General features: G+C 38.5%; 2 protein-coding genes across 2 annotated transcripts; both read left to right on the top strand.

The window, feature by feature from the left end:
* Positions 1-40,488: 40,488 nt before the first annotated feature.
* On the top strand, positions 40,489-42,104 carry LOC310879636 (uncharacterized protein; the record flags this gene model as incomplete). Its single annotated transcript, XM_083794406.1, has 6 exons — positions 40,489-40,578; positions 40,678-40,801; positions 40,970-41,038; positions 41,138-41,524; positions 41,641-41,742; positions 41,860-42,104. 6 exons carry the CDS (start codon positions 40,489-40,491, stop codon positions 42,102-42,104), a joined length of 1,017 nt encoding a protein of 338 aa, XP_083650532.1.
* Positions 42,105-42,688: 584 nt separating this feature from the next.
* On the top strand, positions 42,689-46,615 carry LOC310879635 (uncharacterized protein; the record flags this gene model as incomplete). Its single annotated transcript, XM_083794405.1, has 9 exons — positions 42,689-42,800; positions 42,963-43,120; positions 43,279-43,396; positions 43,488-43,579; positions 43,669-43,786; positions 44,123-44,227; positions 45,220-45,405; positions 45,706-45,885; positions 46,358-46,615. The coding sequence occupies 9 exons, from the start codon at positions 42,689-42,691 to the stop codon at positions 46,573-46,575; spliced, it is 1,287 nt and encodes a 428-aa protein (XP_083650531.1). The 3' UTR covers positions 46,576-46,615.
* Between the last annotated feature and the right edge of the window lie 25,474 nt (positions 46,616-72,089).

Here is a 72,089-nt window from a genome sequence, read left to right as displayed (position 1 = left end):
GAGTGCAGTTTGAATGCATTGTCTATAGTGAATGAAGCATCAGCCATCATCATTTAGCCCGTTTACATTTAACCTGTGGGAAGAATGTGAGTTTTGTTCATTATTTAGCATTTGAATAAACATTGAATAAAAGTGCAGTCATCAAAACCCTGTTGAAACTAATTCAGTGCGCCCCTCATTCCCTCAAACAATGAAGGCTTGTGTACTATTCATGAAGACTGTTTGCAATACTATAGGGGGTGGGTGGCAGTTTGTGTTTTGAAAACAATAGTTTTGGAAAACAGTATTTCTTACTGAAATAATGTAAAGAAATCATCTTAATGGCTCTGCTGCAGTAACACTTCATTAATATCCACTTATTCAATATTTTATATTAAATATGAAGCTTACAAATTAATCTGACAGTTAACAGTATATTTCTAGAATGTTGCATAGAGCATGACCTGGGGGAGGAGTCAGAGAGGGGTGGAGGACATGCAGCCTTTTGTTAGGTTGTGATTGGTGGCTGATGATACTATTGTTCCACTCATTGGCCAATCATCACCAAGCAGTTAGTGGTTCCACCTCAGACTCTCTAGTATAAGAAGAGTTTGTAGTTGTCAGTTCTCCACAACTCCTCCAAGATATCAATCATTTCGGATCAGATCTGACTGTGGACTCCAGACTTCAGCTGAAGATGAACTCTACCATGAACAGTTCTGCTCAACAGGGAGGACCCAATGATCACCAAGACCTCTGTAAGTTACTTACTGTGTTTATATGGATATACAGCATGCCATAAGGATGTATTATTATCTAGTCATTTGTCGTTTGTTTTGATTTATTTTAGCATGTATTTTCTAAAATATAAAACTGTTTAATCAAATTATAAATGGATGCTAAAACTAAACAACATTTCCTTTGTTTCCAATTCAGTGTTGCATCATCAGTCTGGTTTCCATGTTCTACCAGAGGTGAATGAACAAAGAAGCTTGGCTAAGCAAAAATGCCACTGCTGTGATCAGTGTGGTAAACGCTTCCCTACAATGTCTAGACTTAAAAGACACCAGAGAATTCACACTGGAGAGAAACCCTATGGATGTGATCAGTGTGGACAACACTTCTCTACAATGGGAAATCTTAAACTACACCAGAGAATTCACACAGGAGAGAAACCCTATGGATGTGATCAGTGTGGGAAACACTTCTCTCAATTGGTAAGCCTTAAAACACACCAGAGAATTCACACTGGAGAGAAACCCTATGGATGTGATCAGTGTGGACAACACTTCTCTACAATGGGACACCTTAAAATACACCAGAGAATTCACACTGGAGAGAAACCCTATGGATGTGATCAGTGTGGACAACACTTATCTACAATTGGAACTCGTATAACACACCAGAGAATTCACACTGGAGAGAAACCCTATGGATGTGATGATTGTGGACAACACTTCTCTCAAATGGCACACCTTAAAAGACACCAGAGAATTCACACTGGAGAGAAACCATATGGATGTGATCAGTGTGGACAACACTTCTCTCAGTTGGCCGACCTTAAAAAACACCAGAGAATTCACACTGGAGAGAAACCACATGGATGTGATCAATGTGGACAACACTTCTCTCAGTTGTCAAGCCTTAAAACCCACCATAGAATTCACACCGGAGAGAAACCATATGGATGTGATCAATGTGGACAACACTTCTCTCAAATATCAAGCCTTAAAACACACCAGAGAATTCACACTGGAGAGAAACCCTATGGATGTGATCAGTGTGGACAACACTTCTCTGACAAGTCCACCCTGAAAAAACACCAAAGAATTCACACTGGAGAGAAACCCTATGGATGTGATCAGTGTGGACAACACTTCTCTACAATGGGAAATCTTAAAACACACCAGAGAATTCACACTGGAGAGAAACCCTATGGATGTGATCAATGTGGACAACACTTCTCTCAAATGGGAAATCTTAAAACACACCAGATAATGCACACTGTAGAGAAACCCTATGGATGTGATCAGTGTGGACAACACTTCTCTACAATAGGAAATCTTAAAACACACCAGATAATTCACACTGGTGAGAAACCCTATGGATGTGATCAGTGTGGAAAACACTTCTCTCAAATGTCAAACCTTAAAACACACCAGAAAATTCATACTGTAGAGAAACCCAAATAATTGTGATATGTGAGGAAAAGCTTTTAGTAATTACACAGGGTTCACACCTGAGTGCGTATAATTCAGTGCTCCTCATTCCCTCAGAGCAACACAACCTGAACAATGACTTAAAGATGTCCAGGTTTACACAAATACAGTTGTTGCTGTTATTGTGTCCCTGTTGTTAATAACAATGTAACCATGCATGACTTATCCTGAGAATGAATTAATAATAAACGTTTCTGCATACAGGTGTCGTATATTTCATACTATACAGGAGAGAAATGTGAACGGCAAACAGACGAGATGTTGTTCCAAGATGTTGTTTATTCAGAGTCCACAGCGCAGCAGCATAGCATAGCATTAAGCTCACACAGGAGCCAGAGCCAGCTGGCCACAAGTCGTGACCACTGACCAGCCTCGACTGACTCACCCCCTTTACACTCAGAGTACAGGTATTAAGTACAGATTCTCAAACTAAGGTGAGAATGTAGGCGTGTTCACTGTTCCTCTGAAGACCCATTGATCAACCATGTGCCCACACCAATTCTATTGTTACACAAATTGCAGCAGGAACATAGAGTAAACCGTAAACAAACCATCTCGACACCCTTCTTTTGAGCTGTCACCTAGCTGTCATCTGACAACTGACTTTTTCTAGACTCCATCTAAGTGCGCCGAGGAATAGTGGTTATCTATTGTTTCCATGTTGATGTATTGATGTTTGATTTTCATGTACTGTATGTTTCTTCATTCATTTATTCTTGAGATTGAGATTGCAATAGTACAGTCTGATTGACAAATATTGTTTTAGCTCTTGGTTTGTGTTGCTTTCCAGATCATTGGGTCAGATGATGGTTTCTGCAGGGCTATTCATCTGTCCATTATTCTGTGAAAGTCACTCACAAACTAAGGGGGGGAGAGGGGGATATTTATAAGGGATATTATTCTTATCAAGTCGATATTGGAATCCACTTTCACACAAGTATTAATGTCCATACAGGTACAGGGATCAGCCTCTCTTCTCTCCTTTGCACAGCTGGCAGGGGGGGGGGGGGGGGAGGGGGGTCAGAGGTGCAAGGGGTGTTATGTGTCTGTGAGTGTATTTAAGTCCTGGCCAGGCCTGTCTGTGAGAGAAAGAATGTTGGGGAACATTTATATATTTGAATTCATTTTTAATCAGTCTGTTTAATTCTATTTACAGTTTTCTTTTAATGTTTTAAGTTTTATTAGGGTCATTATCTAGCAGATGTCAAATAACATAGCTTTTGATTTTGTTCATTTTTGTTTCAAGTTTTGTGTCAACCTGACTGTGTTTTACATTCTCAGTGCCCAGGGGGGAGGAGGGTACTTATCTTACAAAGGGATTCGGTTTCAGGTTTAATTGAGACATTTTTGGGAATTTGAACATTTGGGGATTGTGGGGAGGAAAACATGTTGAGCCAAATTATGATTCATATTTTAGACTAATAGCCTTGAGGACTATTAGTAGGGGGGGTGTGTCGTGTAATTTGAATCATATACACAAACTTGGTTAGTTATAGTGCAAGCCTTTCTCCCTTCATCCCATTACAGTGCCTTAACTATTTGCATATCAATTGTCCTACAGGCAGGAAGCCTTGTGGGCCTTCTTGGGAGTGATCTTTTGATCTTTAGGCCTTCCTGTTTGTTTGATAAGGACAGGAGGCTACAGTTTGTCTAGGGACTGTCACAGTTGGGGGTCTTTGAGTAGCTGTTTACACACACTCTCACACATACACACACACACACACACACACACACACACACACACACACACACACACACACACACACACACACAGGGACAACAGGTTACAACCCACTGCATGAGAGAGATGTACGGTATAAAGGTGGGAGTTGGAGAGAGGTGGGGGGCTTGGGAGTTGGAAAAACGGAGGAGGCGAGGCAGGACAGGGCTTGACCTGGCCTGGAGGGATACCATGAGAGGATGACTTGAATGCTTGTAACTTGATGTAACTATGGGACATGCCTTGATTGAATAAAAGAAGGACTTTGCCTGGGAAAACGGAGCTCATTTCTCGTTCTTGATAGAGTGGGGAAATAAGGTTATAATCTACAAACTCCTGGAAGAATATATACCACACAGGCCTACACATTACAAAATTAGAACAATGGAACACAATGAGACTTTGACAATATAGTAAGAAGATAATTACTACTGGGGAGAAACCATATGGACTTGTACTTTTGTTGAAATGTAGGCTACCCATTCTACAAACTGTGAATACAAATGTCAATCAATCAGAGTTAGTCTGTGCGTCATACCACAATATAGAAAACAAACAACAAAACAAAAAACCTAGCCTATATATTACCTCTCTACATTGTTTATATGTTAGCTTTCTTGCATAATTAATTAGTGCATAATTAATGCACTAATGTGTTTTGTAAACACAGTATAACCAGTAACTAAAGCATGCTGCTTTGTCGTTGGTAAGTTCTTTAAACCCCCAAACACAACACAACAACGATGGCTGTTGTGTTTGACTCTGAACTCGTTCTGAGACCCGGGTAAAAGCGGTCGTTCAGACATGTTTCCTTTGAAACACACACACACCCACACACACACACACTTCCATCACAAGGCAATGCCATAATCACTAAACACGGTGTTACAATGCCACCACCTAGTGGTGAACTATCATCATCACCACTAAAATAAAGACACGCTCTTTTTGTCTGTTTGTAAATAAATGTGAAGACTTTTCAGTGGAGGCAAAACTTTCACTGAAGTTTAGCAACGCTGCCTTGAAATCACCATATAGACATATCTATGGCTACCACTATCCGTTTAGTTAGTGTTTCACTCTCTGCCACAAACACAACACACCGAGGGACGAACACACACCTGGCTGACACAATCAATCAGTTTGTGACTAAACTTTACACACACAACAGATAAAACTCAACTGAACCTCACCTGGTTTGAAGAGCAGCTCCAATGCGTTGGTTCCATTAGTTGTACCGGATGTAGTGGACGGGCTCTAGACCGGATCTGACTGGTTTTAAATACTTAAAGTTGTCCAGGCATTTAGCAGACGCTCTTAATCCAGAGCGATTTACATTAAGCAATTTACATTAAGATATTTCACTGCAAATGCAGTTAAGAAACAAAATGAAACCAATTGTGACCAGATGTGACTGAGAGCCTGCCATCGTGCAACCTCCAGCTTTTCACCAGGAGGAGAAAAACTGAATTAATACATTTACTGAATTTATCCAAAATGAGTTAATAGCACAGGCATGTAAATATGAAATAAATGCTTAAGCATATAGATAGGTGTAATGCTATAGAGACCACAGAACCTTTCAAGCCTGTTTTCTCAACTCTCTGTTTTCTGCAAGACATTATAAGCCAAAACTGGTGGTTCAAACGGAACAACCAATATCTCTATTAAAAAGCAGTCCCTCAGTCAAATGTTGTCACAATAGAGCACAATAGGAGACTTTGAGGATTCTACAATATATGTATTTGTTCTTAGGCCTTGACCAGTCCTGTACAGAAACTGTCTTCTATACTAAAGTGTTCTTAGGCCTTGACCAGTCCTGTACAGAAACTGTCTTCTATACTAAAGTGGAAACAAATTGAACTTACATTACAACTTAACACATACAATAATAAAAGTACAGGGGCTGTATATACTTGTAAAAGACAAGATGTGAAGGCTTGTGTACTATGTATAAAGACTGTGCAATCATGGGGGTGGGTGGCAGTTTGAGTGCAGTTTGAATGCATTGTCTATAGTGAATGAAGCATCAGCCATCATCATTTAGCCCGTTTACATTTAACCTGTGGGAAGAATGTGAGTTTTGTTCATTATTTAGCATTTGAATAAACATTGAATAAAAGTGCAGTCATCAAAACCCTGTTGAAACTAATTCAGTGCGCCCCTCATTCCCTCAAACAATGAAGGCTTGTGTACTATTCATGAAGACTGTTTGCAATACTATAGGGGGTGGGTGGCAGTTTGTGTTTTGAAAACAATAGTTTTGGAAAACAGTATTTCTTACTGAAATAATGTAAAGAAATCATCTTAATGGCTCTGCTGCAGTAACACTTCATTAATATCCACTTATTCAATATTTTATATTAAATATGAAGCTTACAAATTAATCTGACAGTTAACAGTATATTTCTAGAATGTTGCATAGAGCATGACCTGGGGGAGGAGTCAGAGAGGGGTGGAGGACATGCAGCCTTTTGTTAGGTTGTGATTGGTGGCTGATGATACTATTGTTCCACTCATTGGCCAATCATCACCAAGCAGTTAGTGGTTCCACCTCAGACTCTCTAGTATAAGAAGAGTTTGTAGTTGTCAGTTCTCCACAACTCCTCCAAGATATCAATCATTTCGGATCAGATCTGACTGTGGACTCCAGACTTCAGCTGAAGATGAACTCTACCATGAACAGTTCTGCTCAACAGGGAGGACCCAATGATCACCAAGACCTCTGTAAGTTACTTACTGTGTTTATATGGATATACAGCATGCCATAAGGATGTATTATTATCTAGTCATTTGTCGTTTGTTTTGATTTATTTTAGCATGTATTTTCTAAAATATAAAACTGTTTAATCAAATTATAAATGGATGCTAAAACTAAACAACATTTCCTTTGTTTCCAATTCAGTGTTGCATCATCAGTCTGGTTTCCATGTTCTACCAGAGGTGAATGAACAAAGAAGCTTGGCTAAGCAAAAATGCCACTGCTGTGATCAGTGTGGTAAACGCTTCCCTACAATGTCTAGACTTAAAAGACACCAGAGAATTCACACTGGAGAGAAACCCTATGGATGTGATCAGTGTGGACAACACTTCTCTACAATGGGAAATCTTAAACTACACCAGAGAATTCACACAGGAGAGAAACCCTATGGATGTGATCAGTGTGGGAAACACTTCTCTCAATTGGTAAGCCTTAAAACACACCAGAGAATTCACACTGGAGAGAAACCCTATGGATGTGATCAGTGTGGACAACACTTCTCTACAATGGGACACCTTAAAATACACCAGAGAATTCACACTGGAGAGAAACCCTATGGATGTGATCAGTGTGGACAACACTTATCTACAATTGGAACTCGTATAACACACCAGAGAATTCACACTGGAGAGAAACCCTATGGATGTGATGATTGTGGACAACACTTCTCTCAAATGGCACACCTTAAAAGACACCAGAGAATTCACACTGGAGAGAAACCATATGGATGTGATCAGTGTGGACAACACTTCTCTCAGTTGGCCGACCTTAAAAAACACCAGAGAATTCACACTGGAGAGAAACCACATGGATGTGATCAATGTGGACAACACTTCTCTCAGTTGTCAAGCCTTAAAACCCACCATAGAATTCACACCGGAGAGAAACCATATGGATGTGATCAATGTGGACAACACTTCTCTCAAATATCAAGCCTTAAAACACACCAGAGAATTCACACTGGAGAGAAACCCTATGGATGTGATCAGTGTGGACAACACTTCTCTGACAAGTCCACCCTGAAAAAACACCAAAGAATTCACACTGGAGAGAAACCCTATGGATGTGATCAGTGTGGACAACACTTCTCTACAATGGGAAATCTTAAAACACACCAGAGAATTCACACTGGAGAGAAACCCTATGGATGTGATCAATGTGGACAACACTTCTCTCAAATGGGAAATCTTAAAACACACCAGATAATGCACACTGTAGAGAAACCCTATGGATGTGATCAGTGTGGACAACACTTCTCTACAATAGGAAATCTTAAAACACACCAGATAATTCACACTGGTGAGAAACCCTATGGATGTGATCAGTGTGGAAAACACTTCTCTCAAATGTCAAACCTTAAAACACACCAGAAAATTCATACTGTAGAGAAACCCAAATAATTGTGATATGTGAGGAAAAGCTTTTAGTAATTACACAGGGTTCACTGTGTTGTACACACTGAATTTAAACTGTTCCCTTGTGGTCAATGTAGGAATATTTTTACTAATTCAAGCCACCGAAAACGTCATGAACTTATGAACGAGCATGATGATCAAGAATGATATGGCAATGAAACTAATTTGTTGATTAATTCTATATTAGACATTGTGGCACAAGTGAATATTGTGATGTATGATTAGTGACACAGAAATACAGTAGTGTTCAAATAACATGTAGGCATATTCTCGCTTTCATGTAGAATAGATCATGTTTCAAATGGCCAGTTCTCTGGTTACCATTTCAGATATCTTTTGTGACCATACATCTGTATGTATAGATCGATTTTGTTTAACTTGTTAATGAATTTTCTTATTGGACATTGTTCAAGACGTTTTAAATTAGACACATTGTCTGTGACAGGGAAGAAATTAGCCCACAATCACATTTTGTACATGCATGTGTTGTAAGTAAGGATGAAATAAAATGTGTTACAAAATACATATTGTGTACGTTCTTATATATTATGGCTACAGCCATTGATCAAATATATGAAAGGGGTATTTCACAGTTTGGGGCCATTTTAACAGAAGTCCATATACAAGCTTCCCATATTATTTTCAAACACCATTTTAACCATGTTAGATTAATTGAACCTATCCTGACGAAGCGTTGTATCCTCTTCTCCATGAAATAAAATGTGGAGCTCAAGGCCGGTGTGCGAACTACATCTCCTTTCAGATTCAGTGAAAACACCTGTATTCTGGTGACTGATTGTCATAATGTGTGAGGGTGAGTGATCTTTATTACTTTTATTTTTTTGATTTTTCTACTTTCTCCTTTTTTATTCTTTTTTATTTTATATTGACATTGTACTTTGACCTCACAAGATCTATTCTCTCTCTTTCCTACTCAGATCATTGATTGATTTGTTTTGATTGAAATATGTATTAACAGTTTGCAGAATTACAGTACATTTCAAGCACAAACTCAATACAAAGACTGTTAACTGTGAGTGGACGACCCAATTAAGCATTACACTTTTTACAAGAAGGTCCACCTTGTTCAATTCATCAAAACATTTAGAGACGTACAAATAGACACTTCTATATAGTCAAAGAACAGAACAGGAATTAATCATAAGGGAGGTAAAGGGGAAAATAAACAGTGAGGGGAAAAAGGCATCTCAAATGGCCAATTATCTGGTTACCATTTCAGATTGGTCTCCATTCCCACTGAGAGAGAAATTAGCACACGTTTTTGTATATAGTATTTTATAGTGATATATGTGGTAAGCACATTTTTAAACCTGAACGAAATATTGTGTCATAAGTTCTTAAATTGTAGAGCCCATGGGCCTTCTTCTCTTCATATTACTGGTCAATTTTATTAACACATTTCACATTATGAAAGAGTAATAATTATGTTGGTGAAATTCACACTGGAGAGAAACCCTATGGATGTGATCAGTGTGGACAACACTTCTCTACAATGGGAAATCTTAAACTACACCAGAGAATTCACACAGGAGAGAAACCCTATGGATGTGATCAGTGTGGGAAACACTTCTCTCAATTGGTAAGCCTTAAAACACACCAGAGAATTCACACTGGAGAGAAACCCTATGGATGTGATCAGTGTGGACAACACTTCTCTACAATGGGACACCTTAAAATACACCAGAGAATTCACACTGGAGAGAAACCCTATGGATGTGATCAGTGTGGACAACACTTATCTACAATTGGAACTCGTATAACACACCAGAGAATTCACACTGGAGAGAAACCCTATGGATGTGATGATTGTGGACAACACTTCTCTCAAATGGCACACCTTAAAAGACACCAGAGAATTCACACTGGAGAGAAACCATATGGATGTGATCAGTGTGGACAACACTTCTCTCAGTTGGCCGACCTTAAAAAACACCAGAGAATTCACACTGGAGAGAAACCACATGGATGTGATCAATGTGGACAACACTTCTCTCAGTTGTCAAGCCTTAAAACCCACCATAGAATTCACACCGGAGAGAAACCATATGGATGTGATCAATGTGGACAACACTTCTCTCAAATATCAAGCCTTAAAACACACCAGAGAATTCACACTGGAGAGAAACCCTATGGATGTGATCAGTGTGGACAACACTTCTCTGACAAGTCCACCCTGAAAAAACACCAAAGAATTCACACTGGAGAGAAACCCTATGGATGTGATCAGTGTGGACAACACTTCTCTACAATGGGAAATCTTAAAACACACCAGAGAATTCACACTGGAGAGAAACCCTATGGATGTGATCAATGTGGACAACACTTCTCTCAAATGGGAAATCTTAAAACACACCAGATAATGCACACTGTAGAGAAACCCTATGGATGTGATCAGTGTGGACAACACTTCTCTACAATAGGAAATCTTAAAACACACCAGATAATTCACACTGGTGAGAAACCCTATGGATGTGATCAGTGTGGAAAACACTTCTCTCAAATGTCAAACCTTAAAACACACCAGAAAATTCATACTGTAGAGAAACCCAAATAATTGTGATATGTGAGGAAAAGCTTTTAGTAATTACACAGGGTTCACTGTGTTGTACACACTGAATTTAAACTGTTCCCTTGTGGTCAATGTAGGAATATTTTTACTAATTCAAGCCACCGAAAACGTCATGAACTTATGAACGAGCATGATGATCAAGAATGATATGGCAATGAAACTAATTTGTTGATTAATTCTATATTAGACATTGTGGCACAAGTGAATATTGTGATGTATGATTAGTGACACAGAAATACAGTAGTGTTCAAATAACATGTAGGCATATTCTCGCTTTCATGTAGAATAGATCATGTTTCAAATGGCCAGTTCTCTGGTTACCATTTCAGATATCTTTTGTGACCATACATCTGTATGTATAGATCGATTTTGTTTAACTTGTTAATGAATTTTCTTATTGGACATTGTTCAAGACGTTTTAAATTAGACACATTGTCTGTGACAGGGAAGAAATTAGCCCACAATCACATTTTGTACATGCATGTGTTGTAAGTAAGGATGAAATAAAATGTGTTACAAAATACATATTGTGTACGTTCTTATATATTATGGCTACAGCCATTGATCAAATATATGAAAGGGGTATTTCACAGTTTGGGGCCATTTTAACAGAAGTCCATATACAAGCTTCCCATATTATTTTCAAACACCATTTTAACCATGTTAGATTAATTGAACCTATCCTGACGAAGCGTTGTATCCTCTTCTCCATGAAATAAAATGTGGAGCTCAAGGCCGGTGTGCGAACTACATCTCCTTTCAGATTCAGTGAAAACACCTGTATTCTGGTGACTGATTGTCATAATGTGTGAGGGTGAGTGATCTTTATTACTTTTATTTTTTTGATTTTTCTACTTTCTCCTTTTTTATTCTTTTTTATTTTATATTGACATTGTACTTTGACCTCACAAGATCTATTCTCTCTCTTTCCTACTCAGATCATTGATTGATTTGTTTTGATTGAAATATGTATTAACAGTTTGCAGAATTACAGTACATTTCAAGCACAAACTCAATACAAAGACTGTTAACTGTGAGTGGACGACCCAATTAAGCATTACACTTTTTACAAGAAGGTCCACCTTGTTCAATTCATCAAAACATTTAGAGACGTACAAATAGACACTTCTATATAGTCAAAGAACAGAACAGGAATTAATCATAAGGGAGGTAAAGGGGAAAATAAACAGTGAGGGGAAAAAGGCATCTCAAATGGCCAATTATCTGGTTACCATTTCAGATTGGTCTCCATTCCCACTGAGAGAGAAATTAGCACACGTTTTTGTATATAGTATTTTATAGTGATATAGACATATCTATGGCTACCACTATCCGTTTAGTTAGTGTTTCACTCTCTGCCACAAACACAACACACCGAGGGACGAACACACACCTGGCTGACACAATCAATCAGTTTGTGACTAAACTTTACACACACAACAGATAAAACTCAACTGAACCTCACCTGGTTTGAAGAGCAGCTCCAATGCGTTGGTTCCATTAGTTGTACCGGATGTAGTGGACGGGCTCTAGACCGGATCTGACTGGTTTTAAATACTTAAAGTTGTCCAGGCATTTAGCAGACGCTCTTAATCCAGAGCGATTTACATTAAGCAATTTACATTAAGATATTTCACTGCAAATGCAGTTAAGAAACAAAATGAAACCAATTGTGACCAGATGTGACTGAGAGCCTGCCATCGTGCAACCTCCAGCTTTTCACCAGGAGGAGAAAAACTGAATTAATACATTTACTGAATTTATCCAAAATGAGTTAATAGCACAGGCATGTAAATATGAAATAAATGCTTAAGCATATAGATAGGTGTAATGCTATAGAGACCACAGAACCTTTCAAGCCTGTTTTCTCAACTCTCTGTTTTCTGCAAGACATTATAAGCCAAAACTGGTGGTTCAAACGGAACAACCAATATCTCTATTAAAAAGCAGTCCCTCAGTCAAATGTTGTCACAATAGAGCACAATAGGAGACTTTGAGGATTCTACAATATATGTATTTGTTCTTAGGCCTTGACCAGTCCTGTACAGAAACTGTCTTCTATACTAAAGTGTTCTTAGGCCTTGACCAGTCCTGTACAGAAACTGTCTTCTATACTAAAGTGGAAACAAATTGAACTTACATTACAACTTAACACATACAATAATAAAAGTACAGGGGCTGTATATACTTGTAAAAGACAAGATGTGAAGGCTTGTGTACTATGTATAAAGACTGTGCAATCATGGGGGTGGGTGGCAGTTTGAGTGCAGTTTGAATGCATTGTCTATAGTGAATGAAGCATCAGCCATCATCATTTAGCCCGTTTACATTTAACCTGTGGGAAGAATGTGAGTTTTGTTCATTATTTAGCATTTGAATAAACATTGAATAAAAGTGCAGTCATCAAAACCCTGTTGAAACTAATTCAGTGCGCCCCTCATTCCCTCAAACAATGAAGGCTTGTGTACTATTCATGAAGACTGTTTGCAATACTATAGGGGGTGGGTGGCAGTTTGTGTTTTGAAAACAATAGTTTTGGAAAACAGTATTTCTTACTGAAATAATGTAAAGAAATCATCTTAATGGCTCTGCTGCAGTAACACTTCATTAATATCCACTTATTCAATATTTTATATTAAATATGAAGCTTACAAATTAATCTGACAGTTAACAGTATATTTCTAGAATGTTGCATAGAGCATGACCTGGGGGAGGAGTCAGAGAGGGGTGGAGGACATGCAGCCTTTTGTTAGGTTGTGATTGGTGGCTGATGATACTATTGTTCCACTCATTGGCCAATCATCACCAAGCAGTTAGTGGTTCCACCTCAGACTCTCTAGTATAAGAAGAGTTTGTAGTTGTCAGTTCTCCACAACTCCTCCAAGATATCAATCATTTCGGATCAGATCTGACTGTGGACTCCAGACTTCAGCTGAAGATGAACTCTACCATGAACAGTTCTGCTCAACAGGGAGGACCCAATGATCACCAAGACCTCTGTAAGTTACTTACTGTGTTTATATGGATATACAGCATGCCATAAGGATGTATTATTATCTAGTCATTTGTCGTTTGTTTTGATTTATTTTAGCATGTATTTTCTAAAATATAAAACTGTTTAATCAAATTATAAATGGATGCTAAAACTAAACAACATTTCCTTTGTTTCCAATTCAGTGTTGCATCATCAGTCTGGTTTCCATGTTCTACCAGAGGTGAATGAACAAAGAAGCTTGGCTAAGCAAAAATGCCACTGCTGTGATCAGTGTGGTAAACGCTTCCCTACAATGTCTAGACTTAAAAGACACCAGAGAATTCACACTGGAGAGAAACCCTATGGATGTGATCAGTGTGGACAACACTTCTCTACAATGGGAAATCTTAAACTACACCAGAGAATTCACACAGGAGAGAAACCCTATGGATGTGATCAGTGTGGGAAACACTTCTCTCAATTGGTAAGCCTTAAAACACACCAGAGAATTCACACTGGAGAGAAACCCTATGGATGTGATCAGTGTGGACAACACTTCTCTACAATGGGACACCTTAAAATACACCAGAGAATTCACACTGGAGAGAAACCCTATGGATGTGATCAGTGTGGACAACACTTATCTACAATTGGAACTCGTATAACACACCAGAGAATTCACACTGGAGAGAAACCCTATGGATGTGATGATTGTGGACAACACTTCTCTCAAATGGCACACCTTAAAAGACACCAGAGAATTCACACTGGAGAGAAACCATATGGATGTGATCAGTGTGGACAACACTTCTCTCAGTTGGCCGACCTTAAAAAACACCAGAGAATTCACACTGGAGAGAAACCACATGGATGTGATCAATGTGGACAACACTTCTCTCAGTTGTCAAGCCTTAAAACCCACCATAGAATTCACACCGGAGAGAAACCATATGGATGTGATCAATGTGGACAACACTTCTCTCAAATATCAAGCCTTAAAACACACCAGAGAATTCACACTGGAGAGAAACCCTATGGATGTGATCAGTGTGGACAACACTTCTCTGACAAGTCCACCCTGAAAAAACACCAAAGAATTCACACTGGAGAGAAACCCTATGGATGTGATCAGTGTGGACAACACTTCTCTACAATGGGAAATCTTAAAACACACCAGAGAATTCACACTGGAGAGAAACCCTATGGATGTGATCAATGTGGACAACACTTCTCTCAAATGGGAAATCTTAAAACACACCAGATAATGCACACTGTAGAGAAACCCTATGGATGTGATCAGTGTGGACAACACTTCTCTACAATAGGAAATCTTAAAACACACCAGATAATTCACACTGGTGAGAAACCCTATGGATGTGATCAGTGTGGAAAACACTTCTCTCAAATGTCAAACCTTAAAACACACCAGAAAATTCATACTGTAGAGAAACCCAAATAATTGTGATATGTGAGGAAAAGCTTTTAGTAATTACACAGGGTTCACTGTGTTGTACACACTGAATTTAAACTGTTCCCTTGTGGTCAATGTAGGAATATTTTTACTAATTCAAGCCACCGAAAACGTCATGAACTTATGAACGAGCATGATGATCAAGAATGATATGGCAATGAAACTAATTTGTTGATTAATTCTATATTAGACATTGTGGCACAAGTGAATATTGTGATGTATGATTAGTGACACAGAAATACAGTAGTGTTCAAATAACATGTAGGCATATTCTCGCTTTCATGTAGAATAGATCATGTTTCAAATGGCCAGTTCTCTGGTTACCATTTCAGATATCTTTTGTGACCATACATCTGTATGTATAGATCGATTTTGTTTAACTTGTTAATGAATTTTCTTATTGGACATTGTTCAAGACGTTTTAAATTAGACACATTGTCTGTGACAGGGAAGAAATTAGCCCACAATCACATTTTGTACATGCATGTGTTGTAAGTAAGGATGAAATAAAATGTGTTACAAAATACATATTGTGTACGTTCTTATATATTATGGCTACAGCCATTGATCAAATATATGAAAGGGGTATTTCACAGTTTGGGGCCATTTTAACAGAAGTCCATATACAAGCTTCCCATATTATTTTCAAACACCATTTTAACCATGTTAGATTAATTGAACCTATCCTGACGAAGCGTTGTATCCTCTTCTCCATGAAATAAAATGTGGAGCTCAAGGCCGGTGTGCGAACTACATCTCCTTTCAGATTCAGTGAAAACACCTGTATTCTGGTGACTGATTGTCATAATGTGTGAGGGTGAGTGATCTTTATTACTTTTATTTTTTTGATTTTTCTACTTTCTCCTTTTTTATTCTTTTTTATTTTATATTGACATTGTACTTTGACCTCACAAGATCTATTCTCTCTCTTTCCTACTCAGATCATTGATTGATTTGTTTTGATTGAAATATGTATTAACAGTTTGCAGAATTACAGTACATTTCAAGCACAAACTCAATACAAAGACTGTTAACTGTGAGTGGACGACCCAATTAAGCATTACACTTTTTACAAGAAGGTCCACCTTGTTCAATTCATCAAAACATTTAGAGACGTACAAATAGACACTTCTATATAGTCAAAGAACAGAACAGGAATTAATCATAAGGGAGGTAAAGGGGAAAATAAACAGTGAGGGGAAAAAGGCATCTCAAATGGCCAATTATCTGGTTACCATTTCAGATTGGTCTCCATTCCCACTGAGAGAGAAATTAGCACACGTTTTTGTATATAGTATTTTATAGTGATATATGTGGTAAGCACATTTTTAAACCTGAACGAAATATTGTGTCATAAGTTCTTAAATTGTAGAGCCCATGGGCCTTCTTCTCTTCATATTACTGGTCAATTTTATTAACACATTTCACATTATGAAAGAGTAATAATTATGTTGGTGAAATTCACACTGGAGAGAAACCCTATGGATGTGATCAGTGTGGACAACACTTCTCTACAATGGGAAATCTTAAACTACACCAGAGAATTCACACAGGAGAGAAACCCTATGGATGTGATCAGTGTGGGAAACACTTCTCTCAATTGGTAAGCCTTAAAACACACCAGAGAATTCACACTGGAGAGAAACCCTATGGATGTGATCAGTGTGGACAACACTTCTCTACAATGGGACACCTTAAAATACACCAGAGAATTCACACTGGAGAGAAACCCTATGGATGTGATCAGTGTGGACAACACTTATCTACAATTGGAACTCGTATAACACACCAGAGAATTCACACTGGAGAGAAACCCTATGGATGTGATGATTGTGGACAACACTTCTCTCAAATGGCACACCTTAAAAGACACCAGAGAATTCACACTGGAGAGAAACCATATGGATGTGATCAGTGTGGACAACACTTCTCTCAGTTGGCCGACCTTAAAAAACACCAGAGAATTCACACTGGAGAGAAACCACATGGATGTGATCAATGTGGACAACACTTCTCTCAGTTGTCAAGCCTTAAAACCCACCATAGAATTCACACCGGAGAGAAACCATATGGATGTGATCAATGTGGACAACACTTCTCTCAAATATCAAGCCTTAAAACACACCAGAGAATTCACACTGGAGAGAAACCCTATGGATGTGATCAGTGTGGACAACACTTCTCTGACAAGTCCACCCTGAAAAAACACCAAAGAATTCACACTGGAGAGAAACCCTATGGATGTGATCAGTGTGGACAACACTTCTCTACAATGGGAAATCTTAAAACACACCAGAGAATTCACACTGGAGAGAAACCCTATGGATGTGATCAATGTGGACAACACTTCTCTCAAATGGGAAATCTTAAAACACACCAGATAATGCACACTGTAGAGAAACCCTATGGATGTGATCAGTGTGGACAACACTTCTCTACAATAGGAAATCTTAAAACACACCAGATAATTCACACTGGTGAGAAACCCTATGGATGTGATCAGTGTGGAAAACACTTCTCTCAAATGTCAAACCTTAAAACACACCAGAAAATTCATACTGTAGAGAAACCCAAATAATTGTGATATGTGAGGAAAAGCTTTTAGTAATTACACAGGGTTCACTGTGTTGTACACACTGAATTTAAACTGTTCCCTTGTGGTCAATGTAGGAATATTTTTACTAATTCAAGCCACCGAAAACGTCATGAACTTATGAACGAGCATGATGATCAAGAATGATATGGCAATGAAACTAATTTGTTGATTAATTCTATATTAGACATTGTGGCACAAGTGAATATTGTGATGTATGATTAGTGACACAGAAATACAGTAGTGTTCAAATAACATGTAGGCATATTCTCGCTTTCATGTAGAATAGATCATGTTTCAAATGGCCAGTTCTCTGGTTACCATTTCAGATATCTTTTGTGACCATACATCTGTATGTATAGATCGATTTTGTTTAACTTGTTAATGAATTTTCTTATTGGACATTGTTCAAGACGTTTTAAATTAGACACATTGTCTGTGACAGGGAAGAAATTAGCCCACAATCACATTTTGTACATGCATGTGTTGTAAGTAAGGATGAAATAAAATGTGTTACAAAATACATATTGTGTACGTTCTTATATATTATGGCTACAGCCATTGATCAAATATATGAAAGGGGTATTTCACAGTTTGGGGCCATTTTAACAGAAGTCCATATACAAGCTTCCCATATTATTTTCAAACACCATTTTAACCATGTTAGATTAATTGAACCTATCCTGACGAAGCGTTGTATCCTCTTCTCCATGAAATAAAATGTGGAGCTCAAGGCCGGTGTGCGAACTACATCTCCTTTCAGATTCAGTGAAAACACCTGTATTCTGGTGACTGATTGTCATAATGTGTGAGGGTGAGTGATCTTTATTACTTTTATTTTTTTGATTTTTCTACTTTCTCCTTTTTTATTCTTTTTTATTTTATATTGACATTGTACTTTGACCTCACAAGATCTATTCTCTCTCTTTCCTACTCAGATCATTGATTGATTTGTTTTGATTGAAATATGTATTAACAGTTTGCAGAATTACAGTACATTTCAAGCACAAACTCAATACAAAGACTGTTAACTGTGAGTGGACGACCCAATTAAGCATTACACTTTTTACAAGAAGGTCCACCTTGTTCAATTCATCAAAACATTTAGAGACGTACAAATAGACACTTCTATATAGTCAAAGAACAGAACAGGAATTAATCATAAGGGAGGTAAAGGGGAAAATAAACAGTGAGGGGAAAAAGGCATCTCAAATGGCCAATTATCTGGTTACCATTTCAGATTGGTCTCCATTCCCACTGAGAGAGAAATTAGCACACGTTTTTGTATATAGTATTTTATAGTGATATATGTGGTAAGCACATTTTTAAACCTGAACGAAATATTGTGTCATAAGTTCTTAAATTGTAGAGCCCATGGGCCTTCTTCTCTTCATATTACTGGTCAATTTTATTAACACATTTCACATTATGAAAGAGTAATAATTATGTTGGTGAAATTCACACTGGAGAGAAACCCTATGGATGTGATCAGTGTGGACAACACTTCTCTACAATGGGAAATCTTAAAACACACCAGAGAATTCACACTGGAGAGAAACCCTATGGATGTGATCAATGTGGACAACACTTCTCTCAAATGGGAAATCTTAAAACACACCAGATAATGCACACTGTAGAGAAACCCTATGGATGTGATCAGTGTGGACAACACTTCTCTACAATAGGAAATCTTAAAACACACCAGATAATTCACACTGGTGAGAAACCCTATGGATGTGATCAGTGTGGAAAACACTTCTCTCAAATGTCAAACCTTAAAACACACCAGAAAATTCATACTGTAGAGAAACCCAAATAATTGTGATATGTGAGGAAAAGCTTTTAGTAATTACACAGGGTTCACTGTGTTGTACACACTGAATTTAAACTGTTCCCTTGTGGTCAATGTAGGAATATTTTTACTAATTCAAGCCACCGAAAACGTCATGAACTTATGAACGAGCATGATGATCAAGAATGATATGGCAATGAAACTAATTTGTTGATTAATTCTATATTAGACATTGTGGCACAAGTGAATATTGTGATGTATGATTAGTGACACAGAAATACAGTAGTGTTCAAATAACATGTAGGCATATTCTCGCTTTCATGTAGAATAGATCATGTTTCAAATGGCCAGTTCTCTGGTTACCATTTCAGATATCTTTTGTGACCATACATCTGTATGTATAGATCGATTTTGTTTAACTTGTTAATGAATTTTCTTATTGGACATTGTTCAAGACGTTTTAAATTAGACACATTGTCTGTGACAGGGAAGAAATTAGCCCACAATCACATTTTGTACATGCATGTGTTGTAAGTAAGGATGAAATAAAATGTGTTACAAAATACATATTGTGTACGTTCTTATATATTATGGCTACAGCCATTGATCAAATATATGAAAGGGGTATTTCACAGTTTGGGGCCATTTTAACAGAAGTCCATATACAAGCTTCCCATATTATTTTCAAACACCATTTTAACCATGTTAGATTAATTGAACCTATCCTGACGAAGCGTTGTATCCTCTTCTCCATGAAATAAAATGTGGAGCTCAAGGCCGGTGTGCGAACTACATCTCCTTTCAGATTCAGTGAAAACACCTGTATTCTGGTGACTGATTGTCATAATGTGTGAGGGTGAGTGATCTTTATTACTTTTATTTTTTTGATTTTTCTACTTTCTCCTTTTTTATTCTTTTTTATTTTATATTGACATTGTACTTTGACCTCACAAGATCTATTCTCTCTCTTTCCTACTCAGATCATTGATTGATTTGTTTTGATTGAAATATGTATTAACAGTTTGCAGAATTACAGTACATTTCAAGCACAAACTCAATACAAAGACTGTTAACTGTGAGTGGACGACCCAATTAAGCATTACACTTTTTACAAGAAGGTCCACCTTGTTCAATTCATCAAAACATTTAGAGACGTACAAATAGACACTTCTATATAGTCAAAGAACAGAACAGGAATTAATCATAAGGGAGGTAAAGGGGAAAATAAACAGTGAGGGGAAAAAGGCATCTCAAATGGCCAATTATCTGGTTACCATTTCAGATTGGTCTCCATTCCCACTGAGAGAGAAATTAGCACACGTTTTTGTATATAGTATTTTATAGTGATATATGTGGTAAGCACATTTTTAAACCTGAACGAAATATTGTGTCATAAGTTCTTAAATTGTAGAGCCCATGGGCCTTCTTCTCTTCATATTACTGGTCAATTTTATTAACACATTTCACATTATGAAAGAGTAATAATTATGTTGGTGAAATTCACACTGGAGAGAAACCCTATGGATGTGATCAGTGTGGACAACACTTCTCTACAATGGGAAATCTTAAAACACACCAGAGAATTCACACTGGAGAGAAACCCTATGGATGTGATCAATGTGGACAACACTTCTCTCAAATGGGAAATCTTAAAACACACCAGATAATGCACACTGTAGAGAAACCCTATGGATGTGATCAGTGTGGACAACACTTCTCTACAATAGGAAATCTTAAAACACACCAGATAATTCACACTGGTGAGAAACCCTATGGATGTGATCAGTGTGGAAAACACTTCTCTCAAATGTCAAACCTTAAAACACACCAGAAAATTCATACTGTAGAGAAACCCAAATAATTGTGATATGTGAGGAAAAGCTTTTAGTAATTACACAGGGTTCACTGTGTTGTACACACTGAATTTAAACTGTTCCCTTGTGGTCAATGTAGGAATATTTTTACTAATTCAAGCCACCGAAAACGTCATGAACTTATGAACGAGCATGATGATCAAGAATGATGTGGCAATGAAACTAATTTGTTGATTAATTCTATATTAGACATTGTGGCACAAGTGAATATTGTGATGTATGATTAGTGACACAGAAATACAGTAGTGTTCAAATAACATGTAGGCATATTCTCGCTTTCATGTAGAATAGATCATGTTTCAAATGGCCAGTTCTCTGGTTACCATTTCAGATATCTTTTGTGACCATACATCTGTATGTATAGATCGATTTTGTTTAACTTGTTAATGAATTTTCTTATTGGACATTGTTCAAGACGTTTTAAATTAGACACATTGTCTGTGACAGGGAAGAAATTAGCCCACAATCACATTTTGTACATGCATGTGTTGTAAGTAAGGATGAAATAAAATGTGTTACAAAATACATATTGTGTACGTTCTTATATATTATGGCTACAGCCATTGATCAAATATATGAAAGGGGTATTTCACAGTTTGGGGCCATTTTAACAGAAGTCCATATACAAGCTTCCCATATTATTTTCAAACACCATTTTAACCATGTTAGATTAATTGAACCTATCCTGACGAAGCGTTGTATCCTCTTCTCCATGAAATAAAATGTGGAGCTCAAGGCCGGTGTGCGAACTACATCTCCTTTCAGATTCAGTGAAAACACCTGTATTCTGGTGACTGATTGTCATAATGTGTGAGGGTGAGTGATCTTTATTACTTTTATTTTTTTGATTTTTCTACTTTCTCCTTTTTTATTCTTTTTTATTTTATATTGACATTGTACTTTGACCTCACAAGATCTATTCTCTCTCTTTCCTACTCAGATCATTGATTGATTTGTTTTGATTGAAATATGTATTAACAGTTTGCAGAATTACAGTACATTTCAAGCACAAACTCAATACAAAGACTGTTAACTGTGAGTGGACGACCCAATTAAGCATTACACTTTTTTACAAGAAGGTCCACCTTGTTCAATTCATCAAAACATTTAGAGACGTACAAATAGACACTTCTATATAGTCAAAGAACAGAACAGGAATTAATCATAAGGGAGGTAAAGGGGAAAATAAACAGTGAGGGGAAAAAGGCATCTCAAATGGCCAATTATCTGGTTACCATTTCAGATTGGTCTCCATTCCCACTGAGAGAGAAATTAGCACACGTTTTTGTATATAGTATTTTATAGTGATATATGTGGTAAGCACATTTTTAAACCTGAACGAAATATTGTGTCATAAGTTCTTAAATTGTAGAGCCCATGGGCCTTCTTCTCTTCATATTACTGGTCAATTTTATTAACACATTTCACATTATGAAAGAGTAATAATTATGTTGGTGAAATGGGTATGGAGACGTGGGAAGATGTCTGTTACTGAACAAACAATCTAACAATGATTACTAGAGCTAAACATATCCCTTACAAGTTACAGCACCTTTAACATTTCACAAAGGATAATGATAATAGGTTCTGTGATGGACCTATTTCTGTAGTTCTGTTGAAACTCAGAGTCAAAGAGGTGTAAAATGGTCTCAGTTCATGCATAATGTGATCATTAACAGGTGATCTGTCCAATGCCATACTTCATTTGAATGCTTGTCTATAGTGAACGAAGCATCAGCCATCATCATTTAGCCTGTTTAATGTGGGGTTTGTTCATTATTTATCTTATCATTTTACCTATTGAGAGAGAACCCTGCAAAGATGTTTCAGCTTATGTTTTAGTTCAATGTATTTTCATTCAATCCCTTCCAGTTTCACTATGATTTATATGACTGGATATGGAGACAGTAACCTCTGTTACTGAACAAACAAATCATGAATATAGGATATAATTGTATAAGGATTATGACTTATCCTGATTTATCTTGACTTATCCTGATCATTTATTAATAATACCTTACACTATGGACACATGTTTCTGCACACAGGCCTACACATTACACAATGGAATTTCACTGTAAATAATATAGATTAGAAATACAATGAAACCAATAGAGCACAATAGGATATGAGACTTTGATTTGACAATATACTTATTTGCTGTTAGGCCTTGACCAGTCCTGTACAGAAACCAGACCACTGTCTTCTATACTAAAGTGGAAACAAATTGAACCTAACACATAAAATAATAAAATTACAGGGGGCGCGATATATACTTGTAAAAGACAAGATGTGAAGGCTTGTCTACAATGCATAAAGACTGTGAAATCATTTTAGGGGGTGGGTGGCAGTTTGAGTCTTGTTAACTGTTTTTAGTTCTGTTTTCTTGTTTTTAATACATGTTTAAAGTCAAGATTTGTTTTTTATCAGAGCGGTGTTGATACTGGAAGGTCGCCAGTTCAAATCCCCGGACCGGCACGTTAAAATTACCATGGCTGAAGTGCCCTTGAGCAAGGCATTGAACCCCTACCATGAAATGTTCTATGAGCAGGGTGTGGCTGTAAACAAGTTACTGAGCTTAGTCCACTTCCCTGGGAAAACAAATAACTTTGCTTATACTTGGTTCTGATGTTACTGAAATAACGTGGAGAAATCCTCAAGATGAATGGCTCTGCTGCAGTAACAATTCATTCATATCCACATATTCAGTTAGATTGTACATATTTATCCAGATACTCAGTGCATGTACATAATATCCATACCGTATAGTTTGATAACATCAGTCTCCAGTAGGAGACCATTATGGTGAATCACATATTGATGATGTCATCAAGCTTTATTTGAAATCCAGCTTTTAGCAGTGCTTCAGTTGTGCCAGTTTGTAACAAAAAATATTAATAATACACAAAACTAATAGAACATCAACAACAACAACAACAACAGGGGACAATTGGCTCTTTCTAGGCTAATGGGGGCCCAATGGTGAAATGGGTATGGAGAAGTGGGAAGATCCCATGTGTTACAAGTTACTGAATCTTTAACATTTCACAAAGGATAATAATAATATGTTCTGTGTGATAGACCTATTTCTGTAGTTCTGTTGAAACTCAGAGTCAAAGAGGTGTAAAATGGTCTCAGTTCATCCATGTTGTGATCATTAACAGGTGATCTGTCCAATGACAGACAACCAGTGACCATTAACACGTTTAATCTCTGCATTTGAATGCATTGTCTATAGTGAATGAAGCATCAGCCATCATCATTTAGCCTGTTTACATTTTAACCGGTGGGAAGAAATGTGGGTTTGTTAATTATTTAGCATTTGAAAAAACATTGAATAAAAGTCATCACAACCCTATTGAAACTAATTCAGTGCCCCTCATTCCCTCAGAGCAACACAACCTGAACAATGACTTAAAGACTTAAAGTTGTCCAGGTTTACACAAATACAGTTGTTGCTGTTATTGTGTCTCTGTTGTTAAAAACAATGTAATGATGGATATAGGATATAATTATTATACGGACGATGACTTATCCTGATCATGAATTAACAAAGCCTTACACTATGGACACATGGCCTACACATTACATAATGGGATGTGCAGTAGTATACTTGTAAAATACAAGATGTGAAGGCTTGTGTACTATTTATGAAGACTGTTTGCAATACTATAGGGGGTGGGTGGCAGTTTGTGTTTTGAAAACAATAGTTTTGGAAAACTGTTTTTCTTGTTGTTTCTTCACCAGAGCTGGTTCTATGTTACTGAAATAATGTAAAGAAATCCTCTTAATGGCTCTGCTGCAGTAACACTCCATTAATATCCACTTATTCAATATTTTAGACTGTGCATATATTATCCAGATACTCTATATGGATATAGATAGATTAATATATTAAATATGAAGCTTACAAAGTAATCTCACAGTTAGCAGTTTATTTCTAGAATGTTGCATAGAGCAATACCTGGGGGAGGAGTCAGAGAGGGGTGGATCACATGCAGCAGTTTCTTAGGTTGTGATTGGTTGCTGATGATTCAATTGTTCTCTTTGGCCAATCAACACCAAGCAGTTAGTGGTTCCACCTCAGACTCTCTAGTATAAGAAGAGTTTGTAGTTGTCAGTTCTCCACAACTCCTCCAGGATATCAATACTTTCTGATCTCATCTGACTGTGGACTTGAAGCGAAGATGGACTCTCTCAATGCCACCTCAAACGATTCTGCTCAACAGGGAGGACCCAATGATCATCAAGACCTATGTAAGTTACTTACTGTGTCTATGGATATACAGCATGCAATGCATTTTATTTATCTAGTCATGTTTGTTTTCTATTTAATATTAGCATTGACTACCTGTTTTTGTGTCTTTTCTAAAATATAAAACAATTGTAGAATCGAATTATAAATGGATGCTAAATTGATAATTAACTTCACACTAGTTTGTGCTATTTTTAAGGAATGCCTCTAAACAACATTTCCTTTGTCTTTGTTTACAAATTCAGTGTTGCATCATCAGTCTGGCTTCCCTGTTCTACCAGAGGTGAATGAACAAAGAAGCTTGGCTAAGCAAAAATGCCACTGCTGTGATCAGTGTGGTAAACGCTTCCCTACAATGTCCAGCCTTAAAAGCCACCAGAGAATTCACACAGGAGAGAAACCCTATGGATGTGATCAGTGTGGACAACACTTCTCTCTAATGGGTCACCTTAAAACACACCAGAGGATTCACACTGGAGAGAAACCCTATGGATGTGATCAGTGTGGACAACACTTCTCTGACAAGTCCACCCTGAAAAAACACCAAATAATTCACACTGGAGAGAAACCCTATGGATGTGATCAGTGTGGACAACACTTCTCTCACAAGCCCACCCTGAAAATGCACCAGAGGATTCACACTGGGGAGAAACCACATGGATGTGATCAGTGTGGGCAACACTTCCCTCGAATGTCCAGCCTTAAAATCCACCAGAGAATTCACACTGGAGAGAAACCCTATGGATGTGTTAATTGTGGGAAAGACTTCTCTCATTTGTACCACCTTAAAACACACCAGAGAATTCACACTGGAGAGAAACCCTATGGATGTGATCAATGTGGACAACACTTCTCTCAAATGTCAAGCCTTAAAACCCACCAGAGAATTCACACTGGAGAGAAACCCTATGGATGTGATCAGTGTGGACAACACTTTTCTACAATGGGAAACCTTAAAACACACCAGATAATTCACACTGGAGAGAAAGCCTATGAATGTGAACATTGTGAGAAACACTTCTCTGGTTTGACAAACCTTAAAAGCCACCAGAGAATTCACACTGGAGAGAAACCCTATGGATGTGATCAGTGTGGACAACACTTCTCTCAGTTGTCCAACCTTAAAACACACCAGAAAATTCATACTGTAGAGAAACCCAAATAATTGTGATATGTGAGGAAAAGCTTTTAGTAATTACACAGGGTTCACTGTGTTGTACACACTGAATTTAAACTGTTCCCTTGTGGTCAATGTAGGAATATTTTTACTAATTCAAGCCACCGAAAACGTCATGAACTTATGAACGAGCATGATGATCAAGAATGATGTGGCAATGAAACTAATTTGTTGATTAATTCTATATTAGACATTGTGGCACAAGTGAATATTGTGATGTATGATTAGTGACACAGAAATACAGTAGTGTTCAAATAACATGTAGGCATATTCTCGCTTTCATGTAGAATAGATCATGTTTCAAATGGCCAGTTCTCTGGTTACCATTTCAGATATCTTTTGTGACCATACATCTGTATGTATAGATCGATTTTGTTTAACTTGTTAATGAATTTTCTTATTGGACATTGTTCAAGACGTTTTAAATTAGACACATTGTCTGTGACAGGGAAGAAATTAGCCCACAATCACATTTTGTACATGCATGTGTTGTAAGTAAGGATGAAATAAAATGTGTTACAAAATACATATTGTGTACGTTCTTATATATTATGGCTACAGCCATTGATCAAATATATGAAAGGGGTATTTCACAGTTTGGGGCCATTTTAACAGAAGTCCATATACAAGCTTCCCATATTATTTTCAAACACCATTTTAACCATGTTAGATTAATTGAACCTATCCTGACGAAGCGTTGTATCCTCTTCTCCATGAAATAAAATGTGGAGCTCAAGGCCGGTGTGCGAACTACATCTCCTTTCAGATTCAGTGAAAACACCTGTATTCTGGTGACTGATTGTCATAATGTGTGAGGGTGAGTGATCTTTATTACTTTTATTTTTTTGATTTTTCTACTTTCTCCTTTTTTATTCTTTTTTATTTTATATTGACATTGTACTTTGACCTCACAAGATCTATTCTCTCTCTTTCCTACTCAGATCATTGATTGATTTGTTTTGATTGAAATATGTATTAACAGTTTGCAGAATTACAGTACATTTCAAGCACAAACTCAATACAAAGACTGTTAACTGTGAGTGGACGACCCAATTAAGCATTACACTTTTTTACAAGAAGGTCCACCTTGTTCAATTCATCAAAACATTTAGAGACGTACAAATAGACACTTCTATATAGTCAAAGAACAGAACAGGAATTAATCATAAGGGAGGTAAAGGGGAAAATAAACAGTGAGGGGAAAAAGGCATCTCAAATGGCCAATTATCTGGTTACCATTTCAGATTGGTCTCCATTCCAACTGAGAGAGAAATTAGCACACGTTTTTGTATATAGTATTTTATAGTGATATATGTGGTAAGCACATTTTTAAACCTGAACGAAATATTGTGTCATAAGTTCTTAAATTGTAGAGCCCATGGGCCTTCTTCTCTTCATATTACTGGTCAATTTTATTAACACATTTCACATTATGAAAGAGTAATAATTATGTTGGTGAAATGGGTATGGAGACGTGGGAAGATGTCTGTTACTGAACAAACAATCTAACAATGATTACTAGAGCTAAACATATCCCTTACAAGTTACAGCACCTTTAACATTTCACAAAGGATAATGATAATAGGTTCTGTGATGGACCTATTTCTGTAGTTCTGTTGAAACTCAGAGTCAAAGAGGTGTAAAATGGTCTCAGTTCATGCATAATGTGATCATTAACAGGTGATCTGTCCAATGCCATACTTCATTTGAATGCTTGTCTATAGTGAACGAAGCATCAGCCATCATCATTTAGCCTGTTTAATGTGGGGTTTGTTCATTATTTATCTTATCATTTTACCTATTGAGAGAGAACCCTGCAAAGATGTTTCAGCTTATGTTTTAGTTCAATGTATTTTCATTCAATCCCTTCCAGTTTCACTATGATTTATATGACTGGATATGGAGACAGTAACCTCTGTTACTGAACAAACAAATCATGAATATAGGATATAATTGTATAAGGATTATGACTTATCCTGATTTATCTTGACTTATCCTGATCATTTATTAATAATACCTTACACTATGGACACATGTTTCTGCACACAGGCCTACACATTACACAATGGAATTTCACTGTAAATAATATAGATTAGAAATACAATGAAACCAATAGAGCACAATAGGATATGAGACTTTGATTTGACAATATACTTATTTGCTGTTAGGCCTTGACCAGTCCTGTACAGAAACCAGACCACTGTCTTCTATACTAAAGTGGAAACAAATTGAACCTAACACATAAAATAATAAAATTACAGGGGGCGCGATATATACTTGTAAAAGACAAGATGTGAAGGCTTGTCTACAATGCATAAAGACTGTGAAATCATTTTAGGGGGTGGGTGGCAGTTTGAGTCTTGTTAACTGTTTTTAGTTCTGTTTTCTTGTTTTTAATACATGTTTAAAGTCAAGATTTGTTTTTTATCAGAGCGGTGTTGATACTGGAAGGTCGCCAGTTCAAATCCCCGGACCGGCACGTTAAAATTACCATGGCTGAAGTGCCCTTGAGCAAGGCATTGAACCCCTACCATGAAATGTTCTATGAGCAGGGTGTGGCTGTAAACAAGTTACTGAGCTTAGTCCACTTCCCTGGGAAAACAAATAACTTTGCTTATACTTGGTTCTGATGTTACTGAAATAACATGGAGAAATCCTCAAGATGAATGGCTCTGCTGCAGTAACAATTCATTCATATCCACATATTCAGTTAGATTGTACATATTTATCCAGATACTCAGTGCATGTACATAATATCCATACCGTATAGTTTGATAACATCAGTCTCCAGTAGGAGACCATTATGGTGAATCACATATTGATGATGTCATCAAGCTTTATTTGAAATCCAGCTTTTAGCAGTGCTTCAGTTGTGCCAGTTTGTAACAAAAAATATTAATAATACACAAAACTAATAGAACATCAACAACAACAACAACAACAGGGGACAATTGGCTCTTTCTAGGCTAATGGGGGCCCAATGGTGAAATGGGTATGGAGAAGTGGGAAGATCCCATGTGTTACAAGTTACTGAATCTTTAACATTTCACAAAGGATAATAATAATATGTTCTGTGTGATAGACCTATTTCTGTAGTTCTGTTGAAACTCAGAGTCAAAGAGGTGTAAAATGGTCTCAGTTCATCCATGTTGTGATCATTAACAGGTGATCTGTCCAATGACAGACAACCAGTGACCATTAACACGTTTAATCTCTGCATTTGAATGCATTGTCTATAGTGAATGAAGCATCAGCCATCATCATTTAGCCTGTTTACATTTTAACCGGTGGGAAGAAATGTGGGTTTGTTAATTATTTAGCATTTGAAAAAACATTGAATAAAAGTCATCACAACCCTATTGAAACTAATTCAGTGCCCCTCATTCCCTCAGAGCAACACAACCTGAACAATGACTTAAAGACTTAAAGTTGTCCAGGTTTACACAAATACAGTTGTTGCTGTTATTGTGTCTCTGTTGTTAAAAACAATGTAATGATGGATATAGGATATAATTATTATACGGACGATGACTTATCCTGATCATGAATTAACAAAGCCTTACACTATGGACACATGGCCTACACATTACATAATGGGATGTGCAGTAGTATACTTGTAAAATACAAGATGTGAAGGCTTGTGTACTATTTATGAAGACTGTTTGCAATACTATAGGGGGTGGGTGGCAGTTTGTGTTTTGAAAACAATAGTTTTGGAAAACTGTTTTTCTTGTTGTTTCTTCACCAGAGCTGGTTCTATGTTACTGAAATAATGTAAAGAAATCCTCTTAATGGCTCTGCTGCAGTAACACTCCATTAATATCCACTTATTCAATATTTTAGACTGTGCATATATTATCCAGATACTCTATATGGATATAGATAGATTAATATATTAAATATGAAGCTTACAAAGTAATCTCACAGTTAGCAGTTTATTTCTAGAATGTTGCATAGAGCAATACCTGGGGGAGGAGTCAGAGAGGGGTGGATCACATGCAGCAGTTTCTTAGGTTGTGATTGGTTGCTGATGATTCAATTGTTCTCTTTGGCCAATCAACACCAAGCAGTTAGTGGTTCCACCTCAGACTCTCTAGTATAAGAAGAGTTTGTAGTTGTCAGTTCTCCACAACTCCTCCAGGATATCAATACTTTCTGATCTCATCTGACTGTGGACTTGAAGCGAAGATGGACTCTCTCAATGCCACCTCAAACGATTCTGCTCAACAGGGAGGACCCAATGATCATCAAGACCTATGTAAGTTACTTACTGTGTCTATGGATATACAGCATGCAATGCATTTTATTTATCTAGTCATGTTTGTTTTCTATTTAATATTAGCATTGACTACCTGTTTTTGTGTCTTTTCTAAAATATAAAACAATTGTAGAATCGAATTATAAATGGATGCTAAATTGATAATTAACTTCACACTAGTTTGTGCTATTTTTAAGGAATGCCTCTAAACAACATTTCCTTTGTCTTTGTTTACAAATTCAGTGTTGCATCATCAGTCTGGCTTCCCTGTTCTACCAGAGGTGAATGAACAAAGAAGCTTGGCTAAGCAAAAATGCCACTGCTGTGATCAGTGTGGTAAACGCTTCCCTACAATGTCCAGCCTTAAAAGCCACCAGAGAATTCACACAGGAGAGAAACCCTATGGATGTGATCAGTGTGGACAACACTTCTCTCTAATGGGTCACCTTAAAACACACCAGAGGATTCACACTGGAGAGAAACCCTATGGATGTGATCAGTGTGGACAACACTTCTCTGACAAGTCCACCCTGAAAAAACACCAAATAATTCACACTGGAGAGAAACCCTATGGATGTGATCAGTGTGGACAACACTTCTCTCACAAGCCCACCCTGAAAATGCACCAGAGGATTCACACTGGGGAGAAACCACATGGATGTGATCAGTGTGGGCAACACTTCCCTCGAATGTCCAGCCTTAAAATCCACCAGAGAATTCACACTGGAGAGAAACCCTATGGATGTGTTAATTGTGGGAAAGACTTCTCTCATTTGTACCACCTTAAAACACACCAGAGAATTCACACTGGAGAGAAACCCTATGGATGTGATCAATGTGGACAACACTTCTCTCAAATGTCAAGCCTTAAAACCCACCAGAGAATTCACACTGGAGAGAAACCCTATGGATGTGATCAGTGTGGACAACACTTTTCTACAATGGGAAACCTTAAAACACACCAGATAATTCACACTGGAGAGAAAGCCTATGAATGTGAACATTGTGAGAAACACTTCTCTGGTTTGACAAACCTTAAAAGCCACCAGAGAATTCACACTGGAGAGAAACCCTATGGATGTGATCAGTGTGGACAACACTTCTCTCAGTTGTCCAACCTTAAAACACACCAGCGAATTCACACTGGTGAGAAACCTTATGGATGTGATCTGTGTGGACAACACTTCTCTGACAAGTCCAGCCTGAATAGACACCAGAGAATTCATACTGTAAAGAAACCCAAATAATTGTGATATGTGAGGAAAAGCTTTTAGTAATTAGCTCAATGCCGGTGTGCAAACTACATCTCCTTTCAGATTAATTGAAAACACCTGTATTCTGGTGACTGATTGTCATAATGTTTGCGATGAGTGATTTATATTACCTTTAATTCATTTTTTTATTTTCTACTTTTTCTACTTGCGGCATTTCTGTCTTTTTTCCTTATTTGATTTTATATTTGACATCACAAGATGTATTCTCTCTCTTTCCTACTCATCATGTTCTCAAATGGCCAGTTCTCTGGTTACCATTTCAACTGAGAGAGAGAAATTAGCACACGTTTTTGTATATAGGCCTAGTGCATTTTATAGATATATATGTGGTAAGCACATGTGAGCTTTTTTTTATTTATTTAAAACCTGTGAACGAAATATTGTGTCATAAATTCTTACATTGTAGAGCCCATGGGCCTTCTTCTCTTCATAGTACTGGTCAGTTATATTATTGACACATTTCACATTATGAAAGGATAATACTTATGTTACTGAAATGGGTATGGAGACGTGGGAAGATCTCTGTTACTGAACAAACAATATAACAATGATTACTAGAGCTATTTTAACAACACATATCCCATGTTACAAGTTACAGCACCTTTAACATTTCACAAAGGATAATAATAATAAGTTCTGTGTCATAGACTATTTCTGTAGTTCTGTTGAAACTCAGAGTCAAAGAGGTGTAAAATGGTCTCAGGTCATCCATAATGTGATCATTAACAGGTGATCTGTCTAATGACAGACAACCAGTGACCATTAACACGTTTAATCTCTGCATTTGAATGCATTGTCTATAGTGAATGAAGCATCAGCCATCATCATTTAGCCCGTTTACATTTTAAACGGTGGGAAGAAATGTGGGTTTTGTTCATTATTTAGCATTTGAATAAACATTGAAAAAAAGTGCAGTCATCACAACCCTATTGAAACTAATTCCACACACCTGAGTGCTGCTCATTCCCTCAGAGCAACACAACCTGAACAATGACTTAAATACTTAAAGTTGTCCAGGTATTTAGAAGACGCTCTTAATCCAGAGCGATTTACATTAAGCAATTTACATTAAGAGATTTCACTGTAAATGCAGTTTAAAATGAAACCGTCTTAGGCCTTGACCAGTCCTGTACAGAAACTGTCTTCTATACTAAAGTGTTCTTAGGCCTTGACCAGTCCTGTACAGAAACTGTCTTCTATACTAAAGTGGAAACAAATTGAACTCACATTACTAATAATACACAAAACCTAAACTAATAGAACATCATTCAACAACATTCAACAACATCTTTCATGTAGGCTAATGGGGGCCCGATACCCCCCCCCTGCCTCCCTGCCTCCCCCTTTCCCCTCAACAACACACACTGTCTTCTATAGTAAAGTGGAAACAAATTCAACTTACATCGCACCTTAATCAAATAAAACAATGGAAAGTAGTAAAAAAACGCATTGGACAAAACCTCTCAACTCCATTGCACCCTCAAACTGTCTAAACCAGCTTACTCCACCACCTCTCCTTATCATGGCAAGTCATTTACAATATCTATCTAAAGTCACAACACCAACTGAATAAACTGTCTTCTATACTAAAGTGGAAACAAATTGAACTTGTTCTCAAATGGCCAATTCTCACTTAATTAGCACACATTTTTGTATATAGGCCTAATGTATTTAGTGATATATGTGGTAAGCACATGTGAGCAGTAAATTAAAACCTGTGGACAAAATATTGTGTCATAAGTTCTTGAATTGTAGAGCCCATGGGCCTTCTTCTCTTCATAGTACTGGTCAGTTATATTATTTACACATTTCACATTATGAAAGGATAACACTTATGTTACTGAAATGGGAATGGAGACGTGGGAAGATCTGTTACTGAACAAACAATATAACAATTATTACTAGAGCTATTTTAACAAAACATAAACCATGTTACAAGTTACAGCCCCTTTAACATTTCACAAAGGATGATAATAATAAGTTCTGTGCGATGGACCTATTTATGTAGTTCTGTTGAAACTCAGAGTCAAAGAGGTGTAAAATGGTCTCAGTTCATCCATAATGTGATCATTAACAGGTGATCTGTCCAATGACAGACAACCAGTGACCATTAACACGTTTAATCTCTGCATTTGAATGCATTGTCTACAGTGAATGAAGCATCAGCCATCATCATTTAGCCTGTTTACATTTTAACCGGTGGGAAGAAATGTGGGTTTTGTTCATTATTTAGCATTTGAAAAAAACATTGAATAAAAGTCATCACAACCCTATTGAAACTAATCCAGTGCCCCTCATTCCCTCAGAGCAACACAACCTGAACAATGACTTAAAGTTGTACAGGTTTACACGAATACAGTTGTTGCTGTTATTGTGTCTCTGTTGTTAAAAACAATGTAATGGTGGATATAGGATATAATTATTATACGGATGATGACTTATCCTGATCATTAATTAATGCCTTACACTATGGACCCATGGCGTACACATTACACAATGGGATTTCACTGCAAATATAGATAAGCGATTAAATGAGAACAATAGAGCGCAATTTGCTATGAAACTTTGAGGATTTGACAATATACTAATTTGCTGTTAGGCCTTGACCAGTCCTGTACAGAAACCCCACCACTGTCTTCTAAAGTCTAATTGAACTTACATTGCAACTTAATAAAATAAAAATATATAAAAGGTACAGGGTGTGCAGTAGTATTCTTGTAAAAGACAAGATGTGAAGGCTTGTGTACTATTTATGAAGACTGTTTGCAATACTATAGGGGGTGGGTGGCAAAATAAGTTTTTCTTGTTGTTTCTTCACCAGAGCTGGTGCTATGTTAATGGAATAATGTAAAGAAATCCTCTTAATGGCTCTGCTGTAGTAACAATTAATTAATATCCACTTATTCAATTACACTGTACATATATTATCCAGATAGTCAGATACTCTATATTGGATATAGATAGATTCATATATTAAATATGAAGCTTACAAAGCAATCTCACAGTTAGCAGTTTATTTCTAGAATGTTGCATAGAGCAAGACCTGGGGGAGGAGTCAGAGAGGGGTGGAGGACATGCAGCCTTTTGTTAGGCTGTGATTGGTGGCTGATGATTCTATTGTTCCACTCTTTGGCCAATCAACACCAAGCAGTTAATGGTTCCACCTCAGACTCTCTAGTATAAGAAGAGTTTGTAGTTGTCAGTTCTCCACAACTCCTCCAGGATATCAATACTTTCTGATCAGATCTGACTGTGGACTCCAGACTTCAGCTGAAGATGAACTCTACCAATGCCACCATGAACAGTTCTGCTCAACAGGGAGGACCCAATGATCACCAAGACCTCTGTAAGTTACTTACTGTGTTTATATGGATATACAGCATGCCATAAGGGTGTATTTTTATCTAGTTATTTGTTTGTTTTGATTTATTTTAGCATTGAGTACCTGCTTATGTATTTTCTCAAATTATTGTAAAAAAAAAAACTATTGTATAATCAAATTATAAATGGATGCTAAATTGATAATTGGGTATATTAACTTCACACTATTTTAAGTCCAGGGATGCCTCCAAACAACATTTCCTTTGTCTTTGTTTCCAATTCAGTGTTGCATCATCAGTCTGGTTTCCATGTTCTACCAGAGGTGAATGAACAAAGAAGCTTGGCTAAGCAAAAATGCCACTGCTGTGATCAGTGTGGTAAACGCTTCCCTACAATGTCTAAACTTAAAACACACCAGATGATTCACACTGGCGAGAAACCCTATGGATGTGATCAGTGTGGACAACACTTCTCTGCAATGGGAAACCTTAAAAAACACCAGAGAATTCACACTGGAGAGAAACCCTATGGATGTGATCAGTGTGGACAGCATTTCTCTCAAATGGCACACCTTAAAAGCCACCAGAGAATTCATACTGGAGAGAAACCCTATGGATGTGATCAGTGTGGACAACACTTCTCTGAAACGTCCAGCCTTAAAATACACCAGAGGATTCACACTGGAGAGAAACCCTATGGGTGTGTTCATTGTGGGAAACACTTCTCTCATTTGAGCGATCTTAAAACACACCAGAGAATTCACACTGGAGAGAAACCCTATGGATGTGATCAGTGTGGACAACACTTCTCTCAGACGTCCAGCCTTAAACAACACCAGATAATTCACACTGGGGAGAAACCCTATGGATGTGATCAGTGTGGACAACACTTCCCTACAATGCCCAGACTTAAAAGACACCACAAAATTCACACTGGAGAGAAACCCTATGGATGTGATCAGTGTGGACAACACTTCTCTCTAATGGCAAACCTTAAAACACACCAGAGAATTCACACTGGAGAGAAACCCTATGGATGTGATCAGTGTGGACAACACTTCTCTACAATGGGAAATCTTAAAACACACCAGATAATTCACACTGGAGAGAAACCATATGGATGTCATGATTGTGGACAACACTTCTCTCGAATGGCACACCTTAAAAGCCACCAGAGAATTCATACTGGAGAGAAACCCAAATAATTGGGTTAGACATTGTGGCACAAGTGAATGTTGTGATGTATTATTAGTGACACAGAAATACAGTAGTGTTCAAATGACATGTAGGGCTATTCTCGGTTGTATGTAGAATAGATCATGTTTCAAATGTCTGGTTTTCTGGTTACCATTTCAGATATTTTTTGTGATTTGATTTTGTTTAAATTGTTAATGGATTTTCTTATTGGACATTTTTAAGACATTTTAAATGATACACATTGTCTGTGACAGGGAAGAAATTAGCACACAATCACATTTTGTACATGTGTTGTAAGTATGGATGAAATAAAATGTGTTACAAAATACATATTGTGTACGTTCTTATATATTATGGCTACAGCCATTGGTCAAATATATGAAAGGCGTATTTCACAGTTTGGGGCCATTTTAAAAGTCCATATACAAGCTTCCCATTGTATTTTCAAACAGCATTTTAACCATGATAGATTAATTTAACATATCCTGACGAAGACCTGAAGGGGTTGAATCGTTGTATCCTCTTCTCCATTAAATAAAAATGTGGAGCTCAAGGCCGGTGTGCGATCTATAGTCTATATTGACACATTATGTTAAACAAATCAACTTAAAAAATGGGGTCCTCACAAAAGTCTGAGTGGATGTTAAAATCCCCCAACATGTTTGAAAGTGAAACATCTCTTTAAACCAACCTGGTCGCAGGCCAACTCGTTGAAATAGAACGGACTGGTACACTGCCGTTCCGTTCATAGAATACTAGTAGGTACCGCAGTCCGTTCATATCATACTAAAAGTCCCACCAGTGAAACCTATGGATTCGTGTCCCGGATGATGTCACGTGACTAAAAAAAAAACCCACACCGCAAGTCCGTTCATAGCGTACTATTATGCCCACCATTGAAACCTATAGGTTAAAAAAATTCAAAAAAAATTGAAATGATCCAAGCTGATATCGCTTCTGTCGTGCATTTTTATGTATGTATGGTATTGTATTTTAATAAACATAATTGTTATTGACTTTTTGTAATTCATTTTATAACATTTAAGGCTCCGTCTGTAATACATATTTGGGCATGGCTATGAAGCCATCGTTTACTTCCTCCACATTTGGCCCTTACTTCTACATAAACGTTCATCTTTAGGCTTATCCCAAGGCCATAATTGTTACAATATTTGACGGGCTCACGGAAGTACCCGTTCCTTCCGTATTGTTTAATAAAAAGCATTTTAATCGGATCGAACGCAACTTTCTAAAAGAACGTTCACTGTATCAGCATGCAGTACACCTACTAAACGATAGGGTCGTAGTTGAAAGAAATAGGAAGAAATGGCCATCGAACGGATTAAAATGCTTTTTAATTGAACAACACGGAAGATATGGTTAATTCTGCGGGCCCGCAAAGCATTTTAACATCCATGGGGTAAGCACTTAATTTTTTTGGATGCAGACGTAATCCACTCTTCCAGGTGCTATCGATATGAAATGAGCAACACGTAACTTTTCAACGTAATTAACAGACTTCCCTCCCAGACCACGATAATAATAATTCTTATTATTAGTTGATCGACCGTACATAATTGTAACATCAGTGGGCATGGGTTAATAACCTTATATTTGAAATCCACACGGAATATGTAGATATGGATGTTTTTATTGTATTATTTAATTTATCTTAGTTTTGTCCGGAAACCGGAAGCATTCTCTTGTTTAAGATCCGGTTTTATATCCGTCTGAGCGTCTACTAGTAACTAACTACACTACTACAGTACTATGCTAGTACCTTAACTGCAGTTGTCTCACTAGAAAGGTAAGGTATATTTTTGTATCAAAGTCTATATCGATCTAGTTGTTGTGTCTTTTTTGCCTCACGTTAAATGACGGGGCCATGTGACATAATTATTGCATTCAGTTCAGATACAAGTTAGAACTAAAGACCTACCTAGCTAGGGTTAGCATATGGCTGCTAGCTAACAATAACATGGACACAGTAGGTTCACAATAGGTTTACAGAAAGTGATCAAGACTATAGTTCACACCGCTTTTTTTGTTTGATTGAATATTTTATTAACAGTCTGTAGTCCGTCAGCCGACAGGCTTCTTTTGTTTAAAGTGAGACACGTGGTAGGCTATATAGTCTTTTTTGTATTGGCCTAAAATATTGTCTATAGCCTACATGCATTCATGACCATAGCAGTCGTGACAAATGTGATGAAGTCGATCAGCACATTTTGGGCAAGTGGCTATGGCTCTTTATAGCCCAAGGAGTATTTTTTGTGCAAAACGAAAGCTTGGTTCAGAATCATGAAAACCCCATAGTTTTACATGTCACATGCTACTTGAAGCATAAGGAAAGTTTGGGATTTTTGACATATACCGACAGCCGGTCAACAAGTGGATTCATGAATGTATACGTATATTATATATATATATAGACAATATTTTAGGCCAATAAAGAATACTATACCAAATGTCCCACCCGTGCACCACAGCTGCCGGACTATTGCAGAATTACAGTATATTTCAAGCAGAACTCAATACAAAACTGTTAACTGTGAGTGGACGACACCATAAAGCATTTAATACTTGTTTACAATAGAGCCCACCGTTTTCATTTAATCAAAATATTACTACTTGGGGGCACGGTGGAACAGTCGGTAGTGCTGTCGCCTCACAGCTAGAAGGTCCTGGGTTCGATTCCCACTCTGGACGCTGTGGGTGCTGGGGGCGTGTTCCCTCCTCCGCGTCATCAGTGCCCATACCCGAGGCAAAGGGACCTTTCTATGTGGAGTTTGCATGTTCTCCCCGTATCCCCTAGGGTAGGTACCCTCACAAAAACATGCAGTAATCCTGGTCTCTAAAACTACATCCCCCTGGCCAGCTGGGCCGCCTGATGGAGGGGAAAGTCGGAATAACGTGTTCCTTCCACACGCTACGTCCGGCCGGGGAAATTCCCCCGTCAGGTGAAAAGAAGCAGCTTGGACTCCTCATGCATAGGAGGAGGCATGAGGTCAGTCCGCTGCCCCCCCAGGTTGGCAGAGGAAGTGTAGCACCCAGGATAATTGGCACTGGGTGAAAAAACTGGGATAAAAATAAAATATTACTACTTATGCTCATGTGCGACTTATTTACTTGCTGGAGGATGGCCCGGCACCAACCAGAAATGTTTTTGGTTATTATATCCAGCACATTGATTAAGATTAAGTATCTAGGAATCCAGCAGGGTGTAGTTAGGAATACAGTGTAGTTGGCATATTGCCCCGCACTGTGGAAGAGTACTAAACCAAATACTTAATCTCTCAAACTCTCTTGTCATTCTTAGACAAGCCCTCCATTGGTGTCTCCAGAGTCCAGTCTACGTACAGTACAGACACAAAAGAGTCTACTTTTGGCCAGCTCTTTTGTGTTTTGTGTTTTTTGTAGCCTACATCCACATAGGTAGGTGTAGGATGTCCTACTGATTGACGCCTGATTGATTTATAGTTATTCCACAGGTCCATACAAAAACAGTTACTGTGGAAGATATCACCATGATAAAGCATTACACTTGTTTCCATTCTAACAGGGTCCAACCGTTTACTAATGACTAACAACTTACACATTTTTTTATTGTTTCAGTACAATGTCAACCCACATAAAGGCAGACTCGGTGTCTAATAAGGCCAGATTGGAAGGTCTTGCTCTGGTCGGGCAAGCATTAATGAAGGCAGAAGTAAGTTACATTCTTGTACATCAATGTGTAGGCCTAATTAATTTAACTTCTGTTAGTTGATGCCTATTTCTCTATATTTCATGACGTGTGTCCATCTAGAAGAAACTGCCAGTGACAAAGAAACCTGAAGTCTCATGCCCTGAAGTGATCTGGTTGAAGAGAGACGCAAATGGGGTTCCTCTTCCCACAGGAAAGAGACCAAGGAAAAGGACTTCAACTAATGGTTAGTCTCCATCTCAAAACGTATGGCAAGGACTTCATTCATAGAGAGTGGTCTTTGATTAGGTGTAGGGTAATCGTTTGATAGTGTTATTGTTGTGATATTTATACTGCCTAAGAGTTTGAAATTATTTGGTCTAATGTGGTTTTTGCTATTTTTACTTCCAAATAGTTACATCTACATCCACTGCCTCTGTCAGTAAATCTGTCTCATCTCCATGTCTTGGCTACCAAGAACCTGGTAAGTATAAAAACTACTTAAAATACACTCCTCAAAAGAAAGCTGTGGCAGTGGTGTTGCAAATTACGGTATGTTTGTTTTTCCATTTCTCTCCCAAAGATTTTAATTTGCAGAGGCTCGAGGAGCTTATACAGGACTCGGCAGGCATTGATGTGCAGGATCATGGTGTAGAACAGCCCAATTGGACCCAAAGACAGAAAGATGCACACTTCTCTTGGCAACAAGCAAGAGAACACAATGTCGACAACTTGCTGTCTGCAGAGACTATTGTGAAGATGGTGTGTCAACACTGTCGTTTGAGAGAAGCAGTCATCCGTTGTGGGGACTGTATGCCGTCAGAGTGGTTTTGTGTGGAATGTGACCGTTTGGTTCATGAACATCACATTCTACACAATAGGCAAACCACAATGTTTGGGTATTATAAATACATTCCCCCAACGGAGTCAGTGAAACTCATCGATGGTAAATACACCATTTGTGAACAAGGTTTGTGTCTCTTTTTTAAATTAACATACAACATTGTCTCCTATATTAAAATGTGTTATCCATGTACCTTCATTCAAACCAAACATTTCATCCAGATTGTCCTCTTGTCTTTTCAGACTGTTTGCTGCCAACCGCCTATCCGGCAAATATATGCACCTGCGACACATTTAATGTTGCAGTATCTGTCGGTAGACCCATCATACTGGTTTGCATAAATGGTAGGAATTTATGTCTATCAATCTAGATACACACACACACGCGATGTGGATAGGTATGTGTTTAAAGGACAACATAACTTTCGTGCCCCCTGTTACTTTTGTCTCATGTACTCTCAGGCCGTTATGATCTTCACGTTCCGGTGTTATCATGCAACCAGTGCAGTAAGCAGTGGTCTCCAGAGGTCAGGGACTTTATAAGAAGTGGCTACTGGCCTACAACAATGCAAGGACAGACCCTATTCCACAAAGACATCTTCCATTCCTTTGAAGCTATGAAGACTACAGCTCCAGGAATGTCGAGACAAGCCTTCACAGCCCTGTTAGACCAGAGAACAGTGCATTTTGGAAGAGTGAGTAATTAGTTTGATAATGTCGTACGGTTGGACAGTTGTACAGATTTTTTTTTCCATTATATTATGTATTTCTTTCAGACTGGAAAAGTGAATGCAGACTCTTTTCAGAGGAGCTTTCTGCAGTACACTTACTGCAACTCTGTAGAGAACCGGCTTCTGGGAAAGGAACTGTTTGTCTGTCCGGCCTGTAGCCCTGAAATGGTGGCTGTTTCTGTTGATGGGAACAGAAAACTTTACAGGTTCCAGAAAGCAAATCAGTGAGTTTTGACCTTCCTATTGGTGTGTGTGTGTGTGTGTGTGTGTGTGTGTGTGTGTGTGTGTGTGTGTGTGTGTGTGTGTGTGTGTCACTGACTGACTCACTCTATTGTTTTAGGAGTCAAGATCCTGGTTTCTTTGATGGACTTTTCTTAGCAAAAGACTCCGACGTGTCCACTTTTGTTGAGGAGGTCAGAGGAGTTGTAAAAAGTGTAAGTTTTTAACAGCCAATAAAGAGTAATTACTGTACTAATTTTGTAGATAGCCCTGCTATCTATTGTCTTTAATCAACTCCTAATATCTTCGAAATATGTACTTTGCAGACTGCAGGGAAAGCCATGTGTGGAGATTCACATTGGAGAGCTGCTCGAGAGTCATCCAAACAGGCCAACAAGTTGGATGAAGAAGGTGTTGAAATTGCTGTTTGTAGGCATGGCTTCCTTCTCAAAGGTTGGTATTAGTATATATAATCCTGATGAGTTCAAATTTAAAAAATGTAGATGATTACAGGCCCTTCATTGTACTATGCTCTCTAATATTAATTTCCCCCCCAAAAAGGTCTCAATATGTATAGAGGGGAAATCTTTGCATATCCAATGTTTCTCCAAAAAGAGTTCCAGAGTGCTACATATTTGGCCATGGATGTGACCTGCCGATATGTGCCATACTTGGAGAAGGTGTCTGAGAACCTGAGTCATCTTCAACCCCTTCAGCAACAGAAACATTGCTTGTCAGTGATGCATGCGAAAGCACACAATACCAAGTGCGAGGTGATGCTTCTTACATTTTTGTTTATGACTTAAATTAAATTATTCATTTAAATTCTCAAAATAAATGATTAGCCACACAAACCAAGTGACCTCAGGATATGCATCAATTGTGATCATGCTAGCTTCCACACTGTTAAACAATTCCATACTTCCTGTAGATCCAGTGGAATGCAAGGAACCAGGAAGGTATCGGAACAACGTTGGGAGAAGAAGTAGAGCAAGTCAACAGTTATCTCTCCCGATGTGCTCTGACCACTAAATACATGACAAAGTCAGGTCTGTAAGCTTATTTAACCCCATGCTACCCTGCAAAGTTACACATAAAACATTTTCAACACATTCTTATTAGCATTTGTGTTCTTTACAGTAAGAACTGACATGCTTACTGTGCATGCAATGGGTTGGAATCTCCGCAAAGAGAATGGCCTACACATTGCTTTGTCTTCGAGATACAAAAAGGTATGTTGATGAAAAGGGGATAACTATTTTAAGCAGCTACATGTGAAACTTCAAATACTATGACATGTTTCTGTATTGCAATTTTGCAGACACTAGAGAAGACTTTGGAGGTAGCTGAGAACTTGACAAAGTTGCAGGAGCAGTTCCATTGTAGCGATGACATGCTACAACAGTGGGTTCTTGATGTCAAGCAGTGGGCCAAGACCGGTAAGGAAGAATCTTTTACACAAACACTGTCAGACTCTTTGGCTGTAATGCATATACTGTAGCTGTAGCCTATATGTTATGGTGCAGGGATGGGTACTGTAAGTAAATCACTTTTTCACTTCACTTTCAATGTTTCATTTTGGTCTCATAACGGTATATAAATAAAGATACATTGCTATGACCAAAAAAGGTGTAGGCTGAAGCTAATTAGCTTAATTTGCCTACCCTTACCAAATACAAATAATATAGATGACAAACAAAGAAAACTAAGTAATAAGTCTGTCGGTAAACAGGAAAAAACTAAAACAATGTGTGTGATTATTTATTCTTTCTTAGGAAGTGCAGCGGCCAGTGCTGTGAATGTCCATGCTTTGCAGCTCTCCATTGAAGCACTTTTTGTGAGCATCTGCCAAAAGAAGCACTACATTTACAGGGATAATGGTATGTATAGTACCTATAGTTTAAGCTTAAATGTTTCAGCTGCATACTTGCATGATTGTGTTTGTTAAGACAGTGGCTCGTAACAGACTGTCTACTGAAGAATTTCTTTGTCAGCTGAAAATGACAACACGTGTTGTGTAAACAGAGCTATGTCACATTGTGTCGTTATATACAGGGTATATAAAGCTTTTTGAAATAAATAGCATCACTCCTTTGCAGTTGCTTTGGAAGAAATGGTAGCATAGTATACAAAAAATATATTTAATATTGGTTTAAAGGTAGCAGCTCTGTTTATAATTGCAGTAGGTCAATCAATGGTTTGTTGTCCTTGGGGTGGTTGTATTCCATTCGCAAGCCGCCTTTTATCGCAACAGTTCACAAATCTTGCTTTGTTTGGATGGTGTTGTATATCTCCTAGTAGGTTTGGGAGTTTTTTTGTTATTGGTCATTTTTTCAAACTCATGTTGGGTGAGTGTAATCTGAAGTATGTGCTCTGATGTTTTGGTAGGTGATTAGAATCAAATGTGTAGCTGTTTCCTACATTTCCTTGGCTTGAAAGCGGGGGCTGTCTCTGGTGGCCTTTCTGTATTGCAATACTCTGTTCGCTGAGTCTGTACCTAGTTAAGGCTGGTTTTGGTTCTCGTTTGGTTTTATTGCTAGATAGAACTACATTTGCTTTGGGTTTGGGTGTCTCTTTCCAGTATGTCAGGTAGCTTTCTTTTTGTTTTCTATATGGTTATCCGACTGGCAGAGTCCCTGGGCCAGCTGTTTGAGGGGGGCATCCCCCCTAGGTTTGCATTATGGTTGAGGGCAATGTTATGAAGCATATCTTGTTTGATAATTTAATTTAATTTAGATAATTTAAAACGATTTGAAACCTACACATTGCCCCGTAAAATTTAAATAATAAATAAATACATTAAACGTTAATTCATTCATTCCTTTGACAGAGCCCCATCACAGCTTTTTTTTGTAATACTACTCTTTTATAGATCGCAATAAAAGGCGCCAGAAGATCAGCCAGAAAATTGGCCAGGAGAAGAAAAGGTTGTTGGAAGAGCTCGAGAGATACAACCAACACGCTGACGCAAGCCCTGTGGACATAAGCTCTGTTGTGCAGAAGCTGTCCAACAAAGCTTCCCAGAGCATGATATGGCCTTGGCAGGAACAGAACGCAGGTATCTAAACTAATACATTAAGGTGTGTGTGTGTGTGTGTGTGTGTGTCTGTCTGTCTGTCTACACGCCAAGCCTCATTGCTCCTGATGTGCTGGTTGGTGCCTTGCATGGTTTCCTCTGCCATTGGTGTATGAATGTGTGTGAATGTAATGCACATCTATGTAAATATAAATGCACCATTTACCATAACAACACTGACTCACATGCACTCACAGCTGTATGCTTTTGGATGCCAATGTCTCTTGCTCCATTTCACCTCTAAAAAAACCCACGACTAATCATGTTGTCATTCCTTCACAGATGGTGTTGATATCCTGACCAAGAAGCAGCTCTTTGACCAACGCATGCTTCTTTCGCGGCTGGTAGAGGAAAAGCACATCATTACAAAGGAGATGATGCAGCACCTTGCTTTCCTCAAGGACTCTCAGTCAAAGGTCCAGACACAGATGGACACCATTTCAATGAGCACACAGACAAGAGGTAAGTGAAAAATGTCAGGTGACTGCTATCATGTTAGTATTTTGTAACTAATCTATGTTTTATTTGTTGCTATGTATTTGAGATCTCTACTGTCAGAAAAGAACACTTTATATTAACGTCGTCTTTATAATGCGTTATAATGTGCTTATAAGGCATTATAACACTTATAATCATGTATAACAACATATAACCACGTTTATAACATAAGTGCTGGTCATAATGCATTATTATGCTCAGTGGAAGTATAAAGCACATTATAACTTAGGTGATTATAAAGACACATAGAGAAGTGCTGTAATGTCTGTCAATGCATAACAACCAATGTGTATTAAATGGAATAATGTCGTATAAGCATAAGCATCAATAATATGCATTATAAATGAGCTTATAATGCATTATAAAGGCGACCTTAATATAGTGTTATCGACAAAGTTTAGTGTGAACTTTATTCCACACTTCATATACATTCTAGATTTTCCAAATGGATTGACAGAGGAGGGTTCCCAGGGCCTCATCTGTCTGCTGAAGCGAAGGTTTGAGGACCATAAACTACAACAGCAGACTGCAGCGAGAGCATACAAGGCCATTCTTGGACCAAGTCCAATGTTGTTGGAACAGGAGGTGGCGATGGAGGATGAAACACACTGGCAAGAACACAGCTCAGATGAGGATGAGGACGATGACGATTAGACAATGGAGAATCTCTACCAACTTATGACACCACTGCTATATCAAGGACAAGTAGTCATTACTCATAAGCATGAGTGACGGCTTTCGATGGTGACGTATATGTCGATCAGTGTCGGGTGGATTAAAGGAAAGGACAGCGAGAGAGACAGCGAGAGAGACAGAGAGAGACAGAGATGCACGATTGTCCAGAACCAGCCCAAAAGCCTCTGCCCGGGCCTGTACCTGCACCCCTATATCTCCATATATGGAGCTGGCCCGTTCTGACTGTTGACATCACTTCAGTTCATATTTGGGCATGCCTTGACACAAAAATCCATAGAATGAAGGGACAGAGAGAGACAGATACAGAAATCTTCATATCTGGGCATAAAAGGGACACAGAGTGGAACGGGTACTCTGACATGGGTATACGTGACTGCTATGTGAAGGAACGTTTGAAATGTTGAATTATTAGGTTAAGCTATTTGCTACATACCTACTTTATGTATGTAAAAAAGTAGTATTATGAAGTATGGTACAAGTTTCTATCTATAAAAGAAATACAGTTTTAACGATTTATAATTATTCTGGATCCCTCTTTAGTTTCTCAAAGAGAAGAAAAGGGTCCCGCACACTGTCTTTCACTTATAGAGTAGTAGTTAACTACTACTCTATAAGTGAACCCTTTTCTTCTCATGAATTGCAGTTGGCTCCGACGCACCTGTCCTTGTAGGAGTGCACAAGGCCTTTTCGTTACGTAGTTTCTCAAAGAAATATAAATCATCTATCTGATGGAAAAAAAAGGTATATAAAATATGTTACCACGTATACAGTATAATTATTTATTTTAAATTGTCAATTGCTTTCAATTTACTTAATCTTGGGCTATAGTGATATTAATACTAAATGCATCTGTGTATATGTATAATGTAATTTGTAAGTTGATTAGCTGTATACTGTGGTTACTTTGCACCACTTTTGATGCGTATGCACCGTCCCAGCATATTTTGATGCGTATGCACCGCCCCAGCAAATTATGTAATGACTACTTGTGCCTGATACAGCAGTGGTGCCAGATTACATACATGTATACATAGGATTTTGTTTTGTTTTGCCATGTTTTTTGTTCCTGCTATTTTGTTCCTGCTATCCTATTGTTTAAAACATGAGTAAAATTATGATTCTCATACCATGTTTGTCGTATGTTTGCCTTTTTCCTGTGACACATCTGCCAGGCTTATTGGCTGTCAACATTATGACACACTTAGGTGGTTTTCGGTGGATGCTGAAAGTGCTCTAGACATTATAAGATGTCTATCAGTCTATAATTGTATATGAACTAGGCATAATCTGTTTATAACACTAATTACACTTATAAAGCAGTTAATGACGTAGAAGATCACATGTTGCTGGAGACTATACAGGCATTGTAGTTATAAATCATAAGGGTTCATTTTTTAATGGTGCAACCACTCCCTTACGGAGATATGGGTGTCTGGCTGGGTATGAGCACAACAACATCATGGTTGTTTTTCACCACCTGTGTGCAACCTAACACACACGCACATATTAACTGTATATATATGATGATTTCGGGTGTACCAGTACAGTGACAGTACAGTAGAGGGACTGCCACACGGTAACTGTCATTTCTCAACCGTTTCGGACGCGGGGCAGCTTGCTGGAACTGGGTTGGCACCTCAATGAGCCTTGTAGTGACTTATCACATCAATGCATTAGAGCAGTGACAACAATGAGTCCAATTACCCAATTATAATCTATCTATAAATGTGCCTTGTCTCTGTACGTGTTTATGTCTGGAATTCACATAACTCCAACCATCCACACCGACTTCAAATTCGACACACGTTCCACACCACCACAGGGAGTGCAGTGCTTGGCCTTGAGTGAGAGAGACAGAGAGATAGAGAGAGACAGAGATGCATGATTGTCCAGAACCAGCCCAAAAGCCTCTGCCCGGGCTATGTACCTGCACCCCTATATCTCCATTTATGGAGCTGGCCTGTTCTGACTGTTGACATCACTTCAGTTCATATTTGGGCATGCCTTGACACAACTCCATAGAATGAAGGGACAGAGAGAGACAGATACAGAAATCTTCATATCTGGGCATAAAAGGGACACAGTGGGTGTACGGGTACTCTGACACTGGTACCGGGTATTGCATAGCCAGGTGGGGCATGGATCTCCAACTTCCATCGTTACAGAGTAGATGCTCTACTTAAGGTCAAGTATATAAGTCATAGGCAAGTAATAAAGAATGTGTAATAAATACCTACTCATGAAGCATTATGAGTATAGTTATTGGTTATTAGTAAAACATTGCATGGATGCACCTGGGACGTATCCTCAGTGATGTATCCCAAGGTCATCTCTCGAACATCATACCCCTCACTCAGGCGACCCAGCTGGGGTGATCAAGTCCCAACTTACGTCCCAGTAGCTACCCTCAATCAGTCCCATTAGGGAAAACCCTGGGCCACACAATCCGTTGGAACTACTCCTGAACTACTCTGCCAGGGCTGGGAGGTACACTTCTGGCTGGAAGGATTAGGCTTTGTGGGTTGACTCCTCCTCCTACGTCTCACCAGGTCCACTCCTGCTCTCAGGCCCAGGACCTGTGCGTTTCACCAGAGTCCCAGCATCAGACACTTCATTCAGGAGTGGTGGGCAATGGTTAGAGTGTCCGCCCTGAAACTGGGAGGTCGGGGTTCGATCCCCGGCCGGGTCATACCAAAGACTGTAAAGATGGGATCCAATGCCTCCCTGCTTGGCACTCAGCATCAAAGGGTTGGATTGGGGGATCAAATCTACTATTCAAATGATTCCTGAGTGCGGCACGGCTGCAGCTCACTGCTCCTCACCGTTCCAAGAGATGGGTCAAATGTGGAGAACAAATTTCACTGCGGTAACGTGTGTGACAAATCAAACGACTTTGATGCAGACTCCACCCGAGCGATTAGGTGGTGCTGAGGCCTCACCGAGGGTTTGTTGGGCTTCCTCCTCACGGACGACACAGACTGGGGCACTAACCCATACTGCTCACCCGGGTGCCGTCTACATTCCAGCTGTCACCCGTCTCTTTGGTGGTCACCAGACTATACCTGGTTGTCACATAGTCTATTCCTATGAGTCACTATACATATACCATAGTTATAAATGCATTTTAAGTATATTCATAAAGCTTTTTAGATGGGATGCATAGCATGTGTTACCCTGATATATCAATGTCAAAGAAGTGTCAATATAGAAATATCAAATGGGCAGCCTATTACAAGAATATTAACAGTCTGTCCTAATTTCAGTAATGGAGAATATTCCTGCTTTTAATAACCATAATCAGTACCAAACCTGTCCAGTTGTACAGTAGGCCTACTGCATTTACCCATTTCTGTTGTCCTTTCCTGTACTTCTCTGATGTATATATACAATCAAATATGCGCTGGAATGGGAGTGAAACTGGTATACCAAAAGAGTTCATCCAGGTCATCAATATGTCCTTACACTATTACACTACTATTACACTATTGCACTTATTACACTATTACACTACTATTACACTTATTACACTATTACACTATTACCCTACTATTACACTATTACATTATTATGGATTAGTCTTGCTCAAGGTCACTTCAACACTAACTCTCGGGGAGCCTGGATCAAACCGGGTTACCTTCCAGTTTCCAGTAATCACACCTGCACTGGATGTGACTTAATTGTCCAATTCAACTAGGTATACTCTTGATGGGGATGTACATTCTGTGCTGGCATACATAGTTATGATTATGAAGAAAATGTATGTTCATTGCAGTTATTTTTGTTTCCAACTACTTTAGAAAGTTTGCACCACACTGTACAGTACACAGACAATAGCTAGAATATAGACAATAGTAGAATGATTATGGAGGCAAAACCAGGTTGATGACAACCGTCATGTTAACCAAGTGTACAGTCTAAGCTCCATGACTGCAGGAACAATAGCAAGGTCTTCACACATTCACAGGTTGAACTTGAAAATCTAACAATATGAGCAGTAGAACTGTAAAGACTTTTGAAATACTGTGTCCCATTTATTTAATTGTATGCATGGCGGGCCCCTTGCCAACACCTAGTCCTACTGAGCAAATGATGAGGCTGTGATTTATAAACAAATACTTTATTACAAAAGTTATGAAAATAAGAAAAACTAACAAAATAAATAGCAAATTGTGCAAATTCAAGAAAAAATAAATAAATGTATAAACAAATACTTATGAAAACAAAAAGTTATGAAAATAGTGCAAATAAGAAAAATAAACAAACAAACAAAATAAATAGCAAATTGTGCAAATTCAAGAACAAAAAACCCCCCATTCAATTGGTGTTCTCAGTGGCCGTCTCAGTGGCCTTCAGCTGGCTGAGGATTCCCTCGGTTGGCTCCCACGTGTCTCCAAACTCTTTCTGGCTGAAAAACACAAAACAGATGATAGTTGTGAATAATACCAAGAAACTGGAGTATATTAAATCCTTCCACTGGCTCCCTGTGTCAAAGAATGTATTTCAAAGTAATACTGTTGGTATATAAAGCCCTGAATGGTTAGACGCAAAAAGTGGAAGAGTCAATTGATGCCCCACATCCCTGTGATAAACAGACACTGAATTAATTTACTTGGTTTACCTGACTGGGAAAGGTCTGCTTTCTGACCATAAAATCAAAAATTAATTTGGGGAAGCATTTTGTTTTTATGCACCACATATCTGGAACAAACTCACAGAAAACTGCAGGTCTGCTGCCTTTCCTTATTTTAAAACACAACTAAAGACATTTGTTTGCCTCTTTGATTGACATAATTTTCTCTCTTCAGCTCTGTAACTTTCTTTTCTTTTGTTTCCTTTGCTTGTTGAACTGTGTATAGACTGAATTGCCTTGTTGAAATGTGTTATACAAATAAACAGCATTCCCTTATAAATAATAATATATTTCTTGACTTTGAAATCATGTTAAGCATTTACATATTTCTTATGTTTCAAGAGCATCAATCACTTTACTCTGCAAGACAAGTAACTAACAAGTTAGAGAAACAAAGTTAAAGGGTTAAAGTTACCATGTGGGGCATGGAGCCCATTGAACCAAGGACTGCTTTGTGCCCTTTGGAAGAGGGAAAACAGGAAAAATAATCACAATTTTATTTTTGATTGAATAATGACTCCCAGCTTCTAAAATATTCACAACACATCAGAGATAATACGATTACTAGTCAACACTCATGCTGGAGAACAGGAGCCTCTACTCTCAACAGTAAAACGTTGTAAACAGGCCTGGTACACATCAGAGGTAATAAAATAAAATTCACACCTGTGTGAAGTGAGGGGCGCTCTTATCATCTTACAACATCAATTACAACATAATGTTTGTTTAAGCAACGGGTGCTAATGTTTGTTTTAGTCCTCAAAACAAACATTACATTTCTCTTTATTAAACAAGCATCGTTGAAAGACAAACATTAAAGCTGTACCGTATATAGGAGAAAAATTTAAGTAATTATACATGTTCCAAATACTGCTGCATTTCAGGCAGAAGGCAAGATTGAAAATAGTAGAGCAGATACTAACTTTTCTCTCACGAGTCTTTTCGGCAACAGACTTAATGGGCCAGGGGATCTCGGAGGACCAATGCGTGCAATCTGTGAGAGAGAGAGAGAGAGAGAGAGAGATTGCAGCACTGTTTTTTCCTTAAAAAAAAAAAGAAAATCAATCAATAAAACATATTTATGTAGACAGCGTTCATTAGACAAACATAAAAAACCCACTATACCTAGAGAAAGAACATCGCTATACCATAAAATAAAATAAAAACATCTATAATTGCACTGTGTATAATTGCAAAGTCTGTGTGTATGTACGTGTGTGCATCTGTTCCACGCAACTTGAAAACCGCTCGCCACACCGACTTCAAATTAAACACACGTTCCACTATACACCACAGGGAGTGCAGTGCCCGGCCTTGAGTCGGTCAGACCCACGGTTATCCAGAACCGTCACAAAATAACTCTGACCAGGCTCTGGACAGGGCCCAAATTAGCCAATTGATCACACCTAATCTCACCTATATCTCCATATATGGAGCTGGCCTGTTCCGACTTCACAATGATATTCTGACATCTGCATAGACTCCATATTTGGGCATGCCTGACAAAGAACTCAATATATGGGCATAACAGGGACACAGACATAATAACTGGGTGGACATGCATTTCCAACTTGCATCATTCCAAGTAGGCCAGCTCTAGGAATAAAAATTACAAGACACAACGGTACCAACGTTTCCAAAAAGTAGACCGATATCTGATAACACCATTAGACAGCAGCATAATAGAATTCTGACTTACTTCTTACTACTCACACATTGCAAAACAACTCACTTGCCTTCCTGAACTTAACCAACAAGCGTGCTCAATTGAACATGAGAAGAAATTCCTCCTCAGCATCTTGAGAAAATATTATACAGCACTGCCTTTACAGATCACCAACCAACATCACAATGAACGGGTAAAGACTGGATGAAGTATAGGACTTCAGGTTCTTTGTGAGTGAGGATGGCAGCTCCACAAAGGAAATAAAAACAAGAATCAGCATAGCAACATCAGCCATGACAAGACTTGCCAGATCATAAAAATGGTCTATGGTCTAATTTAATGGAATAAATGGATGATCAAATGCAGGAGTTTTCACGACTCATCTAACTGTAACTAGGGCCGTCACCTTCCCCCCCGCCCCTCACTGGTGCGAAACTCGGTAGGAAAAACGGGGTCGCTTACAAGTAACAGGTGCTCTTCACCATACTCTATGGTTGTGAGAGCTGGACACTCACAGCGGACAGAGAGCACAGGATACAGCCCTTTGAAAGCAAGTGCTTCAGAAGGATGCTTCATATTTCACATAAAGAACACCGGACAAACGATTACTAGTCAACACATGCTGGAGAACAGGAGCCTCTACTCTCAACAGTAAAACGTTATAAACAGGCCTGGTATGGCCATGTCACAAGACATATGTCCCTGCGAGTGAGAGTGAGCCTTTGGTCAGTAGATCTGTTAACATGTCCCAGATACCTAGCTTTGCTACACACAGATAACACATGGCCTGAGGAGAGATCATTATACCCTCTTGTCCTGCAAATCATTACAACACTCTTTGACATTCTATTTCTCATCAAATGCTGCACCATATTGTCAGCTCCAGAGACACCCTCTAGAGCGTCGCAGTCCCGCCCCCTACCAGGGCCCAGGAATTGATTCCCCGTTCATTTTCCTCATAGACTTTTCAAAAAGTATTTATTTAAAGACCTTTTAAGCCTCGTACAAAGCCAACTCGAGTTGTGAGAAATCATCACAACAGACGGCAGGTTACAACACTTATGTTGTTTTTCTTCTTTGTAATTATTTGTTTGGTCCAAAATATTATGTTTATTGTCATGATTTGTCACAACATTTTTTACTAACATAACGTAGTGCATAATTATACCTGGCAGGAGTTATCTTTTTGTGGTCCAGGACAAGTTCCTGTCTGGGCAGAGCCAGTAGTACTAAAGCCATGAAGGCCCTATTTGACTCTACATGGCGATGTATGTTAATACAATATAACTTATACTATTTTGTCTCCCTGCTCTTATATTCAGACAAATATTGTCAAAGGTCGAGTCTCACCTCGACAAAGGATCTGACACAAATTTTGACTAGAATGTCAAGATTCAATTTATCCCCTGAGCAGACAGGCTATATTAACTCAATGGTAGAAATAGAAGCATGTGCACAGGAAACCAGGTGCAAATACAGGGTAAAAGAGGAGAATTAGGTAGTGCAGCTTTAATTATACAAATAATAATAATAATAGTTATTCATACCAGTATCTACATTTTTCACCTTCCTGTTCCCAGCTCTTTTCTTGGCCGTTTTCGTCACCGCAGGCCTGTATGGAGGAAAAGAACATAAATAAAGGCCTCTGGTCTTTGCATTGCAGGCCAGGTTCTCTGACCCCTTCCCACATTAAATGCCCTTAACAATAAAGATAATGTAATGTTTGTTAAGCATTACATCACCTAATCATAGCAACATGAGTTAGACTTTAATATATTAGCGCCTCTCAAGTGAGGGGTTATCTATTTCCATATGGGAACAGGACATTTTAACTGTAATGGACTTGCCTAGATGCATGCCTGGGAAAACAAGTGTTCTTGTACCCAAAGACTGACCACCTATTCTGCATAGTGACGGTCAACTCTATTGCTCAGCATCTTCTATCCAGTATCGGCACGTACCGTTTAGTCCGTACCACCGCCGTCTTCTTCTTCTTCTCTCCTTCCCCATCTATGTTCTCTCCCTCCTCCTCTCCTCTCTCTCTATCCATGTCTTCCTCCTCTCTCGCCATCTCTCCCCCCTCCTCTCCTTTCTCTCCCCCATTGTCCTGTCTTCTCTCTCTATCCAGGTGTTCCTCCTCTCTCACCATCTCTAGACCCTCCTCTCTCTCCCCCCTCCTCTCCCCCTCCAGCTCTTCCTCCTCCTGTTCTCTCTCTCCCGACATCTCTCCCCCCTCCTCTCCTTTCTCTCTATCCATGTCTTCCTCCTCTCTCGCCATCTCTCCCCCCTCCTCTCCTTTCTCTCCCCCATTGTCCTGTCTTCTCTCTCTATCCAGGTCTTCCTCCTCTCTCGCCATCTCTAGACCCTCCTCTCTCTCCCCCCTCCTCTCCCCCTCCAGCTCTTCCTCCTCCTGTTCTCTCTCTCCCGACATCTCTCCCCCCTCCTCTGCTTCCTGGTGCCCCCCCTCTGCAGCCGCCTTGTAATTGCATGCTTTTGGGGGGAAAATGGGAACAAACAAAAAAACATGGTATGTTAAAACATTTAAATCTGCTCCATCTGGGCATAATATAGGACCAATATAATGAATAGATATAATGAATGCTAGTCTAACCTACCTTTCAAAAAACCCTCAAACGTGACCAAGAGCACTTCCAGGACGTCCCTTGCCGCCTGAGGCAGTTTGTGGAATGGGAAACACATTTCCGCCCCCCATTCCGCACTCTTCCCTCGTTTCTTTTTCCCCATAAGGAGAAGAGGGACATATCCAAGGGCCTTCAATTTCTCCACCTTAAAAAAGAATATATATGTAAGAAAGAGACCTACAAAATTACAACGCCTCGCATTGTGAGGCAGTATCAAACGATCGGTTTTAATCTTTGCAGCCCATAATAATAATCTCTGATAACATTTAGACAAAACATAGGATGTGCAGGTGCTACATTGTTTAATTTCTCTCATTTATAAGATCAGTTTGAACGTGTCTGGAAATAGTTAGATGCCTTTTGCCATGGTCCTTATTAGAGCTCACAGGAATTAATTTAGTTGAGGACCACACTGGTCTCCACAACAGTAGCGACATTTAACTACATTAAGACATCACAACATCAGGGTGAACATGGCCAAATAATAACAAATATAACAAAAACCAAACTAACTCGAACTAACTACGAGAGCACATCACTGCATGCCTGGCTGACATCTCACGGTGGATGTCCTCCAACCACCTCAAGCTGAACCCAGACAAGACTGAGCTTCTCTTCTTCCCAGCTAAGTCCTGCCCTATGCGGGAGCTAACTATTTCCGCCCTGGTAACGTCTGTCCCAACAGCCAGGAACATTGGTGTTGTCCTGGACAGTCAGCTCTCGTTTCAAAACTCACATCACAGCTGTCACTCGATCCTGTAGGTTCACACTCTATAACATACGACAAATTAGACCGTTCCTCACCCAGGAATCAGCCCAGCTCCTAATCCAGACAACAGTCTTGTCAAAACTCGACTATTGTAACTCCCTCCTTACTGGCCTACCGGCATGTGCACTTAAGCCTCTCCAACTGATCCAAAATGCTGCAGCTCGCTTTGTCTTCAATCAGCCAAAATTCTCACATGTCTCACAAAACTCAAAGCAACCAAAGTTATGGCTCCCCCATATCTTGCAAGTATGATTGATCCCTACAAACCCTCCCGCGCACTCAGGTCAGCCAACGCAGGGAAGCTGGAAGTACCCTCACTAAAAACGCCGGGACAACGCTCCACACGTCCCAAACTCTTCTCCCTTCTGGCTCCAAAACTGTGGAATGCACTTCCCGTTGCAGTCAGAACTGTAGCATCACTCCCAATCTTCCACCGTAGTCTGAAAACCCACCTTTTCAGACTCCATCATGGCACCCTACCCCCTTAGATAGCATCTTTGTAGACTTACAAAGCATTTGATACAGACTTATTGCATGTTATGTAGACAGCACTATAATTGCATTGTATGTAGTCATAGCACGTCATAGTACATATGTATAGCATAGTATAGTATAGTATATATGTATAGTTTCATTATATAGATATTCCACTGTTATGTTCTTAGCTTACGCACGTTTCATGATAAATGCTTTTTATATATGTGATGTATTCCCATGTTTTTTTGTTCTTGCTAAATGCCTAAATTGTAACTCTGCCGAAGCATGTCATCATGTAGCTCTGGTCAGTGCTACTAAGCTAAAACAACATTTAAGTCAACAAACCCAAGTCCCTAAACAAGACAAACATTCGTTTAACGGCTTTGAAAAGTTAACACTTCTGGGTCCATTTGTTGGGTCTACTGTATATGTGAAAAGGCCCTTTGAAGAGATTGGGCCAACTGGAACTTGAAAAGGCTAACGAAAATGGACAGAAAGAAAGAAAAATAAAATTGTATCACCTGTATGTACGAGCGGTCAACAACCTTCGACTGGTTGCCATCGGCTATGTTTTTTTTGGCCCATTCATCAGCCCGAGCCCGGAACTCTAAAACGTCCTTGGTGTGCCTCTCTTTATGTGCCAAAAGCTGGCCACACTGTACAAGTGAGAAAGAGCCAGAATGAGAGCGCTACAAGAGAAAGAATACAGTTCCAAATGATCTGTGATACTTTTCTAGATTTTAAATACACTAAATAGGTATGCTGTTGAGTTAATGCACCACATGTTTTAATCATATTAAAGGTAGGGTGGTAGAAAACAGGAAAATGTCAATGGTCAGGTTTCCCAAAGAGATCCTTACATGCTGTATATGTATGTATCTGTGTTGTGGTGGTCGCTCTCTTTCTCTCTCTCAGTATCAAAAGCAAGCGCGCTCTACACAACAGACTGAGACGAGAGAGAGAACATGGCCAAATTAAACACACGTGTTTGTAGCTCAGCATCACATTTAACTTTAGTTCATTTCGCATATACCTTATATTTTTATAAGATGATTGGATCATTCATGAGTACATTTTATAAATGTCGGGTGCACGTGCCACTCTCACTCGATATCCAATTTTAGCAATAATATGATGCAATTTATAAAAAAGAGTCCAATTATATTTCAACAGGTACCTATCCATCAGTTGAGAGATGTTTAGAAAATACAGAATATAATGACCATTGGTGAATGCTTGGTGTAATAAATAAATGTTTTTTTTTGTGGGTTTTTTTAATAACTCATCACAGTATTTCTCAACAAAGACTGGGGTATTTAATGCCAAAATGTAAGTTCATTTGAACGTATAATGGATGTTCTGGTCATATTAATGTATGAAAATGGGGATTGGCTATCCTGTATGACCTACCTCTGGAACTGGGCAGGATCTATGCCCACATGCCACTTTGGCTTTGCAATGAGGGCATGTGCGTCGGTTCGGCATTCTCACTTTTTAAGGGAAAAACAAAACAAACAAAACAAAACATACTTAAAGCAGCACTATGTAAAGAGTTGTTATGAATAGCATGCAATTTTATTAATACAATATAACTCATACAACGAACTCAATTGGAGTGGTTGCATTTGGTCTTCTTGTAGTGTGTAATGCATGTTGTACATTGTAAACAAAGGAGCTTTGGATTTAAAAGAAGGTTTACAGTAACGTCAAATTGCAGCTGCTATTGCTAACTTGCGTTGTTGTCCAGAAGCCCTCTCACACTAGCAGCTAGTATGCTAAAGCTAGTTAGTTAGTTCTAACCATAGTGTATATATATCTTAAATATCTATATACTCTAAGGTTCTAACCTGTATTAGATCACATGGCCCCATCATTTAACGTGAGGCAAAAAAAGAAAAAAGACGGACACAAAAAATACATTGATATCGTGACTTTGTTACAAACATATAATCTTACCTTTCCCCAGCCAACGAAGGAGTAGAGTTGTGCTTGAAATGTACTGTAATTCTGCAAACTGTACCTGTCCTGTGGCTACTGTAGCCTACCTGTAGTCAAACAAGCGAATGCTTCCGGGTTCCGGTTTTCGCCCAAAATTAAAATAAATTAAATAATACAATAAAAACATCCATATCTACATATTCCGTGTGGATTTCAAATATAAGGTTATTAACCCATGCCCACTGATGTTACAATTATGTACGGTCGATCAACTAATAATAATTATTATTATTATCGTGGTCTGGGAGGGAAGTCTGTTAATTTCGTTGAAAAGTTACGTGTTGCTCATTTCATATCGATAGCACCTGGAAGAGTGGATTACGTCTGCATCCAAAAAAATTAAGTGCTTACCCCATGGATGTTAAAATGCTTTGCGGGCCCGCAGAATTAACCATATCTTCCGTGTTGTTCAATTAAAAAGCATTTTAATCCGATCGATGGCCATTTCTTCCTATTTCTTTCAACTACGACCCTATCGTTTAGTAGGTGTACTGCATGCTGATACAGTGAACGTTCTTTTAGAAAGTTGCGTTCGATCCGATTAAAATGCTTTTTATTAAACAATACGGAAGGAACGGGTACTTCCGTGAGCCCGTCAAATATTGTAACAATTATGGCCTTGGGATAAGCCTAAAGATGAACGTTTATGTAGAAGTAAGGGCCAAATGTGGAGGAAGTAAACGATGGCTTCATAGCCATGCCCAAATATGTATTACAGGCGGAGCCTTAAATGTTATAAAATGAATTACAAAAATAAATAACAATTATGTTTATTAAAATACAATACCATACATACATAAAAATGCACGACAGAAGCGATATCAGCTTGGATCATTTCAATTTTTTTTTAATTTTTTTAACCTATAGGTTTCAATGGTGGGCATAATAGTACGCTATGAACGGACTTGCGGTGTGGGTTTTTTTTTAAGTCACGTGACATCATCCGGGACACGAATCCATAGGTTTCACTGGTGGGACTTTTAGTATGATATGAACGGACTGCGGTACCTACTAGTATTCTATGAACGGAACGGCAGTGTACCAGTCCGTTCTATTTCAACGAGTTGGCCTGCGACCAGGTTGCTTTAAACATGCAGTCTTTGTTCAGTACCAGGAGTCTGCCCATCACACAATCTCTTTGGTAAACAGAAATAAATGTACATGTGGGTTACAAATTCCATCCTAAAAGGAGAGAACCCTGCAAAGATTTATCAGCTTGTGTTTTAGTTAAATGTCTTCCAGTTTCCCTTATATTCTGTATGTATCCTATATTAGTTCTATGCCTGGAGACATGGGAAGACCTCTGTTACGGAACAAACAATATGATTATGATCTATATGATTACTAGAGCTATTTTAACAACACATATCCCTTACAACACCTTTAATATTTCACAAAGGGTAATATTGAGTTCTGTGTGGTAGACATATTTCTGTAGCTCTGCTGAAACTCATCAGAGTCAAAGAGGTGTAAAATGGTCTCAGTTCATCCATAATGTGATCATTAGCAGGTGATCTGTCCAATGACAGACAACCAGTGACCATTAACACATTTTAACAAAACATAGGCCTTACAACACCTTTAAAGGATAATAATAACAAGTTATGTGTGATAGACCTATTTCTGCAGTTCTAGTGAATGAAGCATCAGCCATCATCATTTAGCCTGTTTACATTTTAACCTGTGGGAAGAATGTGAGTTTTCTTCATTATTTAGCATTTGAATAAACATTGAATAAAAGTGCAGTCATCACAACCCTATTGAAACTAATTCAGTGCTCCTCATTCCCTCAGAGCAACACAACCTGAACAATGACTTAAAGACTTAAAGTTGTCCAGGTTTACACAAATACAGTTGTTGCTGTTATTGTGTCTCTGTTGTTAAAAACAATGTAATGATGGATACCATACCATACCATCTTTATTTCTATAGCACATTTAAATAACAACAAGTTGTTCCAAAGTGCTTTGCAATAAAATAATAAAAATCACAACTTCATTTTAAAACAAACAACATACAGTACACAGTGTCACTTTCAACATCAAAAAGCTCATACTATATGCTAGGAAAAGCCAAAGAATAAAAATATGTCTTGAGGCGTGATTTAAACACCTGAAGAGTGGGGGCCTGTCTTATGTGCAGAGGCAGCTCATTCCAGAGCTTGGGAGCTGCGACTGCAAAAGCCCGGTTCCCTCTAAGCTTCAGCCTTGATTTAGGCACCACCAGGAGAAGCTGGTCAGAGGACCTGAGGGTCCTTGTGGGAACATACGGTTTGAGTAGTTCAGAGAGATAAATGGGTGCCAAACCATTTAAACATTTAAAAACAAAAAGCAAAACTTTGAAATCAATCCTGTATCGCACAGGAAGCCAATGGAGGGAGGCTAGTACAGGACTAATATGGTCACGCTTACGTGTACCTGTAAGCAACCGTGCGGCGGCATTTTGGACTAACTGTAAGCGCGATATGGAGACCTGGTTGACTCCAATATACAGGGCATTACAGTAGTCGAGGAGGGATGTCATAAAGGCATGGATAACAGTTTCGAACACAGGGCGGGAAAGACAAGATTTAATCTTTGCCAGCCTTCTCAGCTGGAAGAAGCTCTTTCTGACTGTTTCATTGACCTGTTTGTCCATTTTTAGATCAGAGTCTATTTTAACGCCTAGATTGGTGGATATAGGATATAATTAATATACGGATGATGACTTATCCTGATCATGTACATATCAGATACAGGTGATGGTATTCCTGCTGGGCATTGCTGCCTGACGCACCTCCTCCAGTGCCTTTAAATGAATTAATAATGCCTTACACTATGGAAACATGGCCTACACATTACACAATGGGATTTCACTGTAAATATAGATTAAATGAGAACAATAGAGCACAATTTGCTATGAAACTTTGAGGATTTGACAATATACTAATTTACTGTTAGGCCTTAACCAGTCCTGTACAGAAACCCCACCACTGTCTTCTAAAGTCTAATTGAACTTACATTGCAACTTAAAAAAATAAAAATATAAAGGTACAGGGTGTGCAGTAGTATACTTGTAAAAGAAAAGATGTGAAGGCTTGTGTACTATTTATGAAGACTGTTTGCAATACTATAGGGGGTGGGTGGCAGTTTGTGTTTTGACAAGTTTTGGAAAAATGTTTTTCTTGTTGTTTCTTTAGCACACATCCATGTTACTGAAATAATGTAAAGAAATCCTCTTAATGGCTCTGCTGCAGTAACACTCCATTATTTTCCCACTTATTCAATATTTTTAGACTGTACATATATTATCCAGATAGTGAGATACTCTATATTGGATATAGATGGATTCATATATTAAATATGAAGCTTACAAAGTAATCTCACAGTTAGCAGTTTATTTATAGAATGTTGCATAGAGCAAGACCTGGGGGAGGAGTCAGAGAGGGGTGGATCACATGCAGCAGTTTCTTAGGTTGTGATTGGTGGCTAATGATCCTCCTCTTTGGCCAATCAACAGCAAGCAGTTAGTGGTTCCACCCCAGACTCTCTAGTATAAGAAGAGTGTGTAGTTGTCAGTTCTCCACAACTCCTCCAGGATATCAATACTTTCTGATCTCATCTGACTGTGGACTCCAGGCTTCAGCTGAAGATGAACTCTACCAATGACACCATGAACAGTTCTGCTCAACAGGGAGGACCCAATGATCACCAACACCTATGTAAGTTACTTACTGTGTCTATGGATATACAGCATGTAATAAGGATTTTTTTATCTAGTAATTTGTTTGTTTTGATTTATTTTAGCATTGAGTTTATGTATTTTCTAAAATATAAAACTATTGTATAATCAAATTATAAAATGGATGCTAAATTGATAATTGGTATATTAACTTCACACTATTTTAAGTCCAGGGATGCCTCTAAACAACATTTCCCTTGTCTTTGTTTCCAATTCAGTGTTGCATCATCAGTCTGGTTTCGAAGTTCTACCAGAGGTGAATGAACAAAGAAGCTTGACTAAGCAAAAATGCCACTGCTGTGATCAGTGTGGTAAACGCTTCCCTACAATGTCTAGACTTAAAACTCACCAGAGAATTCACACTGGAGAGAAACCCTATGGATGTGATCAGTGTGGACAGCATTTCTCTCAAATGGCACACCTTAAAAGCCACCAGAGAATTCACACTGGAGAGAAACCCTATGGATGTGATCAGTGTGGACAGCATTTCTCTCAAATGGCACACCTTAAAAGCCACCAGAGAATTCATACTGGAGAGAAACCCTATGGATGTGAACATTGTGGGAAACACTTCTCTCATTTGACCGACCTTAAAACACACCAGAGAATTCACACTGGAGAGAAACCCTATGGATGTGATCAGTGTGGGCAACACTTCTCTGAAAAGTCCAGCCTGAAAATACACCAAAGAATTCACACTGGAGAGAAACCATATGGATGTGATCAGTGTGGACAACATTTCTCTCAGTTGTCCGCCCTAAAAAAACACCATAGAATTCACACTGGAGAGAAACCCTATGGATGTGATCAGTGTGGACAACACTTCTCTGACAAGTCCACCCTGAAAAAACACCAAAGAATTCACACTGGAGAGAAACCCTATGGATGTGATCAGTGTGAACAACACTTCTCTAGAATGTCCAGCCTTAAAAGCCACCAGAAAATTCACACTGGAGAGAAACTCTATGGATGTGTTCAGTGTGGACAAGACTTCTCTCGAATGGACAGTCTTAAAATACACCAGAGAATTCATAATGGAGAGAAACCCTATGGATGTGATCAGTGTGGGCAACACTTCTCTACAATATCCAACCTTAAAACCCACCAGAGAGTTCACACTGCAGAGAAACCCAAATAATTGTGGAAAAGCTTTGTAGTAATTCAAATAATTTAGACTTTCACAAGGTTGTACACATTGGATTTAAACTGTTTACTCTTGTTTAGAATTTTACTAATTTGAGCCACTGAAAATGTTTAAACAATTGTTTAAGGCTAAACTGTTTAAACGCATTACATGTATGCTGATACTATAGATTAATTGGATGGCGATTAAACAAATGTTTCCATGTATAGATGAATTGCAAGTAAACTTAACATACAAATTGAACGGACTGTTATTTGTAGTACTACTCCTCATTCACTGAGTCAATAGTTTCCAGATAAATGACTAGGAAAGAACAGTATAGGTGTAGCCAGTTAGACCAAATGTAGGCTACTGTCTTCTGCCATGTTACAGATTCCCCAGATTAGTTGTAGTTTATGTAGACGATTTATGTCGTGTCATCAAATGTTCGGATGAATTTAAAATGGTGACCCTGATGTAAACTTTTGTTTATTTTTCAGGTTTTTTTGTATTGACCTGTACTTTTGTTGAACTGTACCCAATCTACAAACTGAATAAAATGTTGAATCAATCGTTTGTTTGTGCTTCATAAAAATATAGAATACAATTATTGTTTGTGTTACTCAACACTAAAACAAACTGCCTATATGTTTAGTTATATGATGGATATTCAAAATGCTATTACGTTACGAAAGGTTCTTTTTTCTTCCTGTTTTGTTTCTCTTAGTATATAATTAAAATGTACAAGCTTGATATATAGTCTATATTGACACATTATGTTAAACAAATCAACTTAAAAAATGGGGTCCTCACAAAAGTCTGAGTAGATGTTAAAATCCCCCAACCAGGAGTCTGCCCATCACATAATCTCTTTGGTAAACAGAAATAAATGTACATGTGGGTTACAAATTGCATCCTAAAAGGAGAGAACCCTGCAAAGATTTATCAGCTTGTGTTTTAGTTCAATGTCTTCCAGTTTCGCTTACAGTTTCACTTATATTCTGTATGTATCCTATATGAGTTCTATGCCTGTAAATGGAGACATGGGAAGACCTCTTTTAGGGAACAAACAATATGATTATGATTACTAGAGCTATTTTAACAACACTTATCACATACAACACCTTTAATATTTCACAAAGGGTAATATTGAGTTCTGTGTGATAGACCTATTTCTGCAGTTCTGTTGAAACTCAGAGTCAAAGAGGTGTAAAATGGTCTCAGTTCATCCATAATGTGATCATTAACAGGTGATCTGTCCAAAGACAGACAACCAGTGACCATTAACTTTGCAGTGAGACATATTGATGGCTCAAAGTGACATTGATGAAAAAGAAAACTGATTGTACGCATTGTGAGCTTGTAGATTGGCTATTTCTAAAAGGCAGAAATGTATACAGTATAGGGCTGAAGTAGTTAATGTGTTTTGTAAACACAGTATAACTAGTAACTAAAGCATGCTGCCTGCATGGATATGGAGTAATGGAGACATGGGAAGACCTCCGTTAAGGAACAAACAATATGATTATGATCTATATGATTACTAGAGCTATTTTAACAACACATATAGGCTATTATATATTATGTGTGATAGACCTATTTCTGTTCTGCTGAAACTCAGAGTCAAAGAGGTGTAAAATGGTCTCAGTTCATCCATAATGTGATCATTAACAGGTGATCTGTCCAATGACAGACAACCAGTGACCATTAACACGTTTAATCTCTGCATTTGAATGCATTGTCTACAGTGAATGAAGCATCAGCCATCACCATTTAGCATGTTTACATTTTAACCGGTGGAAATAATGTGGGGTTACTTTGTTCATCATTTAGCATGTTTACATTTTAACCTGAAAAAGGTGGGTCCCACAAAATTGCCAAGGTGGGGCCCACCTCATCAGGCCCAGGTAGAACCCACTGAAAGCCCACGTGGGAAGCCCAGTTAGGGGGTCCCACATCAAATTGCCAAGGTGGGGCCCACCTCATCAGGCCCACACGGGCAACCCAGGTGAGAACCATCTGGTGCCCGCTGACATTTCCATGTGGGTCCCATATAGTTATCCCACCTGGCTCCCACATAGGCACCTCTAAACCACATGGGACCCACGGTGGCGTGGTTAACAACACATATCTCTTACAACACAGGATATTAATAATACGTTCCATGTGATAGACCTATTGTTGTAGTTCTGCTAAACTCAAGTCAAAGTGGTGTAAAATGGCCTCAGTGCATCCATAATGTGATCATCAACAGGTGATCTGTCCAATGACAGACAACCAGTGACCATTAACACGTTTAATCTCTGCATTTGAATGCATTGTCTGTGTGACTCAAAGAAGCATCAGCCATCATCATTTAGCCTGTTTACTTTAAACCTGGGGGAAGAATGTGGGTTTGTTCACTGTTTAGCATTTGGAGAATAAATAATAATAATATTCAGTTATGATTTGATATGTTTCCTGATTTGTGCAAATCATGATTACCTTGTTGGAACTACGATAACCATGTTTTCTATATTCTATGCTTTGACTCTGACAGTGTCGGTTCTTTTAGATTTATGCTCACTCCTGCTTTGACTTTACTCACATTCACATATTCTATAGGATGTACTTATGTCCATACATCAATGTGTAGCAGGGGGACTTTTGAGGGAATAATAATAAAATATACTCAATGCCTACTATACTACTAAACTACTAAACTATGCCACATTTTATCCTCTTTAACAATAGAAAGCACAGGTTCATGTGACCAAATCTTGTCCTCAGATACACCAACCTTACAGCAAGCTAGGGGATCCCCTGAATGAATGTAGCCCAGCCCTTTTAAAACCTGTTGCTATGCTGCAATAGCAACAGGTCTACCTGGAAATTGTTTTGATTAATTAAATATGAAGCTTACAAAGCAATATCACAGTAATACCAGTTTAATTCTAGAATGTTGCATAGAGTCAGTGAGGGGTGGAGCACATGCAGCTGTTTGTTACGTTGTAATTGGTGGCTGATTATTCTATTGTTCTCCTCTTTGGCCAATCAGTTAGTGGTTCCACCTCAGGCTCTCTAGTATAAGAACAGTGTGTAGCTGTCAGTTCTCCACAACTCCTCCAGGATATCAATCATTTCTGATCACATCTGACTGTGGACTCCAGACTTCAGCTGAAGATGAACTCTCTCAATGCCACCTCAAACGATTCTGCTCAACAGGGAGGACCCAATGATCACCAACTCATCTATAAGTTACTTACTGTGTTTATATGGAATAAGGATGCTTTTTTATTCTAGTCATGTTTATTTTTTGTTTATTTTTTGTCTAAAAAGAAGGCATCACGTTTTTTGCTATATTAATTCCAGTAATAGTGTCCTCAAGTCTAAAACACATTTCCTTTGTTTCAAATGCAGTGTTGCATCATCAGTCTGGTTTTCCTGTTCTACCAGAGGTGAATGAACAAAGAAGCTTGGCTAAGCAAAAACACCACTGCTGTGATCAGTGTGGTAAACGCTTCCCTACAATGTCCACACTTACCAGACACCAGAGAATTCATACTGGAGAGAAACCCCATGGATGTGATCAGTGTGGACAACACTTCTCTGCCAAGTCCACCCTGAAAATCCACCAGAGAGTCCATACTGGAGAGAAACCATATGGATGTGATCAGTGTGGACAACACTTCTCTCTAATGGCACACCTTAAAACACACCAGAGAATTCATACTGGAGAGAAACCCTATGGATGTGATCAGTGTGGGAAACACTTCTCTATAATGTCAAACCTTAAAATACACCAGAGAATTCACACTGGAGATAAACCATATGGATGTGTTCAGTGTGGACAACACTTCTCTAGAATGGACAGCCTTAAAACACACCAAATAATTCACACTGGAGAGAAACCATATGGATGTGTTCAGTGTGGACAAAAATTCTCGGACAAGTCCACCCTGAAAAGACACGAGAGAATTCACACTGGAGAGAAACCATATGGATGTGTTCAGTGTGGACAACACTTCTCTCTAATGGCAAACCTTAAAAGCCACCAGAAAATTCACACTGGAGATAAACCCTATGGATGTGATCAGTGTGGGAAACATTTCTCTCAAATCTCCAACCTTAAAAGCCACCAGAAAATTCACACTGGAGAGAAACCCTATGGATGTGATCAGTGTGGACAACAATTCTCTGACAAGTCCACCCTGAAAAGACACGAGAGAATTCACACTGGAGAGAAACCATATGGATGTGATCAGTGTGGACAACACTTCTCTATAATGGCAAACCTTAAAAGCCACCAGAGAATTCACACTGGAGAGAAACCCTATGGATGTGTTCATTGTGGACAACACTTCTCTAAAATGGCAAGCCTTAAAACGCACCAGAGAATTCATACTGGAGAGAAACCCTATGGATGTGATCAGTGTGGACAACACTTCTCTCTAATGGCACACCTTAAAACACACCAGAGAATTCATACTGGAGAGAAACCCTATGGATGTGATCACTGTGGAAAACATTTCTCTAGAATAGACAACCTTAAAACCCACCAGAGAGTTCACACTGGAGAGAAACCCAAATAATTGTGATGTGCAATGTTCCCCCTAACGTGCGCCCGTGCGCGCGCGCGCGCACATGGCCAAATGCTCTCGCGCACAACTGAAATCTGTCGCGCACAGACACCGACGCTGGTGTAAAAAAAAGTTTTCTTTAAAAGAAAAAGGTGTTCCCCCCGAGTATCATCTACATTACAGTAATAATACGTATCCCGAGTCGACATTTGCCCACACTTTATTTCTATTTACTTCAGTTTATTTAGATTACACACTGAGGCGAGGCGACAGACAGGTCTCCTCCCCTCCTTTTCTGACTCTTTGCTCTCCTCTCCTCTCCTCCTGTGTATACTGCGCCCAGTGCGCCGTCTGCGCGGTGAGTAGAGGACCATAGGTGGAGACGTAAAGAGCAGGCAGCACTGCAGTGCAGTCAGTGTGTGAAACCCCAAGAACCAGATAAGATTGCGTTGCGCCTTGGACCCGTGCGTTGATGGGACATTCAGATTTAAAAGGCGAACGGATGGAAGTGTGGCTGTGCGCAACAAGGAGAGGGGGAATAACGTTAGCTTTGCATTAGCTGGTTAGCTAACGTTGTTGTTATCACTACAGCACAACAAGCCTCCGCAGTCCAGTGTACTTGTGAATGAAACAACATGTGGAAGTTAACATTAATCTCTAGCTGTCTAGTCCCATATGGAACCTCTCTCTGTAATTATCCAATCTGTTAATACAGCTTTCTTCAATCAATCAATCAATCAATCAATCCCTCTGCTATGTAGAGCTACATAATAATAGCTCATATCTGGCGTAGTAGGGGCTGCTGACGTTCGACAATCTGAGAAACTATAGGAGTTGACGACACACCAACAAACTCGGTCTTAGTGTGTGTGTGTGTGTGTGTGTGTCCCAATAAAGTTTTTACGGTTTCTCATGCCCCCATGCATGCTCCCATGTAATGCACAATTGAGTAGGATATTCATATACCAGTCGTTCTCAACCTGTGGGACCCCAGATGACAGTGAAGTGACAATTTAAGGACTTTTAAGACTTTTATAATGCCTCAAAGGCTCTAAAATAAAAAATACCATTACTGCATCAAAAGTAATCAGCAAACCATGCTATAAAAACTGGTCAAACTGGTGAAAATAGCCGATCTACAAGTTCACAACGAGCTTGTAGATTGGCTATTTTCACAATATTTATCTGTGGAACCATTCTGTTGCTTGTCTGGGTGGGGGATCCCCAGTTCAAATATGATTACTTTGGGGGGTCACAGCCTGAAAAGGTTGAGAACCACTGATAACTGAATATTTCTAAAATTGCTAGCCTACCTTGATATAAAATAAAAATGTTGTAACTTGCGTAACCTTATGTAACTATTCATTGATTCACCCGTATACCAAAATCCATTTTGAAAAAAGAAAAAAATCACACCTGTGTGAAGTGAGGGGCGCTCACTTCGCATTATCTAACGTTTGGATAGTTGGTGTCAAGGTGACGTATGTTTGCTCAGTAGTTGCTGATGTCTGCTCAGGAGGTTTGAGTGTTTGCTCAGACCGAAAAAAAATTAGAGGGAACATTGGTGATGTGTGTGGAAAAGCTTTTTAGTAATTCAAATAATTTAGACTTTCACAAGGTTGTACACATTGGATTTAAACTGTTGACTCTTGTGTTCGAATTTAACTAATTTGAGACACTGAAAATGTCCTGACCGCACACAGATGAATTCACATCCTCCGTATGTTTTAACAACTGTTTAAACGCATTACATGTATGCTGATACTAGATTAATTAGATGGCGATTAAACAAATGTTTCCATGTATAGATGAATTGCAAGTAAACTTAACATACAATTTGAAGGGACTGTTATTTGTAGTAGGTACTACTCCTCATTCACTGAGTCAATAGTTTCCAGATAAATGACTAGGAAAGAACAGTATGGGTGTAGCCAGTTAGACCAAATGTAGGCTACTGTCTTCTGAATGAAGCATCTGATGTTTCGTCATCGCCAATAAAACTCATTTGAATTGAATTGAATTGAATTAAATGCTACAATGTATGGAGTTCATCATTCATTCATAGGCTACTCCTTCGTTTTTTAACCTACACATTAAACATATTCACCTTTGGCTACTTGAAAAAGGTTTGAGGCATTACACTTGTTTACAAGAGGGTCCACCTTGTTCAATTCATCAAAACATTTAGAGACGTAGTTGGTCTACAAGGACAGACTGTACAACACAAGCTTATTTTTTTTTCTGTTTTTATCCCGTAGCATATTGTGTATTGACCTGTAGCCTTCTGCCCTTGAAATGTACATATTCTACATCTGTTAAGACATTTCAATCAATCAATCAAATATTTTAAAAAGGTGAAAAAATGTGCAATTAGTGAAAACAATATAAATCAAATATCAAATGTTCATTATTTAGCATTTGAATAAACACTGAATAAAAGTGCAGTCATCACAACCCTATTGAAACTAATTCAGTGCCCCTCATTCCCTCAGAGCAACACAACCTGAACAATGACTTAAAGACTTAAAGTTGTCCAGGCATTTAGCAGACGCTCTTAATCCAGAGCGATTTACATTAAGCAATTTACATTAAGAGATTTCACTGTAAATTCAGTTAAGAAATAAAATGAAACCAATTGTGACCAGATGTGACTGAGAGCCTGCCATCATGCAACCTCCAGCTTTTCACCAGAGGAGAAAAACTGAATTAATACATTTACTGAATTTATCCAAAATGAGTTAATAGCACAGGCATGTAAATATGAAATAAATGCTTAAGCATAATGGTGTATAAGCATAAGGTGTAATGCTATAGAGACCACAGAACCTTTCAAGCCTGTTTTCTCAACAAGACATTATAAGCCAAAACTGGTGGTTCAAACGGAACAACCAATATCTCTATTAAAAAAGCAGTCCCTCAGTCAAATGTTGTCACAATAGAGCACAATAGGAGACTTTGAGGATTCTACAATATATGTATTTGTTCTTAGGCCTTGACCAGTCCTGTACAGAAACTGTCTTCTATACTAAAGTGTTCTTAGGCCTTGACCAGTCCTGTACATAAACTGTCTTCTATACTAAAGTGGAAACAAATTGAACTTACATTACAACTTAACACATGCAATAATAAAAGTACAGGGGGCTGTATATACTTGTAAAAGACAAGGTGTGAAGGCTTGTGTACTATGTATAAAGACTGTGCAATCATGGGGGTGGGTGGCAGTTTGAGTGCAGTTTGAATGTATTGTCTACAGTGAATGAAGCATCAGCCATCATCATTTAGCCTGTTACATTTTAACCGGTGGGAAGAAATGTGGGTTTTGTTCATCATTTAGCATTTGAAAAAACATTGAATAAAAGTGCAGTCATCACGACCCTATTGAAACTAATTCAGTGCCCCTCATTCCCTCAAAAAGTGAAGGCTTGTGTACTATTTATGAAGACTGTTTGCAATACTATAGGGGGTGGGTGGCAGTTTGTGTTTTGAAAACAATAGTTTTGGAAAACAGTTTCTTACTGAAATAACGTAAAGAAATCCTCTTAATGGCTCTGCTGCAGTAACACTTCATTAATATCCACTTATTCAATATTTTTAGACTGTACATATATATTATCCAGATGGTCAGATACAGATATAGATAGATTCATATATTAAATATGAAGCTTACAAATTAATCTGACAGTTAGCAGTATATTTCTAGAATGTTGCATAGAGCATGACCTGGGGGAGGAGTCAGATAGGGGTGGAGGACATGCAGCCGTTTGTTAGGTTGTGATTGGTGGCTGATGATTCTATTGTTCCACTCATTGGCCAATCAACACCAAGCAGTTAGTGGTTCCACCTCAGACTCTCTAGTATAAGAAGAGTTTGTAGTTGTCAGTTCTCCAC

The sequence above is a fragment of the Protomyctophum parallelum genome (assembly GCF_964188405.1).
Source record: "Protomyctophum parallelum genome assembly, chromosome: 21".
In the NCBI taxonomy this organism is placed as follows: domain Eukaryota; kingdom Metazoa; phylum Chordata; class Actinopteri; order Myctophiformes; family Myctophidae; genus Protomyctophum; species Protomyctophum parallelum.
This window is presented reverse-complemented; position numbering and strand designations above follow the sequence as displayed.